Consider the following 60,948-nt stretch of genomic DNA (forward strand, 5'->3'; position numbering starts at 1 on the left):
GGTATCCTGAAGAAGAGGAAGAGCAGGAGTCATTGTGATGGACCACAAAATGGGGGCAGGGAGTGTGGATGGAGTAACTGTATCAGGACAGGAGAGAAAAGGCTCATGTAGGCGCAGAAGTATTTTATATATGTGGCTAATTATAATTCAGAAATAAGATGGGGCTGGAGATTTGTTACTCATGAGCTGTGATAGCTGTTTTTCTGTTCTCCAGATATAAATATAAATCTCTGCTTCCAACTTTTGATATTGAACACTTGAGTGGGAATCTCAGAGACTTGTCCTAAACCCAGGAAGGTGGGCACCGTCTCCAGAAAGGGAGCAAGATTTTCACTTATATCAGAACATCAGCAATGAACCATCGGCCAAGTTATAGATCCTTTTGCCTGAAGACTACCATTTCCTAATGTAAGTTATAAAATCTTCAGTAGGTCATGAATAGGACCATAGACTTAAAGAAAGGGCAGACATCAGTTATGGTGACCAACAGTTCGAACACATTAGTCCCTGGAAAAACTCCACATGAAATGGCTACCTGAGAGGTGAGTTTGAGGAGGCTTGATCCTCTGTCTGGCACACATCAACAGCCTCTCAAAGCTACTGTGAGGAAGAGTTTAAGATGGGACATCCAAACAGCCATAACGATAAACATTCCATTCAGAACTTTGAAGCTACTTAGTTCTGTGAATACTCACATGTGCACTAGGATGTAAAGCTGATGATTTGCCTGAAGTTCTGGGATGGCAGTGGAGGGACAGAGTGGAGTGCCAAGCACTACACACACTTAATTTGAATAACTGACCAAGTTGGGGCCACTTCCTCGTGGGTTTATTGGTAGTTAAAGGCCCTGCAACTCTATGTTGAACAATGATCATAGAATTTAAAAAATTATATTACAGTCCATAAAATGGTTGAAGAGTATTGCATGTAGTCTTCTGTTGCACTGATTTCCCTTTTTTGCATCTGTGCAGGGGGATGTTCTTGAGAAGCCCCTCTTCAAATATATATGAAAGGGAGAAAGACTAAGTGGAATGTGAATTAGGACATCACATTTGGTATCAGGCTTTGGGTAAGGGAAAAGGTAAAGACTTTGGTATCTCAAAACAGGAGTGAAATGTATTCAAAATGGAAGAGAGAGAGAGCAACTTCACTGCATGAGGACCTGAAGCAGAGTGACAGGGATACTATGGTGAGCTTCTCTCGTGCATGAGCCTATTTGCTAACCTTAGCTATGGTCAACACAACACACTCGTAAACCCCCTTGAACCAAGGGATGGGGCTTGTTAAGTGGATGTGAGCATGAACCTTGTCTCCACCCACGATGTCAGTGAAGCACTGGTGGGGGTATTCCCTGAAAATAGGGGCAGAGGTTTAGCAGTTCTCACTCTAGCTATTCAGGAGAGACAGACAAGTGCCCACTGCCCACTACAAGGGGAAAAGACTGTGATAAAGGCTGCCACTCAGTAAAAGATGAAGCTAGTCCAAAAGGAACTATGCTCCTCAGGTGGCTAACTTCTCCTGGAGGAAGATGAGAAAGGCTAATCAGGTACAGACCAAAAGCAACTCATAAGCCCTCAGCCAGATTAAAACATTGAAAACCTTTCCTTTTTCTGGACCCAGAAAGATCAAATGAGCATCCCAGAACTGTACCCTTTTGGCCCCAGTAACCTGCATCACAGGTTTCAGAGAACTGACATGAATAAGTAATTAAAGGAATATAGTATAGAGACACTATGGCTTACTCAAAATCTAGTAAATTTCTACACAAAAATGCATCACAAATAAAGTAAAAGAAAACCCACAATCTGGGAGAAGATATTTGCAATGCATATAACTTATAAAAGATTGGTAACCTAAAAAAGAACTTCTTGAAATCAATAAGAAAAAGATAAGCAAACCAATAGAAAAAAAGATTTAAATATGTAAAATGGTGATTCATATTAGAGGAAATATGGACATCCAACAAACAAATGAAACTACGCTCAACTTCACTAGAAATCTCAGAAATGCAAATTCAAACAACAATGAGATTCCTTATTAAAAATGCCAGTTGACAAAAACTGACAATATCAAGATGTGGTGGGTATGTAAAGCAAGAGCAATGCTGTTAAGACGATAAATTGGGATAACCGGCTTGGAGAGCAATATTACAATATCTCATGATAATGACGATGTTCATACCCTTCAAACCAGCAGCTCCAATGATAGGAATAGCCCCAGAGAACTTCTTCCATATGCATACAGGGAAACATGTACAGAAATACCCACTGCAATATTGATTATAGAGAAAGTTATTGTATTAGGGTTCTCCAGAGAAACAGAATGAGGGAGAGTACAGGGTGAAGGGGAGGGGGAGGGGGAGATTTTAAGGAATTGGCTCACATGATTGTGGAAGCTGGCAAGTCCAAAATCTGCAGGGTAGGCCAACAGACTGGAGATCTGGTGAAGAGTGGATCCTGCAGTCTGAGTCCAAAAGCAGTATGTTGGTCTCTCTTTGAGGAAGATCAGTCATTTTATTGAGGCCTTCAGCTGATGGATGAGGCTCCCCCATATCATGGAGGGTAATCTGCTTTACTCAAAGTCTACTGATTTAAATGTTACTCTCATCTAAAAAATACCTTCAAAGAGTCATGTAGAATAATGTTTGACCAAATATCTGGGTACTTTGGCCTAAAAGTGTTAACACAAAATTAACCATCATAGTTGGCAATCACCAAAATGCTCATCAAACACTGAACAGTTAAATACATTTTGTTACATTCATAAAACAGAGTACTGTCTAACCATAAAGGTATGCAAACCAGAGCTACAAACATCAATGTGGACAAGCTACAAAAATATTAAATGAAAAATTCCAGTTGCAGAAGATGTATATTGTACGATGCCATTTATTTCCTATTAAAACACATAAAAACTAATACTATCTTTCATTTATGGATATATATATCAGAGAGAGAGAGACTGTTTGAAATATTTCATTCATGGGGCTTCTCTGGTGGTGCAGTGGTTAAGAATCCGCCTGCCAATGCAGGGAACATGGGTTCGTGCCCTGGTCTGGGAAGATCCCACATGCCACGGAGCAACTAAGCCCCTGTACCACAACTGCTGAGCCTGCACTCTGGAGCCCGTGGGCCACAACTTCTGAGCCCGTGTGCCACAACTACAGAGGCCTGCGTGCCTACAGCCCATGCTCCAACAAGAGAAGCCACAGCAATGAGAAGCCCACGCGCCGCAGCCCCCGCTCGCTGCAACTAAAGAAAGCCCGCGCAGCAACAAAGACCCAATGCAGCCAAAAAAATAAATAAAACTAAAGTTCCCTTAAAAAAAAAAACCGTTTAAAAAAATATTTCATTCATGAAAGAGCCATGAATAGTATTATTCACTGAATAGAAGAAAGAATTGACAGAAATATCTTGCCAGTTATATTTGTTTTTCTTAAATAGAAGCTTTTGGTTTTATTTACATCCGTATGTATAGTTACTCTGTTTATGGGTGTTTTCAGTTACCTGAATGTCAGGGGTAATGGCATAATCAAAGTGGTTATTTTTCAATTTACGAAAGAACTAATCTCAATACATTTTCAACCTGGCTGAAGAGAACTCAGTTATTTTTGAAAGCATTCCTAGGTGAGTGTGTGATTGAGTTCCTATGAAGAATAATGGCCCTGCAAAGATGTCCACATCCTTAACCCAATGATATGTTACATAGCAAGGGTGAATTTAACTGTGGGTGGAATTAACGTTACTAATCGAGTAAACTTAAAATAGAAACATTATTTCTGATTATCCAGATGGGCTCAAGGTACTCCCCAGGGTCCTTGAAATGTGGGAGAGGGAGACAGAAGAATTGTAGTCAGAGATGGAGATGTTACAAAAAAAAAGGCATTTGCTGGTTTTGAAGATGGAAAGAGGCCATAAATCAAGGGATGTAGGTGACCTTTAAAGATGGAAAAGGCAAGGAAAAGGATTCTATCTTAGTGCCTTCAGAAAGAATGAAAGTCTTCTAATACCTTGATTTTAATCTGGTGTATTCGTCTGTTTGGGATGCCATAACTAAATACCACAGATTGAAAGGCTTAAACACAGAAATATATTTTCTCACAGTTTTTGAGACTGGAAGTCTGAGGTGAAGGTGCCAGCATGGTGGACTTCTGGTGAGGGCTCTCTTCCTGGCTTGTAGAAGGCCACCTTTTCACTATGTCCTCACAAGGCCTTTCCTTAGTGTGTGCGTATGGATTGAGAGAAAGAGAGAGAGAGAGAAATCCTAGTCTCCTTTGAGGACATTAATCCTACAAGATCAGGGCCCCATTCATTTATCCTCATTTAACCCTAATTAGTTCTTTAGAGTCTCATCTCTAAATACTGTACAGTCACTTTGGGGTTAGGGCTTCAACATATGAATTTTGAGGGGGACACAAACATACCATGATACACAGTAACTCATTTCAGACTTCTGACCTCCAGAACTATAAGATAATACATTTGTGTTGTGGTAAAGCCACTAAGTTTGTGGTGGTTTGTTATAGCTGTGATTAAAACTAATATAGATTTTGGTATCTGGAAGTGGGGTGCTACTATAACAAGTACCTAAACATGTAAAACTAGTTTTGGGATTTGGAAATGGTTAGAGGCTGGAAGAATTTTGGGTATGATTGAAAAAGCCAAGATGGTCTTAAATAGACTGTTCATAGACATACAGACATTAATGTCTCTGCTGGTCAGTACTCAGAAGGAAGTGAGGAGCATGGTAGAGAAGATGTGTACAGTCTTAGGGAATGCCTAAATCATCATGAACAGACTGATTGTGGAAATATGTATTTAAAGGTGCTGCAGCTGAGGGCCCAGATGAAAATGAAGAGCAATGGAAACTAGAGGAAAGAGGATCTTTGTTATATAATGTCAGAAAGCTTAGCTAAATTGTGTTCTGTAGTAACTGTATAATAATTAATATATTCTACTCTATTTCTTAATAAGTAGATTTTACGGAGCCATTTTGAGAAAATATAAATATATTGTTTCTTCTCAAACTTTTAGAACTGGTTTTAGCAGCCATTAATGTTTTCCTCCTGGAATCAAAATTATTAGGATGATAATTGTCAAATGGTGATTTATTTTCTAATTCCATAATTTCTTCTACAATTTTTCGTTGGCTTCTACTGCAAAAGAGAACTTTCTCCCCTCCCTCCCTCCCTCCCTCCCTTCCTTCCTTCCTTCCTCCCTTTTCACTTTCCTTTCTTTCTTTTCTTTTTTGGAGCAGGAATGTTCTTAGAGAGCCTTGAAACATATTTAAGAATGTCTCATTATTCTAGCTACTGGATTAATGGTGGCTGTGTTTTCATTGTCATAAAATAATCATCAGAGAAAGTCATGATAATCATGATAAGTGATCTTTACTTACCCGACTCACTGGGTTGACATTCCTTATTCTCTCTGTAAAACCTACCCACAAAGCCCAAATTATGATGAATACATGTGATGAGCACATTAAGAGGATTATTAGTTCTATAGTTTCTTGGGTACATCTGCTCTGACAAGTTGAGTTCTATTAAAAGTGATCTGTGTTTGTTCTTAAACAAATTTATACAAAATATATCTATCATCATAATTACAGAAAGTTAATAAATATTATTTACTACCTTGCTTAAATAGTTATAAAAAGAAATTGTTTCTAAGTTTCTGGAAACTAAGCTGAATTCATGAAAATGCTTATTCATCTGGTGCCTAAAGTTGATTGCCACTGAGTTAGTTACAGTTGAGACAAATATGAATGAAATTGGTAGTAAAAATCTGGTATTCTTCACTAAGATAACTTTTCAAGTATCTTAAAATTTTGACTCTAAACAAAAGTAAAATGCATGTCTTTATGCAAGAAAGATAAGCAGAAGCGCAAGGTCATACTCAGCCTTTATCTCTATCAAAATATTGGCAAAAGAATGGATGATATAATAATAATAATAATATTTACCTTTAATTTACTTTTTTAAAAATGCATGTATCTTTTTTGAAAATCAGTTTCCTCACCTTTCTGTTGACACTGTTGTTTAAACAACTAAATGCTGATCCCACCCAATCTCTTGAGATAAATAGATTTTGGCTATTTTGAGAACTTTCAGGACTTGCAACATGAATCCATTCACCCTATACATTTGAAAGACAGGTAATTCAACAATTTAAGCCATGTACCATGCATCTAGTTTTTGGTGATGAGGGAAACATCAAACCACTATAAGATACTGTTCATTTACACAGAGAACATTTCTTAGAGAATATGTGGTTTAAGTACAGTGCTAGAGAAAATAGTGCAATTTCAGAGCAACCATCATCAGGGTGTCCTGGAGACTGAGAGAAAGTTACATCAAGCAGAGGGGACTTGAACTATGCCTTCAGCTACATGCATCTGGAAGCTCCAGGAAAGGCAGTCCAGTCAAGAGGAACAGCATGGATAAGACAGGAGTAAGAATGAACATGATGCATTTATAAAGAGAGAAAACAAGATTGCTTGAGTATTCATTTTGGAGAGAAATGGGAAATAAAGCTAAATGAGCGATTATAGTACCAGGTTATAGTGAATGCTGCAGTTTACTTAAAGGCCTATGAATTGTGATAAAGGAGGTTTCTGTTGGTTCTTAAACAGGAGTCCTTATGAAAACTCTTCATAAGAGTCATGTTGTGAACTCCCTTATCCTCATAGAGCATGAAAACCTCTATTGTAAATATCACAGCTTCGATCCTAATGCGGGAGACCTTTGGCCTCTCCAGCAGGTGGTATTACATACCCCTCCTTAAAACTCTCCAGTTTTATTCCCCTTCTGAAAACCTTCCATTGTTGCTTTCAGGATACAACCTGCAATTCTTCATGTGGCTAGCAAGGCACTGCATAATCTAGTCCTCCTCTTGATACCAGGACTGGAAAGAGTAGCTGACCAGATGCTAGGAGCCCAGACGTGATTTTCTGGCCATTTTAACTGCCTCTGCCTGGAGCATCCCTTCTCCCCCAGCAGCTACTCTACTTTAGTTCTTCCCTCTTTCCCCCCCACCCTGAAAGGGTCTCTGTCCAGGTACTTGATACTTTAGCCAGACCACTCACCCAAGATTGAAAACACAGCTCCATTCCCCTGCCTCTGCACCTTCTTCCCACACTTACCTCTTAGTCGGGGACAAAAGATGACTCAAGATTCACTGTCAACCCACCCTACGGTGTCCTGGTTCCTAGATCCAAGGCATGACTCCTAAACTTCCCTTCTCCTGGGCCTCAGGCACTTCCAGAGCAGGATGAGAAACTTCTAACCCTTTGTATTCCCTCTCAAGGAATCTTGGGGTGTGGGGCAGGAAGAATAGCAGGATGAAGGGGTAGGAGTGCTGAAGTCACTTCCCTGTCCTAGGATAATAGTAGACTCAATACTCTATGTGGGTTTGCCCCCACCAAGCCACATGGGACATGTGGCCCCAGAAGGAGTGGCCTCACTTTACTTTCCTTAACTTTTCCACTCTGGCCTGTTCCTAACTGGGATCATTACGTTTGTCTACATGTTGAATCTCTTTAGACTGAAAGATGCTGTCAACCCTCCTCCTTCGCACACTGTCACCCATCAGCTCCCCTCATATATACACACTCATCAGCTCCCCTCATAGATACACACTCATCAGCTCCCCTCATAGATACACACTCATCAGCTCCCCTCATAGATACACACTCATCAGCTCCCCTCATATATACACACTCATCAGCTCCCCTCATAGATACACACTCATCAGCTCCCCTCATATATACACACTCATCAGCTCCCCTCATATATACACACTCAGACACAGCACTCAGATTTCTAACTAGTCCTGAGCTCTGTGAACACCTTTTGAATGATGACATGATCAAAGAGATAAATTGGTCAAATCCCCACAGTTTGACTTCAAAACTATCTTGAAATGGGGTGTGGCATCAGGAGCTTTACAGTGCCTGCTTAAGACTGACACATATCAAATATCAGAAAATACTCTGTCTCCCATTCCACAGCCCCAGGCTAACAAGCACTGAGTAAAAGAAAAGTGAATTGCAGGTGGGAAGGTTGCAAGAGAGATTCTCTCTGAGGAGACATTCAGTAAAACTCTCCAGTAAACTGACCCACATCCTGAACACAATTTATCACTAGACTTTGAAGCCTGGAGTGCACCAAGGGTAACTATAACAACCCACTGCACACTAAGCCCAACTCCTCACTAAATAAACACAAGTTACTGGGTGAAGGCAGACCGCAGGGAAGGCAAGCTCATCCAACATTAAAAAAAATTAATTCGAGGATGTCAGGTCCAAGCTGGTGACATGGGAGGCTCCAGAACTCACATCCTCCCAAAGACACACAGATCCTACAGCCATACATGGAATATGTCTCTCTAAAAGAAATCCAGAACCTAGCTGAGCAACTTCTTTGCATAGGGCAAATGAGAAAAAAAACTTACATTGAAAACAGTAGGAATGGCTGTGATAAACAGTCCCTATAAATCCCACCCCTGGCACATTGCCATACAATTGGGAGGGAAATCACAACTCCAAGAATCTCTCTAAGGAGCAAAATATTTGAACCAACATCAGGCATCCCAATTCCTAAGACTTCCACCTGAGCTTTGGGCCCCTAAAATACCGAGTTCTAAAAGTGATCAGACCTTGCTTCCATGAGACCCCCAGGACTACAGAAAATAAGAGCTTCCCAAAGACGTTCTGTGGCTATCCCCACAGAGCTCAGCATAGAGCCAGCAGACAGAAACACCCATCTGTAAGTCATTACCTGAAAGATGCCTATTTGCATAACTGAAAAGCTACAGCCTTCTTCCAATTCAACACAACCTAGGGCCGACTGTATTCCTCTCTAGAAATTGAGAAAGCCAATGGGTGCCATCATCACATTCTCTGTCAGCCCTGCCCCAGGTTGCTGGTGTATTCCTGGAAAGAGCTTATACATATGTTTGGTGCCCCAGCTTTTGTGATTGCCACCCAGGGAATGCTCTCCTTGCTCTTTAAGCTGAAACGAAAGAACACTAATTAATAACAAGAAAACATATGACAGTGGAAATATAACTGGAAAAGGTAAATATATAGTTAAATTCAGAATAATCTAAAGTTGTAATGGTGGTGGATTAGTCACTTATAAATCAAGTATGAAGGGTAAAAGACAAACGTAGTAAAAAGCACAAAGGAAATGACAAGAAGAAGAAAGGAAGAAAGGAGTTACAAAACACCCAAAAAACAATGAACAAAATGGCAATAGTAAGTGCATACCCGTCAATAATTACTTTAAATGTAGAAGGACTAAATTCTCCAAGTAAAAGACAATGGCTGAATGAATAAAACACCAAGACCCAACTATATGCTGCCTATAAGAGACTCACTTCAGCTTAAGGGTACACACTGATGGAAAGTGAAGGGATATAAAAGATATTCCATGAAAATAGATATCAAAAGAAAACAAGGGGTAACTGTACTTATATCAGACAAAATAGACTATAAGACAAAGAGTATAGTAAGAGACAATGTCATTATGTAATGTCAAAGCAGTCAATTCAACAAGAGGATATAACCTTTGTAAATATTTGTGCACCCAACATAGGAACACCTAAATATATAAAGCAAATATTAATACCTAAAGGGAGAAATAGACAGCAATACAATAATAGCATGGGATTACAATACCCCACTTTCATCAATGAATAGATAATCCAGATACAAAATCAATAAGAAAACATTGAATTTAACACATTATACCAGATGGACATAACAGATATTTACAGAATGTTCCATTTAAAAGCAGCAGAATACAAATTCTTTTCAAATGTACATGCAGTATTCTCCAGGATAGATCATATATTATGCCCAAAACAGGTCTTAATGAATTTAAGAAGATTGAAATCATATCAAGCATCTTTTCTGAACACAATGGTATGAAAACAGAAATAAATTACAAGAAGAAAATTGGAAAATTGATAAATATGTGGAAATTAAACATGCCACAAAACAACTAAATGGTCAATAAATAAAGGAGAAATTTAAAAATATCTTGAGGCAAATTAAAATGGAAATATTACAACCAAAACTTATGGGATGCAGCAAAAGCAATTCTATGAGGGAGTTTCATATGGATAAATACCACATAAAAAAATAAGAAAAATCTCTGTTACTGAACCAGTTTCGTTTGCCTAATGCACAGCATACCAAAATGCTGAGATGCTGAGGCTTACAGCAAAGAAAGCGTTTATTCACAAGGCAGCCAAGTGAGGAGATAGGAGAAGAAGTGTCTCCAAAGGAAAGGGGCTCAGGATGTTTACAGAATAAGGAATAAAAAAACAGGGTGGTCTGAGGCATGGAGAGTGTGGGGAAAGATGATTGGAAAAAGGTGCAGTAATCGTTCTGTGCAGGTGTAACTAGGCTACAGGTCTCTGCAAGTTAAAAAAAAAAAAGCACTCAGCATGAGATGAGGGTGGATTTTTTGGCCCTCTGACATCAGAAGGTCACAGAGTGGACAGTCATACATGCCCAGTTGGAGGGTCAGTGGTCCTCTCCAGTCTTAACCAGCTCAGCTCAAATTAGCCACAGCTGACTCTTGGCTCAGCTTGGACTAGACACAGCTGACTCCACATTTCTGGAAAACAAGTTGAACAAACATCTTATTGTTTAGGCTGTGTGCCTCTCAGAGGACATGCAAGACTTTTGCAGCAACAATTAAAATGACTTTGATTAGTGAAGGCAACTATCCAAAAGAGAAATTATGGAAACAATCCCATTTACAATTGCATCAAAGAGAGTAAAATATCTAGGAATAAATTTAACCAAGGATATGAAAACTATGTACACTGGAAAGCTTTAAGACATTGATGAAAGAAATTGAAGAGACAAATCAATGGATAGATAGTCTGTGGATTATCTGTGGATTGGAAGATTTAACATTGTTCAAATAGCCATACTAACAAAAGAAATCTATAAATTCAATTCAATCCCTATCAAAATTCCAATGGTAGTTTTCACTGAAAGAGGAAAAAACCTAAAATGTGCATGGAACCACAAAAACCATAAATAGCCAAAGGAATCATAAGAAAGAAGAACAAAACTGGAGGCATCACTCATTTCAAACTTTATTACTAATCTACAGTTATCAAAACAGTATGGAATTGACATAAAAAAGAATAGATCAGTGGAACAATACAGAGCCCAGAAATAAACCCACGCATACGTTGCCATTTCATTTATGTCAAAGGATCTACAAATATAATGGGAAGAGAATAGTCTTTTTAATAAATGGTGCTAGGAACACTGGATAGCCACATGCAAAATATTGAAACTGGAGCATTATTTTACACCATACACAAAAATCAATTCAAAATGAATAAAGACTTGAACATAAGACCTGAAAACATAAAACTCCTAGAAGAAAAGATAGAGGGTAATATCCTTGACATTGGTCTTGACGTGATATTTTAAATTTGACACCAAAAGCACAAAGGCAACAAAGGCAAAAATCAACAAGTGGGACTACATCAAACTAAAACACTTTTGCACAGCAAAAGAAACTCTCAATAAAATGAAAAAGGAGCCTCCAGAAAGAGAAAATATTTGCTAATCATATATTTTGTAAGGGATTAATATATAAAATATTAAGTAACTCACACAGTTCAAAAGCAAAAAATATATATATCTAATTAAAAACTGGGCAGAGGATCTGAATAAATGTTTTTTCAAAGAAGACATACAAATGGCCAACAGATACACTAAAAGGTGCTCAACATCACTTATCATCAGAGAGATGCAAATCAAAACCACAATGAGGTATTACTTCACACTGATTAGAATGCCTATTTTCAGAAAGACAAGAAATAACAAGTGTTGCCAAGGATGTGGAGAAAAGGGAACCCATGCACTTTTGGTGGAAATGTAAATTGGTGCAGCTACTATGGAAAACAGTATGGAGATTCCTCAAAAAATTAGAAATATCATATGATCCAGCAATTCCACCTCTGGGCGTTTAATCAAAGAAAACGAAATCATCTCAAAAAGATACCTGCACTCATATGTTCATTGTAGCATTATTTACATTAGCCAGGACATGAAAACAATGTAAGTGTTCATCCACAGAAGAATGGATAACAAAACTATGGTATAATATATGTACGCAATGGAATATTATTCAGCCATAAAAAGAAGGAATTCCTGCTATTTGCAACAACCTGGATAGACCTTGAGGGCATTATGCTAAATGATATATAGCAGATAGAGAAAGACAAATACTGTGTGATTTCACCTATATATGGAACATATTAAAAACTGAACTCATAGACACAGAGTAAAGAGGGTGGTTGTCAGTGGTGGGGAGTTAGGGGGTTGGCAAATTGAGTAAAGGTTGTGTAAAGGCACAAACTTTAGGTTATAAGATAAATTAGTCCTGGGGATGTAATGTGCAGCATGGTGATTATAGTTGACAATACTGTGACACATATTTGAAAGTTGCTAAGAGAGAAAATCTTTTTTTTAACCAACAAACAAAAAATATTAATGATTTTATAAGATGTTAACATAGGAAAGAAACAGTATCGTAGAAAACCATTGTTAATGTATTTTTTAAACAATTTTAAAATAATTGTTGTGATTTCACTACACTACTAACAATTATCTATAGTCATTGGGAAATGTGAGTCAAAGCAGAACAAATACTCACATTCATATAGACATTATAACTGAGCTATAAACCTTTGGAGGATAATGACCTTACATTGCTCTGTGTGTGTGTGTGTGTGTGTATGTGTGTATGTGTGTGTGTGTGTGTGTGTGAGACAGGGACTTATGCACTGAAGGCTACAAAGTACCCAAAATATTTGTTCTTTTGTTTTTTATTACAACATGAGTTAGACATGCATGATAAATAAACAACCAGCAAATAATTGCCTTTTGAAATGTGTGAGCAGATGCTCTGCTGTTTGGGAATTATTGTTAAAAGACTATAAAATATTACTTTCAGGAAACTTGTCATCTAGGTAATATCTGCTTTTATGGACAGAGATTCTCTCTCCCTGTGAAGTCATCATTATCAAATTTTGACAATTTTAAAGTGTGTCCATATATGCATTAGGGTATTTCTTATTTCTTTCTGTTTCAGGTACTATGTCTATCTCTTTCTGGAAATAAAGGTTGGCCAGACCATCTGGGGTTAGAAAGAGAGCAAAAAATTCTTTAAGCTGGGGACACTACGGGAAATGCTTCTTTTCCTTTGGGCGTTTTCCTGGTGATTGGTTTATTCCTAAATGCATGCTACTGACCTTGTTTCCATTTTGTGAGTAAACTGGGACTGAAGATAAGATTTGCAATAAATGTGTGCTTACTTGCTTATTATCAAAATGAATAGCTTATATATTATCCCTTGCTAATGAGTAAATATTGTTGGTTAGTTCTTTTTTGGGGGGAGTGGTAGAGTTGTTTTATAATGTCATGTTAGATTCTACTGTACAGTGAAGTGGAGTCCCCTGTGCTATACAGCAGGTTCTCATTAGTTATCTATTTTACACATATTAGTGTATATATGTCAATCCCAACCTTCCAATTCATCCCACTCCCCCCTTTCTCCCTTTGGTGTCCATACGTTGGTTGTCTACATCTATTTCTCTATTTCTGCCTTGCAAACCCCTGGTTCATCTATACCATTCTTCTAGATTCCACATATATGCGTTAATAAACATTTGTTTTTCTCCTTCTGGCTTACTTCACTCTGTATGACAGTCTCTAGTCCACCCAAGTCTCTACAAATGACCCAATTTCATTCCTTTTTATGGCTAAGTAATGTTCCATTGTATATATGTACCACAACTTCTTTATCCATTCGTCTATCGATGGACATTTAGGTTGCTTCCGTGACCAGGCTATTGTAAATAGTGCTGCAGTGAACATTGGGGTACATGTGCCTTTTTGAATTATGGTTTTCTCTGGGTATATGCCCAGTAGTGGGATTGTCGTGTCATATGGTAATTCTATTTTTAGTTTTTTAAGGAACCTCCATACTGTTCTCCATAGTGGCTGTATCAATTTACATTCCCACCAACAGTGCAAGAGGGTTCCCTTTTCTCCACACTCACTCCAGAATTTATTGTAGATTTTTTGATTATGGCCATTCTGACTGGTGTGAGGTGACACCTCCTTGTAGTTTTGATTTGCATTTCTCTGATAATTAGTGATGTTGAGCATCTTTTCATGTGTTCGTTGGCCATCTGTATATCTTCTTTGGAGAAATGTATATTTAGGTCTTCCACCCATTTTTTGATAGGGTTGTTTGTTTGTTTTTTTTTTTGATATTGAGCTGCATGAGCTGCTTGTATATTTTGGAGATTAATCCTTTGTTTATTCATTTGCAAATATTTTCTCCCATTCTGAGGTTTCTCTTTTTCTCTTGTTTATGGTTTCCTTTGCTATGCAAAAGCTTTTAAGTTTCATTAGGTCCCATTTGTTTATTTACGTTTTTATTTCCATTACTCTAGGAGGTGGGTCAAAAAAGATGTTGCTGTGATTTATGTCAAGGAGTGTTCTTCCTATGTTTTCCTCTAAGAGTTTTATATAAGAGTTTTATAGTATCTGGTCTTACATTTAGGTGTTTAACTCATTTTGAGTTTATTTTTCTGTATGGTGTTTGGGAATGTTCTAATTTCATTCTTTTACATGTAGCTGTCCAGTTTTCCAAGCACCACTTATTGAAGAGGCTGTCTTGTCTCCATTGTATATCCTTGCCTCCTTTGTCGTAGATTAGTTGACCATAGGTGCGTGGGTTTATCTCTGGGCTTTCTATCCTTTTCCATTGATCTATATTTCTGTTTTTTGTGCCAGTACCATATTGTCTTGGTTACTGTAGCTTTGTAGTATAGTCTGAAGTCAGGGAGTCTGATTCCTCCAGCTCTGTTATTTTTTTCTCAAGATTGCTTTGGTTATTCGGGGCCTTTTACATCTCCATACAAATTTTAAGATTTTTTGTTCTAGTTCTCTGAAAAATGCCATTGGTAAGTTGATAGGGATTGCATTGAATCTGTAGATTGCTTTGGGTAGTATAGTCATTTCCACAATATTGCTTCTTCCAATCTGAGAACATGGTATTTTCTGCTTGTGTCATCTTTAATTTCTTTCATCAGTGTCTTGTAGTTTTCTGAGTACAAGTCTTTTACCTCCTTATGTAGGTTTATTCCTAGGTATTTTATTCTTTTTGTTGCAATCGTGAATGGGATTGTTTCCTTAATTTCACTTTCTGATCTTTCGTTGTTAGTGTATAGGAATGCAAGAGATTTCTGTGCATTAATTTTGTATCCTGCAACTTTACCAAATTCATTGATTAGCTCTAGTAGTTTTCTGGTGTCATCTTTAGGATTTTCTTTGTATAGTATCATGTCATCTGCAAACAGTGGCAGTTTTACTTCTTCTTTTCCAATTTGTATTCCTTTTATTTCTTTTTCTTCTCTGATTGCTGTGGCTAGGACTTTGAAAACTATGTTGAATAAAAGTGACGAGAGTGGATATCCTTGTCTTGTTCCTGATCTTAGAGGAAATGCTTTCAGTTTTTCACCATTGAGAATGACGTTTGCTGTGGGTTTGTTGTATATGGGTTTTATTATGTTGAGGTAGGTGCCCTCTATACCCACTTTCTGGAGATTTTTTATCATAAATGGGTGTTGAATTTTGTCAAAAGCTTTTTCTGCATCTATTGAGATGATCATATGGTTTTTATTCTTCAGTTTAATATGGTGTATCACATTGATTGATTTGCATATATTGAAGAATACTTGCACCCCTGGGATAAATCCCACTTGATCATGGTGTATGATCCTTTTAGTGTGCTGTTGGATTCTGTTTGCTAGTATTTTGTTGAGGATTTTTGCTTCTATATTCATCAGTGATATTGGTCTGTAATATTCTTTTTTTGTAATATCTTTGTCTGGTTTTGGTATCAGGGTGATGGTGGCCTCTTAGAATGAGTTTAGGGGTGTTATTTCCTCTGCAAATTTTTGGAAGAGTTTGAGAAGGATGGCTGTTAGCTCTTCTCTAAATGTTTGATAGAATTCACCTGTGAAGCTATCTGGTCCTGGACTTTTGTTTGCTGGAAGATTTTTAATCACAGTTTCAATTTCATTACTTGTGATTTGTCTGTTCATATTTTCTACTTCTTCCTGGTTCAGTGTTGGAAGGTTATACCTTTATAAGAATTTGTCCATTTCTTCCAGGTTGTCCATTTTATTGGCATAGAGTTGCTTGTAGTAGTCTCTTAGGATGCTTTGTATTTCTGCGGTGTCTGTTGTAACTTCTTCTTTTTCATTTCTAATTTTATTGATTTGAGTCCTCTCCCTCTTTTTCTTGATGAGTCTAGCTAAAGGTTTATCAATTTTGTTTACCTTCTCAAAAACCAGCTTTAGTTTTATTGATCTTTGCTATTGTTTTCTTTGTTTCTATTTCATTTATTTCTGATCTGATCTTTATGATTTCTTTCCTTCTACTAACTTTGGTTTTTGTTTGTTCTTCTTTCTCTAGTTCATTTAGGTGTAAGGTTAGATTGCTTATTTGATATTTTTCTTGTTTCCTGAGGTAGGATTGTATTGCTATAAACTTCCCTCTTAGAACTGCTTTTGCTGCATCCCTTAGGTTTTGGGTTGTGTTTTCATTGTTATTTGTCTCTAGGTATTTTTTGGTTTCTTCTTTGATTTCTTTGGTGATCTCTTGGTTATTTAGTAGTTATTGTTTAGCCTCCATGTGTTTGTGTTTTTTTCAGTTTTTTCCTGTAATTGATTTCTAATCTCATAGCGTTGTGGTCAGAAAAGATGCTTGATATGATTTCAATTTTCTTAAATTTACTGAGGCTTGATTTGTGACTGAAGATGTGATCTATCCTCAGTATGTTCCATGTGCACTTGAGAAGAAAGTGTAATCTGCTGTTTTTGGAAGAATGTCCTATAAATATCAATTAAATTTATCTGGTCTATTGTGTCATTTAAAGCTTGTGTTTCCTTATTAATTTTCTGTCTGGATGATCTGTCCACTGCTATAAGTGAGGTATTATAGTCCCCCACTATTATTGTGTTCCTGTTGATTCCCCCTTTTATAGCTGTTAGCATTTGCCTTATGTATTGAGGTGCTCCTACATTGGGTGCATATATATTTACAATTGTTATATCTTCTTCTTGGATTGATCCCTTGATCATTATGTAGTGTCCTTCCTTGTCTGTTGTAACATTCTTTATTTTAAATTCTATTTTATCTGTTATGAGTATTGCTACTCCAGCTTTCTTTTGATTTCCATTTGCATGGAATAACTTTTTCCTTCCCTTCACTTTCAGTCTGTATGTGTCCCTAGGTCTGAAGTGGGTCTCTTGTAGACAGTATATATATGGATCTTGTTTTTGTATCCATTCAGCAAGCCTGTGTCTTTTGGTTGGAGCATTTAATCCATTCACATTTAAGTTAATTATCGACATGTATGTTCCTATGACCGTTTTCTTAATTGTTTTGGGTTTGTTTTTGTAGGTCCTTTTTTTCTCTTGTGTTTCCCCCTTAGAGAAGTTCCTTTAGCATTTGTTGTAGAGCTGGTTTTGTGGTGCTGAATTCTCTTAGCTTTTGCTTGTCTGTAAAGCTTTTGATGTCTCCGTTGAATCTGAGTGAGATCCTTGATGGGTAGAGTAATCTTGGTTGTAGGTTTTTCCCTTTCATCACATTAAATATATTCTGCCACTCCCTTCTGGCCTGCAGAGTTTCTGCTGAAAAATCAGCTGATAACCTTATGGGTATTCACTTATGTTATTTGTTGCTCTCCCCTTGCTTCTTTTAATATTTTTTCTTTGAATTTAATTTTTGATTGTTTGATTAATATGTGTCTTGGCATGTTTCTCCCTGGGTTTATCCTGTATGGGACTCTCTGCGCTTCCTGGACTTGATTGAATATTTCCTGTCCCATGTTAGTGAAGTTTTCGTCTATGATCTCTTCAAATATTTTCTCAGACCCCTTCTCTTTCTCTTCTTCTTCTGGGACCCCTATAATTTGAATGTTTGTGTGTTTAATGTTGTCCTAGAGGTCTCTGAGTCTGTCCTCCATTCTTTTCATTCTTTTTTCTTTACTCTGCTCTGTGGCAGTTATTTCCACCATTCTGTCTTCCACCTCACTTATCCATTCTTCTGCCTCAGTTATTCTGCTATCGATTCCTTCAAGTGTATTTTTAATTTCAGTTATTGTGGTGTTCATCACTGTTTGTGTGCTCTTTAGTTCTTCTAGGTCCTTGTTCAATGTTTCTTTTATTTTCTCCATTCTATTTCTGAGATTTTGGATCATCTTTATTCTCATTACTCTGAATTCTTTTTCAGGTAGACTGCCTATTTCCTTTTCATTCGTTTAGTCTTGTGGGTTTTTACCTTGCTCCTTCATCTGCTGCATATTTCTCTGTCTTCTCCTTTTGTTTAACTTACTGTGTTTGGGGTCTCCTTTCTGCAGGCTGCAGGGTCATAGTACCCCTTACTTCTGGTGTCTGTCCCTAGTGGGTGAGATTGGTCCAGAGGCTTGTGTACACTTCCTGGGGCCTGTGTTCTGGTAGGTGGGGCTGGATCTTGCCCCTCTGATGGGCAGGGCCACATCTGGTGGTGTGTTTTGGCTTGTCTGTGAGCTTAGTATGACTTTAGGCAGCCTGTCTGCTAATGGGTGGGGTTGTGTGTCTGTCTTGCTAGTTGTTTGGTATGCCCACGTGAAGTTACAACAGCCTGAGGCACGCCGTGCGTTCTCCCAGGGAAGTTGGCCCAGGAATGTGGGATCCTCAGCAGTGGTGGGCTGCACAGGCTCCCAGGAAGGTGTGGGCAGTAACCTGCATGTGCTCATAGGACCCTTGGTGGCAGCAGCAGCAGCTGTTGCACCCGCCTCTGGGGACTGAGATAACAGTCGTGGCTCGTGCCCACCTCTGGAACTCGAGTAGGCAGTGCCCTGCTGTCTGTGAGCACTCGGAGCAAGAAGCTCCTATGGAGGGCCCGCGCCTCTCCTTGCACACCCACAGTGGTCTCTTGCCTCTACACCAGGTCCAGACTTTTTCCCGGACTCCCTCCCGGCTAGCTGTGGCGCACTAGCCCCTTCAGGCTGTCTTCATGCAGCCAACCCCAGTCCTCTCCCTGGGATCCGAACTCCAAAGCCTGAGCCTCAGCTCCCAGCACCCATCCACCCCAGCAGGTGAGCAGACAAGCGTCTCAGGCTGGTGAGCACTGGTCGGCACCGATCCTCTGTGCAGGATTTTAAGAGAGAAAATCTTAAAGTTCTCATCACAAGAAAAGAAAAATTGTAACTATGTGAGGGGATGGATGTTAACTAAACTTGCTGTGGTAATCATTTTGCAATATAAACATAAATCCTCATGTTGTACATCTAAAACGAATACAATGTTATATGTCAATTATATTTCAATAAAACTTGGAACTATTATTTCACTATGTGCTGTTCTAAACTACATGTCACAACTCCTGAATCCAATTAGGTGATACGCAATTTACTTTGTCCCATTATTGATGATGATAACTTTGATTATGTGATCACAGTGGGGGCTGCTAGGCTCTGCTGGAAAAGTTACTCTTTCCCCCTTAAAAATTAAAAGGGTTTCATGAGAAAGTAATTCAAAACTATATCTGTGTCCTCAGCAAAATTTTAATTTTCTCATTTATTATGTCTGTAAGGACACATGGTGTCCTACTTTACTTAATGGTAATAATCTCATAAAAATATTTTGATGTTCAAATTGTCCTTAATTTTGCTGGTTGGAGCCCTTTCAAATTCATTCTTTGAACACACCACCATCATTCCTTGAGCACCTTCTTGATCTTCCATAAGTTGTTCAAGGCTTATCTTGTACTTTTCCTGGCTTCAACTCTGGGATCACCATTTCTCAAAGAGCCCAGTTCAGGTAGAGAATGGCACTTAGAAGCCAAGAGCTAGGACTTGGGGGGCAGAATAATGACCTGAGATGTGATGATTTTCTTTTGTTCTTTTCAGAGTGAGAAGGACAGGCAAAGGGAACCCCTGTTCTGAATGAGTCCATGACCCCACGTCTCTAAGTCACATCATCCTGAAGGACAGAACCTCTGAAGTGGTAAGGTCTCTACACAAAGGCAGGCATAGTAAATGGGGTGCAAGGACACAATACTTTTATAGGATTTCTTTTTGTTCCTCATACTTTGATCCTTTAAATGTCTGTGATTAAACAGTGCTGAATTGATTGAACCTTATTGATGAGGTAAGTAAAAATGAACTAGACTGTGGGAATATCATGGATTTTAAGGCACAGAAACCATTCTACTAAGGCCTAACAATGTCTCCCCTAGTGCAGATATATAATAATTGTTTTGTGAATAAATAATCATAGATAGGTATTTTCATGAATTTTTCTGATATATGATAAATTCATTCAACCAGAAGAGTACAGTCTGTTCTGACTGGAAATAAGTTTTCTTACTTATAAAAATTATTCTCTTGGTTCCATCTGATTTCTCCTTCTGGAATTCTGGTTGTACATAAATTGAAGTTGATATATCTATTCCACAAAAATCATCTTTTCTCTCTACACTTTGTTAGACTTCCTGGAGAATTTCTAAAATCTGTCTTCTTATTGTGTTATCTTTCTTCCATCATATGGATGATATGATGTGGTCATCATATTTTTCAACCTCACTAACATTTTGCCACATCAAAATGTTCCCATTTCTCTATTGCCTCTTCCAGGAACAAATACATATGCAACATTCCCTGAAATCTCACTGAGATTACAAATTAAGATATTTATTGTAATTCCTGGTATTTTTCTCATTTAAATTTCTAATCTTTCATATTTGATCATTTTTCTCTTTATAAATATTTAATGAGAAGGTATTTGTCTAATATTTGAACTTAAATGGGTCCTGCAGATAGTGTGTGGTTTTCTGCTTAAATTTTCCTTGCACAGTTGAAGATAGAAGGAATTGCTCAGATTATCTGCGGTTTTACTTTGTATAATCAGAGACCCTGTGTCCCATGCAAGGAAAGGGGAGGAGGAAGCTGGGGAGGAAGGGGTGGGGGGAAATGAAAGCAAGATGCAGCTGTCACAGAGATAATGTCAGTATCTCTAACCTCTTTTTGGGTTGGTTGTGGTACCTGACAGCTGGCTTGGAAAGCCCTCCCCTTCTCTAAACTGGTATAACTAATGCCACTAGTATCCAGCTGTGCAGGTACCTCACTTTACCTGGCATGCTGTCTGTACCAACTCTAAACTGAATGTGAATACCTCTGTTACATCTTATCGTTGTACTCTGGCATGTGGTGAATTATTTAGGCTAATGAAAGGTAGTCTGGACATCACTTTTCCCGCAGTTTCCCTGCCATCCCAGTGTTCTCAGCATTAGCAGCTAGTGGTGTTGGAGTTCTGCTGCAGAAGAAAGGCAGTTTCTCCCATAAGCTCTTATTTCTTAAACACATGTCCTTTGCATGAAGTAAATTGTGGGTTGGATATCTCACTCAATTCAATTTTCTCTACAAAACAGAGTTTAAAAATTCCTTTAACTTTCTGACAGATAGAAATGCTAGCTTCCAATACTGGTATTGATTTTACTAATGGTATCATACGCTTTTGCTCCTTTTAAAGAGATTTGAAAGAGAATGAAAGATACAGGCTTCAGAATACCACCTGAATTGCTTGTTCACTGATTGTTTAAAAAAATCAAATATGCAAGGAAATATATCAATAATTTAAAAACCGGTTATTTGATTATTGGTACATTTAACACTAGGCCTATACTGAAGTTTATACCCTGAAAAGGAATATGTATATTCTATTAACACCTAGAGTAATATCGAGGTTACTGTGTTCTATAAACAATAGGATATAGGAACTAACTATTCCATGTGTAAATGGTTACTTCAAAAATTATAACAATACGCCAGTTTTAGAGTGAGTTTTTAAAATGTGTCCTTCTTTGGGACAGAATCAAAATCAAAACCATCAAAAATGGTAATTTACTGTCTTGTCAATATGGAGATTTTACTTACACTAGCAGATTAATTTATCAAAAAGTTAAATATAGTGTGGATTCCTGAATATAAAACAAACACATTTTACTTTTCCTTGATATTCATATTGAGTATTATTTGAACATAATTGTAAAGGATACTGAAATTATGTTAATGTTAACTCTTGAATATACAGTATTTGTAAAATAACATGAGTTGTTACATATGAAATAACTAGATTTAACAAAGTATAATTTTACATTATAATTCCTTTAATAAGTCATTAATTTTTGCTATAAAAATGGAAAATAAATCAGAGTATAATTTAAAATGGCTTTTCATAAGAAGTTTCATGTCTAAAGGTAAAAGTCCTATGCATTTCTCCCAAATACAGAGCAAACATTCAAAGAAAATGTATAAAACATTTGTAGCCAGTGAACAGAAAATGAACCATAGTTTCAAAGTGAAATAACATTCTGGGACTACAGGCATTACAGAGTATTTCACATATGGTACGATGACTTTCAAGAGAAAAAAATGATGAGTTTTTCTTTTATACAGTCCCAATCAGTATAGACATCAAATTTTCTGATACTTTCATTAATCTGCTACCATGTTCCTGCTGTCAAAAGCTGAATGCAGCCATTGTTATCATAAAACATGAAATCCTAGATAAAAGCAAAAATACAGAAATGAATTTTCAACAGCAGAACAGAGATAATTCTGATGCAGAGATGCTGAGGGATCTGGTAAAATACAGTAATATATCTATTAAACAAGAAACAAAAAACTGTAAAAAGTAAACCTGGAGCTAGTCTATAGCTGTGTAAGCTCTACCTGCAGCTTTCAATTTTAATAGCAATTAAATACTACAATTCTATGCATTTGTTGATAACTGCATGAATTTGATTAATCTTCTGGTAATTTCTCCATATTTCACTTTTTAAAAATCCCCCTTGGGATCCTTCTCTTTCAATCTTTCTCCTCTATGTTTTGTAGTCCTTCTCTCTCCTAACTTGTGACTAGAGTTCCATGTGCAATTTTTAGATTTGTTTTCCACAAGAATGACAGCCATCTCAAGAGTCAGAATGCACCTTAGAAATTTTTGCATCGGTTTCATGATTTGTCTTCCGAATTTGCTCACTGTGTTCCCCAGCTTGTTCCATTCCATCATTGTGTATCCAGATGCCCTCCCCTATGACTTTAGCCAAACCCTATAGAATTTTTCTCTCACATCTATTATTTTCCTTTATCCCTTCAACAGAAATAATTTAATCCTAATTGCTAATCACTTGCAGTTGCACTATTGCAATTTTACCTCTCAAATTCATTTCTTTCTAATAGACACCAGAATCTATCTTTCTAAAATTTATATTTATAATTTTTATATACATCTAGTTTGAAACTAACCAATTAACCAAAAAATTTTTAAAGAATTACCAACAAAAAGTTGCCTAATCTTTAAAGGACTTTTAGAAGAAGGCCAAAGTCATTTCTAAATAACCCCACCATCACCCCCAGTCTCATTTCCCATCTATCCAGATACCCCAAATTGCCTCTCTTCCCTAAACACACCATATCTTTCACATTACTCTGCCTTTTGTTGAACCCTTCCCTTAAGGTTAAGGTTAGATTTTGCTTTTTATTTGAAATGAATACTTATTGAAAACACAATTTTTACACAGAACTGTGGTTATATTAAAAGTTATTTAGAAAATATTATGCATATCCCAAATTAGACAGAATTGTATAACATTGTCCCAAAAACCCCTCACCCTGCTTCAATAATTATTAACATGACCAATCTTGGTTCAGCAATTACTATATCCCCTAGATCTCCCAGCCTTCACCTCCATTATTTTAGAGCAAAAACCCTGACAACATACCACATTATACTGAAATACATCAGTGTTTGCAGCTAAAAGATATGGACAGTGTTTTGCTTTTACATAACCCCTATTATCATCATCAGAGCTTTTAAAACCTTAATTAGTCATTATATCATCAAATAGCCAGTCAATGTTCAAATTCCCTGAATGTCTTGTTAATGTGTTTTTACACTGATTTGTTCAATATGCAAACATGGTCCACAAACTGGGTAAATTTGATGTCTCTCTCCTTTTTTCATTTTATTTTTCTTTTTATCTTCCTTGACATTTATTTGTTGAAGGAACTGGGTCCTCTTTGCTGTATATCATCTCACCTTTTAGTTTTTTCTGATTGCATCTTCAAATGAATGTTTAAGGTAGTTATCTAATGATTGCAAATCTTGTTTGCATATTGGAATCACCTGGGAGCCCTAAGTAGCTTAAAGACTTGGTCCCACTTCCAGAGATTTTGGTTTACTAGATCTGGGTGCAGTCTTGACATAGGGAGTGTGAAAAGCTACCCAGGTGTTTCTACCCAGGTGTTTCTACTGTGCAGCTAAGGTTGAAAATCATTGTTCTGTCCCAGATGTCTTTGACTTTAGCTGCATATAGAATCATCTGGGGAGTTACACAAACTTCTGATTCTGAGCTTCCGATTTAATTAAACAGGGGTATGATTTGGTACTTGTAGTTTTTGAAATCTCTCTAGGCAATAATGTGAAGACAAGTTCAGGATCATTGCTCTATTCCATGTATTTCCTCTCAATTAGCAGTTCGATCCAATGGCTTGATTGGGTATATACTCTTATTGCAGATTATACTCTTGTATTAGATGATTTAATTTAATAGTGAATCAAGAGGAAATCTACCTGTTTCACTGAGTTTTATCCTATGTAAGCCCATATTTAAAGTATTCCCCAAAGCACCAATTTTGATTTTTTAATACAAGCCCCAAAGACTAGGGCCCCTCCTTAACACCTAATGTCCTTCTATTGACATGTGAAACTAAGTAGACTTTCCAGAGAGAATTAGTCACCTATGAATCCACAGTATCAGGAGAAACTGGAATTTCAGAGCTAGGATTAAATAAACCCTTTTGAACAAAACCTATACATTTAAGAAGGTCATTCTAAAATATACAATTTACTGAATAATTTAAGCATGATACTAGAGAAACCATCTATACCCAAGATTAGTAAGAATAGACTTACAATGAGGAAACACATGCCAAGTATCACAGCTTTCATTTTCACATCAATGTCTGCAGGGAACTGGATGACAAAGTTACTGTAATGTGTAAATATTTCTCTCATAAGCCTAGTAAACTGCTTGGAAATCTTGCCAACCACATTTTTTCCATCAAGAGATTTAATCTAAATTGAAAAAAAGGAGACAGGCTTAAAGAATTCTAGAAATTTTTAATCTACTTTCAAAGTTGGATTAAAATGAAACAAATATACTCTTAAAATTATGTGCCAGCTGGAACTATGAACGTTATATGATTCAGTAGATGCATACAAATACCTGCATCTATCTATAGATGAAAAAATTATTTCTTTGCCTTATGTAAAAGTTGTTTTGCTGAAATATTTAACATTTTTTATTCTACATTAAGATAGACTTAATAAATGAGTTGAATTCATCCAAAATAAAAGTTAAGTAGAAAAAGATACAAATATGAAATATTTCTTTGATCAAATTTCTAGAAGCCATGGGGGGGGGGTGTAGTAAATGAAACACCCATCTGAATTCTGCTTTAAGACAAGCACAGAGAGTTTATATAGGTCTAGTGTTTAAAGGTGATGGGAAGCCCCATTATCACCCACTGTCAGTAGGAAAATGTGAAATGCCAAGAGCCTGGAGAAGAGGACTGGCAGTTTTGAGTGAAGTAAAGTAACCAATAAGTAACTTGATGGGATGCTCCAGGTCAAGGCTTGGGGTAAGGCTTGACAACAGAATGGGGCTGAACAACAAAGGAGGAAGCATGTATGAAACAAAAGAGCTCCAAAGTAAAATTTTTCTAATTTTACAATTCTGACTAACGAAAGCTCAGGGCCATTATAAAGAGTTGAACAGATTGTGGCTGGATAAATGCACCTCACCAAGTGGACATGTGGGTCTGAATGTAGCCCACACTCACCAAAGTATGTGCAGGCAGGGTGTATGAAGCCAGGAAGAGAAGTGTCCTTTTTGAATGTGTATAAGATACAATACGTGCTGCCAACAACCTTATGTTGACAATAACATAAATGTGGAGAAACTAAAAACAGTTGACCCATTTTGTTTGGATGTGGATGGTTAAATTATTGGGTTGCCAAAAAGTTCGTTTGGGTTTTTCCATAAGATGTTACAGAAAAACCCAAACGAACTCTTTGGCCAACTTTATATTAAAAAACCTGAAATAAACTTTTAATATGAACACTGTAATAGCATAGATTACCGTTCATCAAATAGTCATTTCAATCCCCTCCCTCTGTAAGCCCAGTATACTTCCCCGCACATTGAAATTAGGATTGACCAGTGCCTTGTTTGACCAATGGAGTGTTAGTGGATGTGACAGGAGCGGAGACCTTAAACATGGATGAGCAGTTTGGCCATGGTCTTGCTCTCCTGTGATCAGCCACTAGAAAAGCATGATCCAGGCAGCTGCTGTTGCTACAGCTGTGGAATGAACATACGTGAAGCAGACCTGAGGGCAATTTACAGCCTAAATCAGAGCCATCTGTCTAAGCCTAGGTATATCCCCCAGACACTGTTGACCTACAGACCCATAAGCATGAAAATCAAATGCCTGTTGTTTTAAGCTACGGAGCTTTAGGGGTTGTTATGCATCGTTATTGTGGCAAAAACAGACACAAATCTCTTGTACAGTTTAGTGTTCCATCTTCTAATAGCTGCCATTTAAGCATTTGTACCCAGTAAGGAAATCTTATTTTATTTTTAAAATTTATTTTTAATTTAAAAATATTTTTTAAAATAAAAAATACAGAAGATAATTTACCAACCACCATAATCCTACCACTGGACATAACAGATAGTAACATTTCCCCATTTTGATTCCTATAGCAAGAAATTTTAAACTTCACCAAAAGTCATTCAAAAAGTAAAAATTATAATTCTTTATGGAAAGCTTCAAATATGAACAATGACTTACAACTGAAAAGTTATCAGGACTAGGTAATACTTACCTAAATTTCAGATAGCCTTTTAAGAAGAGAAAATCCCTATAATAAAGTTCTTTCAACTTTGAAAAAATTGGTATTTGTGACTCAGGAAGAAATATGTATTTAGTTTTTCTGTCTGATTCCTGACATAGAGCTCTAAAACTCTTATAACTTTCTTAGTGATAGGAATTGTAGGAGAGTTTTACAATTATAACATGTGATCTTTGTCCCAGGTTCCTGGCACACAGATGCTAAAAGCTTTGGAAACTTCTGAGTGATAAATCTTTTGTGGGCTTATGAGATGACTGGCTGTGGGCCACTGATTGATAGCTTCAGGATTGGGGCCAGTCACCAGAAAGTCCAAGCCAAGGATTAGAGACTTGGCAAGTGGAAGGGGAGTGGGGCTTGTGGGGGAGAAGCTGGGGAGAGGTTAGAGATTGACCTAATAACCAATGGCCAATGATTTAGTCAATCAAACTAAATGATGGGGTTCAGAGATCTTCCAGGGTGGTGAATGCATCCATATTCTTAGAGGCTGGTGCATCCCAGCACCATGAAGACAGATGTTCTTGTGTTCAGTACCATTTCAGACCTCACCCTATATACATGCATGCCTTGGATATATTGCAGGTTTGGTTCCAGACCACTGCAATAAAGTGCATATCACAATAAAGTAAGTCACATGAAATTGTGGCTTTTCAGTACATATAAAAGTTATTTGTAAATTATATTGTAGCCTATTAAGTGTGCAATAGCATTATGTCTTAAAAAACAATGTACTACCTTAATTAAATATACTTTATTGCTAAAAAATGCTAACTACATTCCAGCCATCAGTAAGTCATAATCTTTTTGCTGGTGGAGGGTTTGAAATATTGTAATAATTACCAGTTTGTGACACAGAGACATGAAGTGAGCAAATGCTGTTGGAAAAATGGTGCTGATAGACTTACTTCACTCAAGGTTTCCATGAACCTTCTATTTGTAAAAAGTGCAATATCTGCAAAGTGCAATAAAGTGAAATGCAAATAAAAGAGGTATGCCTGTACTTCATCTTGCTGTTCATCTGTATCCTGATAATATCCTTTATAAAACCCATTATCATGAGTAAAATGTGTTTCTGAGTTCTGTGATCCATTCCAGCAAATTATTGCCTCTGAGAATGGAGTTGTGAGAACCGCTGCTTTATAGAAGGTTGGTCAGAAGTGCAGGAGTTCTGGGACTTGTGATTAGCATCTGAAGTAGGGGCAGTCTAGTGAGACTGAGTCCTTAACCTGTGGGGTATGCATCAACCCCAGTTAGTGTCGGAATTGAATCAAATTGTAGGACAACCAGTTGGTGCCTGGAGAGTTGGAGAATTGTTTGGTGTGAGAAAAAAATTCATACATTTGGTGTCAGAGCTGTGGGTTAAAAATGGCATTACATATATTACATTTGAATTGAATTCACAAATCCATAAGTTTAATACCAATAACTATTAAGATATTCTAAAAAGAAAACTATAGACTCACATAATATACATATAAATGCAAAAATCCCAATAGAAAACTAGTACATAAAGCTAGGTAAGTATCAAAAGAATATACTATCATAAGTGTGAAATGCTAGAAAATTGATACAATTAAAAACAAATGATCATATCAGTGGTTGCTGAAAAGATATTATTTGCTAATTAAGCATTTATATGACATTTAGTATATGGATGGCATACAAAGGCTTTACAATTGTTAGGTAACTTAATGTACATAATAACCTTGCATGTTACATACTATTATTATATACATTTTCCATATATAAAAACTGAAGCAAAGAAAGGTTATTTGTCTAGTGTTACATAGATAAGAAATTGTAGTCATGGGTTTCAAACCAAGGCATTCTGGCTCCAGGGTCTGCACTCTTGATCGTTATAACATTCTTCCTTTTAAAAAGTTGATACTTTTAAAATTCCTAATAAAAATCTTAGTCAGGAGGTAGCAAACAATGGTCAGTGGGCCACATCTGCCTGCCTTCTGTTTTTGTAAATAAAGTTTAATGGTACACAAACATGACCATTCATTTATATATTGCCTATGACTACTTTTATGCTACAACAGTAGAATTGAGTAGTTGTGACAATGAATACATGACCCACATAACCTTAAATATTTTCTATCTGGCCCTCTACAAAAAAATTTTTTTTTCATTCCTGCTTTAGGTAGATAGGAATAGAAAAAATGGTATGAAAACAATAGTAATATCTTTCTAAATTATTAAATATTTGTTACTATTTCAACTGAAATAGTCAAATTGGTAGGTATTCCCACTATTGTCATCATCATTATTATTATTATTGATGTGTAGGTAGGCTGGAAAAAAATGAACAAACTGGTACATAAACATTAGAGGAGCTACCATCTCATTTGTGCTGTGATTTTATACCCAGAAAAACTAAGTAAATAAAGCAAAAACACCTAAATTTAATATTAGAATACAGTCATATGACTGGATGAAGGTAAAGAAAAATATCTTTTCTCATCATTTAAAATGAGCACCTCAAAATGTAAATATTCCTTCTTAATAATGAGAATGGCTATACATTACTTAGGAATAACTTAACAGAAAAGGCAGAGGTTCTGTATGAAGAAAACTATATGGCCTTATGAAGAATATAAAATAAGATATGAATTAAAAGACATAACACTACTGGGATGGGACAGGTTTAGCATCTCATACATGCTAATTTTAAAAAATGATAAACAGATTTTACACAATACTGATTAGATTCTAACCTCTGAAAAATTGAATGAAAAGGTATTACTGTTCATATAAAAGGAAATATCAGATAATTCAAGAAAATATGATAAAGAAGAATAATGAGTGATCATTTTGCTATGACTAGACAAAGGACATATCATTAAGGCATCCTAAGCATATCATAAGGCATTGCTGTGAAAAGAGATAGGTCACTGCAACAGAGCATAGAATCTCTAATAAAATTGCTGGTGAGTTAAAGATTTAAATATAAAATATTAAAAAACATTAGATAAAACATAAGGTTTGAGATGTACCTTTATAATTAAGACAAGAGAACCAGAAGCTATGAAAATAGCCATACTTAACCACATTAAGTAAATTGATACAGCCACTATGGAGAACAGTATGGCGGTTCCTTAAAAAACTAAAAATAGAGCTACCATATGACCCATCAATCCCACTCCTGGGCATATACCCAGAGAAAACCATAATGCAAAAAGATACATGCACCCCAGTGTTCATTGCAGCACTATTTACACTAGGCAGGACATGGAAGCAACCTAAATGTCCATCAACAGAGGAATGGATAAAGGAGAAGTGGTACATATATACAGTGGAATATTACTCAGCCATAAAAAGGAACAAAACTGTGCCACTTGCAAAGGCATGGATGGACCTAGAGACTGTCATACAGAGTGAAGTAAGTCAGAAAGAGAAAAACAAATATCGTATAATATCGCTTGTATATGGAATCTAGAAAAATGATACAGATGAACATATCTGCAAAGCAGACATAGAGACACAGATGTAGAGAACAAATGTATGGACACCAAGGGGGGTAAGGGGGCGTGGGATGATTGGGAGATTGGGATTGACATATACACTACTATGTATAAAATAGGTAACTAATGAGAACCTACTTATAGCACAGGGAACTCTACTCAATGCTCTGTGGTGACCTAAATGGGAAGGAAATCCAAAAGAGAGGGGATATATGTATATGTATAGCTGATTCTCTTTTCTGTACAGCAGAAACTAACACAACATTGTAAAGCAACTATACTCCAATAAAAATTAATTAAAAAATAAAATTTCTGTATGGCAAATATATAAAAATAAAGTATGAAAACAAAGGGTAGATTTGTGGAAAAATTTGCAAATCAGAGAAGAGATGCAGGATCAATGTCTCCAATGCACAAATTATTTTTGTAAATTGACAATAAAATGTAAACAACCCAATAGATAAATGTATATTAATACACAATGCAAAAAGAGCAAATACAAGTAGCTAGTAAAGGTAGAGTAAAATGCTCAAAATCTTAATTGTAGGTATTACATGTTAAAGTAGAGATAACTTTCCCCCTTGTCACTTGCTGATTTTAGATTTCCATTTTTAGTTTGAAGTTTGCTGTTTATTTAAGCTGTACCTGAGTGTCATTTCTTTTTCTTACCCAGAACTTCTGGCAGTCTCTGAATTGGATCATCCATAGTGTAAGGTCTGAAAGAATCTTAGCAATTTATCTCTTTAAATATTATTTAAGCACATTCTCTGTCTTGTCTTTCTTTGTATCTCCTCTTTGGCATATGCACAAGCATTTTTCTAGCTTCTATGTCCCTTCAATTTTATTTTTGTCTCTTCAAATTGATGTCTTTTTCCCACCTCCTCTTTATTTTCTTCATATGGATCATCCAGTTCACTAATTCTCTCTTTACTTGTATCTAATTTTCAGCTCAACCTTTCTAACGCATTGTTGTTTTTTTTTTAAATCAGTGACTGTTCCTTATTTCTGAAGGTTCTTCTGGCTTGTTTTCAAACTCTTTTCATTCTCCTCTTGTGATCTTCCTTGTTTCTTCTTTAGTCTCTTTAATATTTATTTGGGTATTTCTTATATGATTGATTGCTGACTGTTCTATTATATGCAGTTTATTCCTGGTGGATTAGTTCCTAGAGCAGTACGTAATTTTTGAATCTGCTCATGTGAAGATAGGCTTTTTCTGTAGGAATAGAGGTGCTGTTGATGAAAATCTTTTAGTGTGCTTTGCAGCCAATCCTGACATCTGTATCACCACTCCAGGTCAATTTCTATGTTTTGAGATTCCTGAACTAAAATGGAGGTATGTATTCAGACTTCAAAGTCACAGAGGGTGCTGGATTGGTTTCAGTTTCATGTAGGCATATTTTTTCCCCCACCAAGAGTCCTGGAAGAAGACAGATTTGCCTATCATCTCCATGGGACAGAAAGTCTACTTGGCTTTCTTCTACTCATTCTTGGGATAATCTTCTCATGGGTTTAACTACCATATGTGTGCTGAAAACTTCCCAACCTTCTCCTCTACATACCTAAAATCCAACATGACACAAATACAAATCATTAGCTTCCCACAGATCAACTGTTTCTCCTCCAATGTTCTTTTTTTAAAAAAATTTATCTTATTTATTTTTATTTATTTTATTTTTGGCTGCACTGGGTCTTCATTGCTGTGCATGGGCTTTTCTCTGGTTGCAGTGAGCAGGGGCTACTCTTCATTGCAGTGCGCGGGCTTCTCATTGCGGTGGCTTCCCTTGTGGAGCATGGGCTCTAGCCACGTGGGCTTCAGTAGTTGTGGCACACAGGCTCAGTAGTTGTGGCTCGTGGGCTCTAGAGTGCAGGCTCAGTAGTTGTGGCTCATGGGCTTAGTTGCTCTGCGGCATGTGGGATCTTCCTGTACCAGGGCTCGAACCTGTGTCCCCTGCACTGGCAGGCAGATTCTTAAACACTGTGCCACCAGGGAAGCCCTCCTCCAATGTTCTTAGCTTGGCCAATGGTTCATTATTCATTCAGCTTCTCAAACATGAGACATCAGAATCATCTCCAAATTTTTTTCTTCCTCAAATGACATCAAATCTATGAATCAGTTTCACTCAGTTCACTTATGAAATATCTCTGAATTATTTTCTCCTTTCGAATAACACCTGCTCCTTCATGTTCAGGCTCTTATCCCTTTCTACTTCAACTTTCACAGACCATTGATACCATGATGGAGTCTATGTTCCATAGTGGTCCCTCATACTGATAAATCCAGCCTTAAGGTGTCAAACTTTCCATCAGAAATTGATTCAAGTCACTATTTCTGAATTCTCTGAAAGAATACCTAGTTAGCATCATTCTAGAAGTACAGGAGAGAAGTTAATTCATTACATATAATGTATATTTTAAGGCATTCATTGGAAAGGATTGCTGGATGAAATCTAAATTTCTCAGCATTAAATATCAGAGTTTCAAAATGTTTTCTGTGTTTTCACTTATTTCCACCAAATAAACTATCTGCCAGCTAAACTTCTGTTAATACTGTTCCTTGAATGAATAATTATCTTTCCACTGCTCTGAATCTTTGATAGACATACCATCCTCTACATGGAGAACTGATATTATATATACTTCTATAAAGTCCGTTTACATACATATCACACACACATTATATGTATCTCTTTAAAAGAGCCTTTATAAAGTCCCTTTATACAATATTAGTTGTTGTTCTCTTAGGATTGCCCATCTCTGTCATTAGACTAGGAAGTACATGTGAAGTGATTCATCTTTAAATAACCAGAGTCTAACAGGAATTGAAAACTACTAGGGAAGGTAGGCAGATAATGTAAAAGAAAGACGCTGGATAGTGGAAAATCTTAGGCAGTTAGGGGACAGTGGCAGAGTTCCCACATCTTATCATAAGGGGACAGTCCTGCTCAGTGTTAGGAGATTTTTGTCCGTTCTGTGGAAATGTCGATGTAGTTGAACAGATTTTATGATTTTCTAATAGAATCATGATATTAAGATTGAGTTATAAGACACCCAAACTTTATACATTTGCATCTAAATAATATAAAGGCTATAAGGCTAGACCACCTGTTGGAAAACTGCTGTGATGGAATTTCTTCATGTAGTAAATACACAGATATATTGTGATTTACAGTGACTCAATTAATGCAAAGACCAGGGCCATAGGGAAGCATATTTGCACAGTACGTCTTACACCATTTTTCTTAAAATTCTCTTTGTGTAAGTGAGCTTTTCATAGGAACTCAAAGATGTCAGAGCTTCTGAAGAGGGTCTAGAACACTGGCAGTCTGTGTTTCAGACTAAGGAAATACCATGTGCTTTGGCATTCAGATTTAGTGACAAGGTTAATGTTCTTTTTAAAATGATAATATCCAGTGCCTCCATACAAAACCCACAATATTTAAATGTTAGATGCTTTGCTTATGTTTTTTTGACTATAAGGCTCTGCTTCTCTTTTTCCCGTTTAATATAATCAACACTGACATTTAATCAGAGCAATAACTACCTCTGATCAAAGTTAAAAACATGAGCACATTATCTTCCTCTTGAGATATCGGTTTACAAATATTTATTTAATATATTTGTAACATCCTACAAAATTATATTCTCCTTATATTAGGAAAGCAAATCCTATAAATATATCACATCTCTTACCTTAAATTCAACATTTCCACAAGTGTTGCACACAAAATATGGGCCTATAATTCTTAGAACATCCTTTTTATTCTCATTTTGAATTGTAAATTTTGGCAGATATGGGTGCCAGGTCTGAATAACATAACCTATTGGTATACCAGGAGGAGCATAGATTTCTATCTACAAAAACAAAAGAGTATAGGTAATATGTAATCATCATCATCATCATAACAATGTCTGATAATAGCTCTCATTTACTGAATACTTTTTTTTCAATTAGTAATATTCTTTTCTCCCATCTTTACTGAGGTACAGTTCACATACAAAATTGTAGTATGTTTAAAGTGTACAATGTGATGATGTGGTATACATACACATTGTGGAAAGATTACCACATTTAAGTTAAATGAAACAACCATCACGTCATATAGGTAACTTTTTTTTTTGGTACGAACACATGAGATCTGTCTCTTAGCAAATTTCAATTATACAGTATAGTATTATTAACTGTAGTCCCCACGCTGCACATTAGATCCTCAGAACTTATTCATCTTATCACTGAAAGTTTGGAGTGTTTGACTAGCATACCCCAATTCTCCCACCACCCAGCCCCTGGCAATTACCATTATACTCTCTGTATCTATGAGTTAGACATTTTTTTTCAGATTCAACTTATACGTGATACCATACAGTATTTGTCTTTTCTATCTGGCTTATTTCAGTTAGCATAATGCTTTCAGGTGCATGTATATTGTCACAAATGGCAAGATTTTCTTCTGTTTTTTGGCTGAATAATATTTTATGTGTGTATATATATATATACACGCATTTATATATACATACATATATATAAAGTTATTTATATATATCCACGCACACACACATCTCACATTTTCTTTATCCATTCATCAGTCAACAGACACTAAGGATGTTTCCATATTGTGGCTACTAAATACGTTCAATAAACACATGAGTGCAGAAACTTCTATGAAACCTGATTTTATTTCCTTAGGATATATACTGAAAAGTTGGATTGCTGGCTCATATGGTAGTTCTATTGTTAATTATCTGAGGAGACATGATACTTTTTTCCATAATGGCTATACCAATTTACATTCCCACCAAAAGTGTACAGAAGTTCCCTTTTTTCTACATCCTTGCCAACATATGTCTTGTCTTTGTGATAACAGACATTCTAACAGGTGTGATGTGATATGTCATTGTGGTTTTGATTTTCATTTTTCTGATCATTAGTGATTTTGAGCAGCTTTTCATATATATCTTTTGGCCATTTGTATGTTTTCTTTGAAAAAGACATTTCTTTAATGTCTATTTAGATCCTTTGCTCATTTTCTAAGTGCAAAATACTGTTCTATGCACCACTTAATTCATAATACATTCTTAGCAGGTTGGTACTATTATTCCTATTTATAGAGGAACAGAGAGGTAAATTAATTTGTGTTAAGATTCCCCAGCTGCAAAGTGGAAGGGAAGAGACACAAACTGCATACACAGTCTCCACTCTGAAGTACTGCTCTACTGGCCTCCTATATTTTAAAATTTTCTCTTTTATTCATACTTATGAAAAATATCTAAATTATTAAAAACTCTTTTCTTAAACTCCTTTAAAAACAGTGGTTTAGGTGTATGGACAGAGCTCTGATCACTGGGGCAATTTTCAAATATGAATGGTAATTGTGCTAGGATGGAAAGAAAATGGGGCCTGGAATCTTGGCTCTGCACCTTAGCTGGGTGACCTTGAGAGCATCTCAGCATGTTCATCTGTAAATAAGGACTTCTTAGGTCTATTTTTTAAGACCAAAAGTATAATGTATGCTAATGTGCTCTATAAGTTGTAGAGAATATTCCATCCAACTCTCAGTTTTTCCTCACCTATTCTTATGAATATTATTATATCTAAAGCAAGTGACATGGAAAACAAAATTTAGTATGAATAAGGTCAGTTATCCTTTCAAAATAAGTGTAGTATTAGACATCAAATCTCTATGTGCTTGTATCTCTGTGTGCCCTGCTCTCACAGCTACCCATATGGATGACTGAGTGACCTAGGCAGTGCTGGTCTCAGGCCAATGGAGATATAGGCAAAGGCCGACTTCCTATAAACACTCTGTGCCCTGGCGTCTCCCCTGAGATCCATGTTCGCTATCAGAGGGCTGTCAAGTACTATGAAAGAGACACCTGGTCTTCATGGAGCTCAAGGATCTAAGATCTCACCCCCAGGAGGCACACTGCTCAGGGACATGGGGCTAACTCCTCAGTCTTTTCCACCTGCCTTTCTTCCTACAATTTATCCTCAAGCATAAACCAATAGCTGGCGGACCACTTTTCCTTTAAATCTCATTTGATTATATAAATTCAACGATAGGGTAAAAATTCTTACTGAACTACTTTACAAAGTACCCGGGTAATTGCTCACCGACCTCCTGCAGGCAGTAGGGAAAACAACAGCTGGTGCACCTTAGTGGTCTCTTCAGAGTTATGACTTCTTGGCCCTTAAGATCATGAATCCTCATGATAAAAGGCCTATAAGATCCATAGCAAAATCGGGTGCACAAAGCAGTATCCTCTGCTGCATAGTATATCCTCTGTCCAAGGCTGTTCTTAATTTCATATTTGTTATTGGTTTCATAACTTATTATGACTAAAAACATAGAAGAGGAAACCATAATCACCAGTATGTTAAAACTATCTAGAATCTAAATATTTTAGACTTACATATTTTTGGACATTACTTTAGATTATATTTACCAAATAGATAGAAAAGGAAAGGTGTTTAGAGATGATCTTGACAGAGAAAAAAAGGCAAAGAAAAAACGGAGGATATGGTATTAAGGTACTGAGAAATTAAGAGCATCTATGTAAGACTTGGAAGAGAAAACAACTCGTATCTTCCTAATTCCATAGACCCGTATCAGAAAGGGAGACTTTGCTGTGAGGGATGGTGCCGTGCTGTCGATGGTCACAGTCGTGCTAAGTGAATGCAGAAAATGTCTACTTGTCATGTATTCAGCTATGGAGGGGAATATAGGATGATTGCTATGTTTATGCACCATATAGTATTATATTAAGTAAATTTGCTTGAGATTTAGTTTTATAAATCACAGTCATGGCTTCTCTTTCTGCATTGTGTGAGGAAGGTGTGAGAGGGCTTTCTCTCAATGCACACTGGTGAAGAGGGAGAGAGTGAAAATGAAAGGTGAGGTAGAACGTCACCCTGGGCCCAGGGCACCATTGTTTAGCTCAGCAGTGGTTGTTCAGAAGTGGGAAATGGCTATTAGACAAGGGGAAAGATGCTTGGCAACCAAGGCTGCAAGTCGGAGGATATCTAGACCACTGGCATCCTAAGTGAACTCTGTACCTTAGCAGGGGCTAATCTCTTCACGGGGGAATCAGATGTGCTAAATACTGACACCCACGTGGTATCTTACCAAAGGGCTTCCCATATGGAACCACACTTTGGAAACCTCTCCTTGCTTAAAGCCAGGAGGGAGCAATTCATGAGTCCACAGCCCTCATTAACATGGGTCATAGGATGTCAGAAGTCATGAAAATAATGAGCAAAATGAAACATATGGAGACAAAAATCACTCTCAAATATCTGTGTCGATGGATTTAGTCAAATAGAAATATCGTTCACAAGTTCTATCACCATGACCTCCTTTAAATGTCTTTTACTCAGACAGGCCCTGGACTTTGCCTTAAAAGAACCATCCTTGACCTCGCTATCTCCCAGTCAAATGTCTAATGAGAAAAAAATTAAACTGATTCATGAGATAGAGTCTATTATCTAGCTGATTTCATTAAGTACCTTAATCTCAAAAGTCATTAGTTTGTTCATCTCTAAAATGAGATCAATGTTTTTACACAATCTCTAAGTTTCCCTCTAATTACTGAAAAAAATGAAAACAAATATAAGAATTCTATAGTTATATCTTTCTGGTGTATTAAATTTTGAACTGGGGACAGCTATAAATAAGTGCCTGTCATAGTCTCAGATGCTAATAATAAACTGAGTAAACTTTATCACTTTATACTACTCAATGTTAAAATATGATATAGACTTTCTATTTTATACTACTCAATGTTAAAGTATGATATAGACTTTCTATTTGAGAAAAAAAGAAAATTAAAGAGCTATTTTAAAAACTGAAACTTAACAACTAGTAAATTTGTTACTTTATATTTCATGCCAAAGATATGTGTTTTCACACATCAATATAAACTTTTTAATCTAAGAATTCTGTAAAATGTATCATATCTGGTCTTTTGAGTTTTATAATCTCAATGAAATATACCTTAGAATAAAATGTTAAAAAAATTCAGAATACAAATTATTAAACATTAAAGAGCTCCTTTCCAGAGAAAACTTAGTTTCAAAAAACTAAACAAACTCAATAATTTTATAAATATCTAATAATGTATATTATAAGTAATTTTTAAGATGATACTTTAAATTATTTTTTATTGAGATGTAATTGGCATAGACCATTGTATTGATTTTAGGTATACAACATTATAATTTGATATCTGTATATATGTGAAATGAATACCACAAGTTTAGTTAATATCCTTACCACACATACATTCAAAAATTTTTTTCTTGTGTGAGAAACTTTAAGATCTACTCTCAGTACTTTCAAATATACTATATAATACTGTTAATTATGGTCACCATGCTGTACATTATGTCCCTAGGATATTTCTTTATCTTATAACTGAAAGTTTGTAGCTTTTCACCACCTTCACCCATTTCTCCAACCCACTACCCCCATACGTATGGCAACCACCAATCTATTCTCTGAGTTTAGTTTCTTTCAGATTCCACATATAGGTGAGATCATACAGTATTTGCCTTCTCTAACTTATTTCACTTAGCATAATGCCTTCAAGGTCCACCTGTGTTGTTGCAAATCGTAGGATTTCCTTCTTTTTCATGGCTGAATAAAATTCCAATGTATATATACCACGTTTTCTTCATTCATTCATCTGTCAGTGGACACAAGTTGTTTCCAAGTCTTGACTACTGTAAATATGCTGCAATAAACATGGAAGTGCATATACTCTTTTTGAGATAGTGATTTTAGTTTCCTATGGATAAATACCCAGAATTGGAATTGCTGGATCATATAGTAGTTCAGTTTTTTAAACTGAGGTATAATTGACATATCACATTATATTTGTTTCTTTTCTTCTTAATTTTTTTGAGGAATTTCCATACTCTTTTCCATGATGGCCGCACCAGTGTACATTCCCACCAACAGTGCATAAGGATTGTCTTTTCTCCATATCCTACCAACACTTCTTATCTCTTCTCTTTTTTATAATAGCCATTTTAAAGTGTGAGGTGATATCTCATTGTGGTTTTGATTTGTATTTTTCTGATCATTAGTGATGTTGAGCACCTTTTCATGTATGTGTTGGCCATTTGTATGATTTTTTTGGAAAACATCTACTTAAATCCTCTGTCCATTTTTAATCAATTTTTTCTATTGAGTTTTATAAATTATTTGTATATTTTGGATATTAATCCCTTATCAAATTTATGACTGGCAAATATTTTCTCCCATTCATAGGTTGCTCTTTCATTTTGTTGATGGTTTCCTTTGCTGTACAGAAGCTATTTACTTTAATGTAGTCCTACTTGTTTTAGTTTTAGTTGTCTGTGGTTTGTGACTTATACAAAAAATCATTACCTAGAACAATGTCAAGGAACTTACCTCCTCTATTTTCTTCTAGGAGTCCTGTGGTTTCAGGTCTTACATTCAAAATCATTACTCCGTTTTGAGTTCTTTTTTGTTGTGGTGTAAGACTGTGGTCTAGTTTTATTCTTTTGCATATAGAAATCCAATTTTTTCAACACCATTTATTGAAGAGACTGTCTTTTCCCCATTGTGTATTATTGGCTCTTTTGACACAAATTAATTGACTGCATATGTGTGGATTTATTTCTGGGCTTTGTATTCTCTTCCATTGGTCTATGTGTTTGTTTTATGCCAATACGGTACTGTTTTGATTACTATAGCTTTGTAATATAGTTTGAAATCGGGAAGCATGATGAATACAGCTTTGTTCTTTCTCAAGATTGCTTTGGCTATTTGGGGGTTTTGTGGTTCCATGCAAAATTTGGGATTGTTTTTTCTCTTTCAGTGAAAAATGTCATTGAAGTTTTGATAGGGATTGAACTGAATCTATAGATTGCTTTGTGTAGTGTGGACATTTAAGCAATATTTATTATTCCAGTCAATGAGGACAGAATACCTTTCCATTTATTTGTATCTTCTTCAATGTCTTTCATCAATGTCACATAATTTTCAGAGTATATGTTTCTTCCCTTCTTGGTTAAATATATTCCAGATATTTTCTTTTACATATAATTATAAATGGTATTGTTTTGTTAATTTCCCTTTCTGATAGCTCATTGTTAGTGTATAGAAAGGCAACCAATTTTTGTATATCAATTTTGTATGCTGCACCTTTACTGTATTTGTTTATTAGTTATATCAGTTTATTTGTGGAGTCTTTAAGGTTTTCTATATAATATCATGTAATTTAAAAATAGAAACAGCTTACTTCTTCCTTTCTGATTTGGATGCCTTTTATTTCTTTTTCTTTCCTAGTTGCTCTGGTTTGGACTTCAGTTCTATGTTGAATAAAAGTGGCAAGAGTGGGTATCCTTGTCCTGTTCTTTAACTTAGAGGAAAAGCTTTCAGTTTTTCATCATCAAATATGATGTTAGCTATAGGCTTATCACATACGGCCTTTTATGGGTGGGAGACATGTGTACAAGCTCCTTTCTAGACGATATCAGCAAGGTAGGATGGGGGAGAGGGAGAGCATGAAGATGGTACCCACTGGTCTCTGAGGACTCTGGATTGCACTGCAGTTTTCTCTAGATGTGTGTTAAATTGAAACCTTCCCTGAAAATCAAGGCTTTTAAGATAAGCAACTACACTTCTTTCATGGTAATACTGGGTTTCTTTCACAAAAACACTGGGCTTCTTTTAGTCTGCTACATCTGTGCTGGGCCCTGGGGGGTTAGAGGTAGTGAGTCAACATTTAAGAATTATCTCTGAGTTTGTTATAGCCTTGTGGGTCTTATGTGTGTAAACCCCATAACTTTCAAAGCTAGATATTTGAGATGCCCACCACTCTCTGGAAATATTAAGAGTTGAGGTATCAGTTATGGGGTCAAATCCTTCACTCCTCAAGGAGAAGCTGGGCGTTGTGAGTTCCCTCCTGGTTGTGTGTTGTGCTGGGGGTATGGTTTATGGCGAGATTGTGTCTCAGCTTCTATCCATTTCAATGTGCTTTTTTTTTTCTCTCATTTATACAATGTGTAGAGTCACTCAGCTAATTTCTAGATTTCTTTCAGAGGGAATTGTTCTGTAGGTAGCTGTGAATTCATTGTGTCCATGGGAGGAGGTGAGTTCAGGAGCCTGCTCTGATACTACCTTGAACTGGTAGTTAAATTAAATTAAATTATAATTATAATTATAAATTATAAATTTATAATTATAAATTAAATTATAATTTAAATGTAATAGGTGATAATTGCATATACTTTAAATTTATTTTTATTGAAATATAGTTGAATTATAATGTGTTAATTACTGCTGTACAGCAAAGTGACTCAGTTATACATATACATTCATTCTTTTTCATATTCTTTTCCATTATGGTTTATCACAGGATATTGAATATAGTTTCCTGTGCTATAAAGTAGGACCTTGTTTTTTATCTATTCTATATATATATATCAGTTTGCATCTGCTAATCCCAAACTCCCAATCCAACCCTCTCCCACCCCCCTCCCCCTTGGCAACCACCAGTGTATTCTCTATGTCCCTGATTCTGTTTCTGTTTCATAGATAAGTGCAGATAATTGTATATTTCAACCAAATTCATTACTCTGCTAGTACAATTCAGGTTCTAAATCTACTACTGGAAAGGAACTGTCTGGAGATTTAAAGATGGATTTATAGATATATTCTATAACTAGCAGTTTTCACTAAACTCCTTATATCTGGAAGGAAGACACTCTGGTTCATGAATCTACCCAGATTCTCTTTCCCCTGGCAGCAGTCCTGATCTAGTGGCTTCCTAAGTTTATTCTTGCACATGGAGAGCACTGAAAACATCTGGTAGAGTCAAAGGAGTCATTTAGCACAAGCGGAGGTGCTCTTCTAGGAAGCCAGGCTACTGGGACTGCTGGTCAGCACTCTCCAACATTGCAGTGTCCCTTCATCTGAGCTGGTAATTCACAGTCTATGGAACAGAGCCCATGGAACACAGGTTTTATAGGGTTCACCTGAGCTGCCAAGAGAAACTGTAAGCAGGAATATGATTTTCCAAAGTCAAAAAGTTCACTTTCTTTGGAAATGTATTAAGGTAACTGTTAGTACATGGTAATAAGTTAACATGAACCATTGCTGGTGGCTCTGTGCCAATGTCAAGGTTGTCAGAAACTGGGGAGAAAACAGCTGAAGTCATAGAAGTCAGGTAAAGAGACAGATTCCCTGAAGAGATGTCTAGAGAGAAGAGGGAACAAAAGTAAATTTTGATTGTTTTCCTTCTAAGTTAGAGTCCTTATCATGAGGACAGATACCCAGAGAAATAGTATTTTACCACTTGACTCCTAATTTCAAGAAATGAACTGCTCCGTATAAATTAATACAGTATTGTAAAGCAACTGTACTCCAATAAAAATTTTAAAAAAAGAAGAAATGAGCCGCTGATAATCCTTATCAATTCATTATTACAGAGACTATTGTAAATAACCAGGTTTAATGGTCCAACATCACTGAAAGTGTTATATTTGTGGTTGGTGATATGCCTTTATCTGCATATCAACCATCCCCTCTTTCTAGAAATATAATCAATACAATGAATACATACCTTCTGTAAGTTCAATTTGCTGATGAATCTGAATCTGATCTACCTATATAGTAAATAAATTAAGCTGTAAGCATATATGTTTTTATATTTTTAAGAATTCATATAAATAATCAATATATATCAATATTGTCAATATTTAATAATAGTTTATATTACATTTCAGTGTAAAAACAAAGGTAATTTTTTGAAAAATATCTACTGAATGTGTTCACTATTAATGTGGACAAATTCGAGTGAAATAAAAATTGACTTACATTGAAAGCCCTATAAAGATAAGAACACATTGCTCTCTCTAGAAGGCATTTAGGAAATATTAAGACCATTTTATCTATTTAAAGAGATTTTTTACTACAAATCTCAAAATTTTTCTATTTAAGTGGACATGATATCATCATTTCTTGTAGGTGATAACTTCCCCTACATATTTTGTGAGTCCCTGATTTTTAAAAAATCTATTTAGGGTATTTCTAGGAGAATATATGAACTAATAAAGTTCTTATAATATATGATGCCCAAGTGCATTTTGGGATATTAAATTAGTGCAGAGACACAACTCATTTTTTGAAATGTGGTTGGATGTCACAGGAATATTTAGTTTTATATAGTTTGGGCACACAGAATTTCCTATTCTACTTTACCTATGAGATTTCTAACATCAAACAAATGTAAAACCTCACGTTGCTGAGTTAAGCTATCATGTACTACATTAAAATCCAGAACTTTTTCCCTTTATGGTTGCATTTATAAAATTGGGTCTGCATGCTCAACATAACTAATTATTAGAGAAACACAAGTCAAAACTACAATGAGGTACCACCCTCACCAGTCAGAATGGCCATCATCAAAAAATCTATAAATAATAAATTCTGGGGAGGGTGTGTAGAAAAGGGAACCTTCTTGCACTGCTGGTGGGAATGTAAATTGATACAGCCACTATGGAGAACAATATGGATGTTCATTTAAAAACTAAAAATAGAACTACCATATGACCCAGCAATCCCACTACTGGGCATATACCCTAAGAAAACTGTAATTCAAAAAGAAACATGTACCCCAATGTTCACTGCAACACTATTTACAATAATCAGGACATGGAAACAACCTAAATGTCCATTGACAGAGGAATGGATAAAGATGTGGTACATATATACAATGAAATATTACTCAGCCATAAAAAGGAACAAAATTGGGTCATTTGTAGAGATGTGGATGGACCTAGACGCTGTCATACAGAGTGAAATAAGTCAGAAAGATAAAAACAAATATCGTATATTAACGCATATATGTGGAATCTAGAAAAATGGTACAGATGAACCTAGTGCAGGACTAGAGACACAGATGTAGAGAACGGACATGTGGACACGGAGGGAAGGGGAGGGTGGGACAAACTGGGAGATTAGGATTTACATGTATTTACTACCATGTGTAAAATAGATAGCTAGTGTGAACATGCTGTATAGCACAGGGAGCTCAGCTCGGTGCTCTGTGATGACCTAGATGGGTGGGAGGGAGGTCCAAGAGGGAGGGGATATATGTATACATATAGCTGATTCACTTCACTGTATAGGAGAAACTAACACAACATTGTAAAGCAACTATACTCCAATTAAAAAAAATTGGGTCTTCAAAAGAATAAAAGCAACATAAAATGTAATTTTATTAATTATAATAAAAAGTTAAGTCATACACAAATTGTTGAATTGAACACTGTTTTATTTGATGTTTGTTTCTAACTCCTAGGAAATTACTGTGTTGGGATTAAAGGGCACAGTATCCAGAACCAAGGTTCCAGAAGTAAAAAGCCATTCCTACTTCCTGTGCATTTTGATGCTGAGCACATTATGCAACTCCTCTAGGTCTCAGTTTCCCCTTTGGTAAAATGGTGATAATTATAGCACCTGTATATCACAGAGTTTCTAAAGGATTAAATGCGTTAATATATGTATCATACTTAGGAACAAAGCCTGGAGAATACTGCTTAGTAAAGCTTTGCTGTTGGCTATTATTGCAGATTATATTCAAGATCATGGAGCACACAATTTCCTAAGACATTTGTATTTTGCTTTACCAGTAAACGTAGCCTAGAAGAATTAGAGTAATTTGTCAGCAAGAAATGTTGTTTTACCATTTCAGACTTTTGCGAATTAGTCATTTGTTAATGTCATTAAGTAAACTGGAAGCACAGTTTTACTTGTTAAGAGTCTTTTATGTATTTGAAATTACCTGATTTAAATATTCCAACCCTGGTGGACAGTCTGATGAAGGTGGTAGTTTGGGAATCCATAGTAGCCTTGCAGGCACACTTGTCTGAAGAGACACTGGCTGGAATTGGACAGGAATGCCAACTGCTCCAACCACTGAATAGCCAGGTGGTAGGATTAGATATTCAGACTGCATTCCAGAGAAGCCAGGCTGGGAGGCAGAACAGCCAGCCTTGGGGACAGTATTCTCAGCCTGGGTTTCAGAACAGCCTGCCTGGTGGGGAGGATAGTCATCCTTGGGGGCAGGGTAGCCAGTATTTTCTGAAGATGCTGAAAATATGAACAAGTGAAATTATTTGTAACTGAACAGAAAAGTGAAAACTTCAGTTCTTTTAGGATTACCCCAGTTATCTACAAACTACAATTTTCCCTCAGCAATCCTGTTTCTATTAAGCTTAAAGTTTGTGTTTATATTGTTCAGCAATTTTCAATAAAATATCTGGGGTTTCATGTCTACTTTTATTTTGAGGATTTGGGGCTGTGTATAGAGTTGGCCCACAGCCTTATTCTTACTGTTCAAAATTCAGATGAAAATATGCATGAAACCTAAGAAACTGGAAAAAAAATCAACAATGATCTAGAGTCATGTACATAAAGATTCTAGAATGTTTTCATGGAAATAAGAGATAGCATTGGGTAAAAGGCCCAATATAATGGCTTTGAGCCAGCATTTCTAGCACAAAACCACCCTGTAAAAAATGATAATTCTGGAATTCTAACAAATGCCACTTCCTATATGTATAGAATTGGCAGTGGTTTTGCTTCCTCAAGGGATATTTGTCAAGGTCTGGAGATGTTTTTGTTGTCCCAACTGCAGAAGAGAGTGATACTGGCACCTGGTGGATAGAGGCCAGGAATGCTGTTAAATACTGTAAAATGCTCAGAACAGCACCCTGTAGAAACAGAATTATCCATCCCCAAATACTATAGTGCTGCTATTGAGAACCCTGGTATAGAGGTAAAGGCATGTCATTCCATCTAGTATTGTCAGATACTTGTCTGGCTTAACAATTTGCCTGGGGGTTTAATCCATGGTGTATTCTATTCCCAAGACCCTGTACATTAAAAAATTTTAAATTATGATTCTTAAGTTACAAATTTAAACTTCACAATTTTGCACACTCAGCTCTCCAGAAAATAGGATTTGAGAACCAAGGAAGGTAAAAAGCACAACAGGATAAATTGTCTTAAGTATTTAATAAGCACAGTATGGGAAGAAATTTAATAAGTGTATACTCTGTATTCCATGTGAATTTGTGATTACAATAACACTTCTTAAGCTTATATGTACAGTACACAAAATAGCAATTTCATAAGAATGGAATGTAATTTCAAAGGACTGTATTTTAATGTAAAGGCTATGAAAAACTTAATACTTAGAATAGGCAATTTGTAAATATATTAAAGTGGAACACAGATGACAAAATACATATACCATTAAAAAGTAAGACTTAGAAGAGAGACTAAACCTCACACAAATGCCTTTTTAAATATATCTTTATAATTCATTCCTTCTACAATGAATAGATATTTCCAGATGATTTATAATGTGACTCTGTTCTTGAATCTGAGGATACAGCTATCAACAAGGCAACCTGCTCTCAGGGAGCTTACAGATGACTTCTGGGAAACAAAATGTAAATTTTTAAAAAAAGATTTCAGATCGAACTGATGGGCAAAATACATGGAGGAGAGGGAAAGGCATGAATCAGTTTCTTTGGATGGATACAATTTATGTTGAGACCTAATATATAAGAAGGGAAAAACTTTGTGTGAAGATCTGATGAGAAATATTCCAGGAGGAAGGAAAACCAAATGCAAAAGTCTCTGACTTTAGGAATGAATTTGGCATGTTTAAGGACCTTATAAGGAAGAAGAAGAAGAGAAACAACTGTCTGTAAAGACATAAAGACATGGGATCAGTTCATCTTGAGAGCTGCTAAATCAGGAGTCTGTATTTTATTTTAAATGCGATTGACAGGCCTTACATGATTTTAAGCAGAAGAGTGAGTTCCATGGTTTGATTTATATATTACAAAGTTTTTAGGAGTACTGTGCACTGGGATTTAAAAAAAATTATTTTATATTGGAATATGGTTGATTTACAATGTTGTTTTAGTTTCAGGTATACAGCAAAGTGATTCAGTTATACATATACATATATCTATACTTTTTCAGATTCTTTTCTCATATACGTTGTTACAGAGTATTGAGTAGAGTTCCCTGTTCTATACAGTAAATAGGTCCATGTTGATTATCTATTTTATCTATAGAAGTGTATAAATGTTAATCCCAATCTCCTAATTTATCCCCCCCCCCAACCTTTCCTGTTTGGTAACTATAAGTTTGTTTTCTAAGTCTGTGAGTCTGTTTCTGTTTTGTAAATAGGTCCATTTGTACCATTTTTTTGGATTTCACATATAAGTGAAATCATGATATTTGTCCTTCTCTGTCTGACTTACTTCATTTAGTATGATAATCTCTAGGTCCATCCATGTTGCTGCAAATGGCATTACTTCATTCTTTTTTATGGCTGAGCAATATTCCATTGTATATATGTAGCACATCATCTTTATCCATTCCTCTGTCGATGGACATTTAGGTTGCTTCCATGTCTTGGCTATTGTAAATAGTGCTGCAATGAACATTGGGGTGTATGCATCTTTTCAGATTATTGTTCTCTCTGGATATATGCTCAGGAGTGGGATTGCTGGATCATACAGTAGCTCTATTTTTAGTTTTTTAAGGAACCTCCATACTGTTCTCCATAGTGGCTGCACCAATTTACATTCCCACCAACAGTGTTGGAAGGTTCCCTTTTCTGCACACCCTCTTCAGCATTTATTGTTTGAAGACTTTTTGATGATGGCCATTCTGACCGGTGTGAGGTGATAAACACATTGTAGTTTTGATTTGCATTTCTCTAATAATTAGCTATGTTGAGCATCTTTTCATGTGCTTTTTGGCCATCTGTATGTCTTCTTTGGAGTAATGTCTATTTCTATCTTCTGCCATTTTCTGATTTTTTTTTTTTTTTTATATTGAGCTGCATGAGCTGTTTGTATATTTTGGAGATTAATTCCTTGTTGGTCACATCATTTGCAAATATTTTCTCCCATTCTGTGAGTTATCTTTTCATTTTGTTTATGGTTTCCTTGCTGTGCAAAAGCTTTTAAGTTTGATTAGGTCCCATTTATTTGTTTTTGTTTCATTTCCATTACTCTAGGAGGTGGATTCAAAAAGATATTGCTGCGATTCATGTCAAAGAGTGTTCTGCCTATGTTTTCTTCTAAGAGTTTTGTAATATCGGGTCTTACATTTAGGTTTTTAATCCATTTTATTTTCTGTATGGTATTAGAGAATGTTCTAATTTCATTTTTTTACATGTGGCTGTACAGTACCACTTATTGAAGAGACTTTTTCTCTGTTGTGTATTCATTCTTATCTCCTTTGTTGTAGATTAACTGACTGTAGGTGCATGGGTTTTAAGCCTCGGTAAATTTAAGAAAATTGAAATCATATCAAGCATCTCTCTGACCACAACACTATGAAGCTAGAAGTCAAATACAAGAAAAAAACCAGCAAAAACCACAAACATGTGGAGGCTAAACAATATGCTACTAAACAACCAATGGATTACTGATGAAATCAAAGAGGAAATAAAAAAATAACTAGAGACTAGTAGGCATAGAGGGAACTTTCCTCAACATAATAAAGGCCATATATGACAAACCCACAGCCAACATCGTCCTCAGTGGTGAAAAACTGAAATCATTTCCACTAAGATCCGGAACAAGACAAGGTTGCCCACTCTCACCACTGTTATTCAACACAGTTTTGGAAGTTTTAGCCACAGCATTCAGAGGAGAAAATGAAATAAAAGGAATCCAAAGTGTAAAAGAAGAAGTAAAACTGTCACTGTTTGCAGATGACATGATACTATACATAGAGAATCCTGAAAATGCTACCAGAAAACTACTAGAGCTAATCAATGAATTTGGTAAAGTAGCAGGATACAAAATTAATGCACAGAAATCTCTTGCTTTCCTATACAGTAATGATGAAAAACCTGAAAGAGAATTTAAGGAAACACTCCCATTTACCACTGCAACTAAAAGAATAAAATACCTAGGAATAAACCTACCTAAGGAGACAAAAGACCTGTATGCAGATAACTATAAGACACTGATGAAAGAAATTAAAGGTGATAAAAACAGATGGAGAGATACACCATGTTCTTGGATTGGAAGAATCAACATTGTGAAAATGTCTATACTACCCAAAGCCATCTACAGATTCAATGCAATCCCTATCAAATTACCAATGGCATTTTTCACAGAACTAGAACAAAAAATTTCACAGTTTGTATGGAAACACAAAAGACCCCTAATAGCCAAAGCAATCTTGAGAAAGAAAAATGGAGGTGGAGGAATCAGGCTCCCAGACTTCAGACTATACTACAGAGCTACAGTAATCAAGACAGTACAGGCACAAAAACAGAAATACAGATCAATGGAACAGAACAGAAAGCCCAGAGATAAACCCATGCACATATGGTCACCTTATCTTTGATAAAGGAGGCAAGAATATACAATGGAGAAAAGACAGCCTCTTCAATAAGCGGTGCTGGGAAAACTCGAGAGCTACATGTAAAAGAATGAAATTAGAATCCTCCCTAACACCATACATAAAAATAAACTCAAAATGGATTAAAGACCTAAATGTAAGGCCAGACACTATAAAACTCTTAGAGGAAAACATAGGCAGAACACTCTATGACATAAATTACTGCAAGATCCTTTTTGACCCACCTCTTTGAGAAATGGAAATAAAAACAACAATAAACAAATGGGACCTAATGAAACTTAAAAGTTTTTGCAGAGCAAAGGAAACCATAAACAAGATGAAAAGACAACCCTCAGAATGGGAGAAAATATTTGCAAACGAAGCAACTGACGAAGCATTAATCTCCAAAATATACAAGCAGCTCATACAGCTCAATATGAAAAAAAACAAACGACCCAATCCAAAAATGGATAAAAGACCTAAATAGACATTTCTCCAAAGAAGATATACAGATTGCCAACAAACACATGAAAGGATGCTCAACATCACTAATCATCAGAGAAATGCAAATCAAAACTGCAATGAGGTATCACCTCACACTGGTCAGAATGGCCCTCATTAAAAAAATCTATAAACAATAAATGCTGGAGAGGGTGTGGAGAAAAGGGAACCCTCATGCACTGTTGGTGGGAATGTAAATTGATACAGCCACTATGGAGAACAGTATGGAGGTTCTTTAGAAAATGAAAAATAAAACTACTTTATGACCCAGCAATCCACTACTGGGCATATACCCTGAGAAAACCATAATTCAAAAAGAGTCATGTGCCACAATGTTCATTGCAGCACTATTTACAATAGCCAGGACTTCGAAGCAACCTAAGTGTCCATCAATAGATTAATTGATAAAGAAGATGTGGCACATATATACAATGGAATATTACTCAGCCATAAAGCGAAACGAAATTGAGTTATTTGTAGTGAGGTGGATGGACCTTGATTCTGTCATACAGAGTGAAGTAAGTCAGAAAGAGAAAAAAAAATACCATATGCTAACATGTATATATGGAATCTAAAAAAAAAAAAAAGTGTATCTGAAGAACCTAGGGGCAGGACAGGAGTAAAGATGCAGACGTAGAGAATGGATTTGAGGACACGGGGAGGGGGAAGGGTAAGCTGGGATGAAGTGAGAGAGTGGCATTGACATATGTACACTACCATATGTAAAAGAGATAGCTAGTGGGAAGCAGCCACATAGCACAGGGAGATCAGCTCCGTGCTTTGTGACTACCTAGAGGGGTGGGATAGAGAATGTGGGAGGGAGACGCAAGAGGGAGGGGTTATGGGGATATATGTATACCTATAGCTGATTCACTTTGTAATACAGCAGAAACTAACACAATATTGTAAAGCAATTATAATCCAATAAAGACGTTAAGAAAAAACAAAGACTACCACACAACTATTAGGTACAGAAGTCAGAAACTGAAGCATGATCCAATGACTCTATGCCTTTTTTTCTACCTGAATAATGGGGATAGTTAATAATATTTACCCCATAAGATTGTCTGAGAATTGAGTTAATCTAAATTAGGCACTTAGAACAATGCCTCAGACACAGTAAGTTGTCAGTTTTAACCTATAATATTGTTAGCATCACCTTCCCTCTAAGAGATGAGCTATATGTGGCCTTGGACTTAAGAAATATAAAACTGAGCCATTTTTCTCATAAACTTTCAAGTTTGATTATAACCATTTTTAATTATGTATCACCTGCTGTAATTCTACATGGGTAGATTAAATCATTCTCCAAGTGCTTTGGATAGATATTATAGACTTGCTAATCACTCTTCAAACAGCAACTGTGTAAGAATTTAAAGCAACAGTTCTCAGCCCTGGCTGCACATTATAATCACCTGAGGAATTAAAACTTACCAATCCCTGGGTCCCACAACTAGAGTTTCTGATTTAATTTTCCTGGCATAATGCCCTGGTACTGGTGTTTTTAAGAGCTTCTGCTTAATACTTAAGTGAAGGCATGGTTGAGATATACCACCTTAAAGCCTTAAAATTTTTCTACTGCACATTCTTTTAAGTGCAAACATCTGGATGAGGTCCAGGCCCCACTGGGAGTTTTCTGTCTAGACAAACCATTCAGAACCCAAGCAGATTTGTTTGCTCAGAGCAGTATACAAAATGCATATACCCTTTCTGCCAATAAGATTCCTTTTTTTAAATTGAAATATCATTGTTTTACAGTATTATATTTGTTTCAGGTGTCCAGCAGTGATTCAGTATTTTTATAGATAATACCCCATTAAAAGTTATTACAAAATATTGGCTATTGAGATGATCATGTGATTTTTATCCTTCCTTCTGCTAATGTAGTGTATCATACTGATTGACTTGTGAATATTGAACCATCTTGCATCCCTGGAATAAATCTCAATAGACGCTGGAAAAGCATTTGACAAAATTCACCATCCATTTATGATAAAAACTCTCATCAAAGTTGGTATAGAGTGAACATATCTCCACATAATAAAGGCAGTTTATGACACACTCACAGCTAACTTCATACTGAATGGTAAAAAGCTGAAAGTGTTTATCCTAAATTGAGGAATGAGGCAAGCATGCTCACTCTTGATGCCTCTATTTAATATAGTATCAGAAGTCCTAGCCACAATAATCAGACAAGAAAAGAAATAAAAGATATCTAAATTGGGAGGGAGGAAGTAAAACTGTCACTATTTGCAGATGACATGATATATATATACAACCCTTAAGTCTCTACTAAAAAACTACTAGAATAAATGATTCATTAAAGTTGCAGGATACAACAGATTAATGTATAGAAATCTGTTACTTTTTAATACACTAATAATGAACTATCAGAGAGTGAAAGTAAAAAAAAAATCCCATTTAAAAATCACATAAAATAAAATAAAATACCTAGGAACAAACTTAACCAAGGAGGTGAAAGACTTATACTCTGAAAACTAAAAACACTGAAGAAGGAAATTGAAGATGACTCAAAGAAGTGGAAAGATATCCTGTGCTCTTCAATTGGAAGAATTAATATTCTTAAAATGGCCATACTACCCAAAGCAATCTACAGATTTAATGCAATCCCTATCAAAACACCCATGACAGTTTTCTCAGAACTAGAACAAATAATCCTAAAATTTATATGGAATCACAAAAGACCTGAAATTGCCAAAGCGATCTTGAGAAAAGAGTAAATAACTGGAGGTATCAATCTCCCTGACTTCAGACTGTACTACAAAGCTACAGTAATCAAAACAGCGTGGTATTGGCACAAGATTCCTTTTGATTCTAGGTCCCTAGGTCCCTGCCTACTTGAAAATCTGGTACACCATGAACTTTGCCAGTTGGTAAAGTTCTGGTAATTTTGAAAACTGCATTTTTCTAAATGAAGTTTTGTGACATTTTATATGCAGTGGTTCAAAAGAAATAATGTATTCCCTAGTTTGTAGTGATATGACTCAATTACTTTTCTTACAAAGGAAAGGCATGATTCAGCATGCATACAAAAGTAAAGCTTTCACATATGTTACAAAATAAAAATGAAAATTATCCCAGGTAGCTATATTTCTCTTGGTTGCAGCTTCTGGGTTTAAGCAGTCACCTCTTCTGTGGCTCTCAATGAATTCAATTAACCCCAGATAATAAATGAATCAAACACTTCCAGGGATAAATCTCCTAAATATGATTACGTGACCACAATTTTCAGAACAGATGGAGAATCAATAAAATCTTTTATTAAATATGTGTATTTTGGGGTTTAATTTATGTGTAGCTTTATATTTCATTAGCTAAATGTAAACTCACTACTTTTTTTATCACCTCTACATCTTTACTATCCTGTATAAATAAAAATTACTTTTATGATATTTATGATAGTACATCAAACAAAAAAATCAAGAACTAGGCTACCAATTTCATTATTGGGCTTTCAATAAAATGCACTTGTATGATAAATACACATATAGGGACAGAAGACAGACACACATACACCAGGATTTTGTGTGGATTTTTCAACACATTTGGGTAAATACCAAGGAGTGTGATATATGGATTGTATGGTAAGAACATATTTAGTTTTGTAAGAAATTGCCAAACTATCTTCCAAAGTGGCTGCACCATTTTGCATTCCAACCAGAAACGTATGAGACTTCTTATTGCTCCACATCCTCGCCAGCATTTGGTGTTATCAGTGTTCTGGGTTTTGGCCACTAATAAGTGACATACTTATTGTCATCTGTATATTTTCTTTCATGAGGTCAGTCCTTTCAATTCTTTGGCCCATTTTTCATAGGATTTTGTTGTTGTCATTGAGCTTGAATACTTTGTATATTTTGTATATAGTCCTTTATCAGATGTGTCTTTGCAAATATTTTCTCCTAGTATGTGTCCTGTCTTCTAATACTCTTGATATTGTCTTTCGCAGGGCAGAGTTTTTGATTTTAATGAAGTCCAGGTTATCAATTATTTCTTTCATTGGTTGTGATTTTGGTGTTGTAAAAAAAAGGCATCACTATACCCACAATTATCTAGATTTTCTCCTATGTCATCTTCTAGGGATTTTATAGTTTCAGTTTTTACATTTAGGTCTATAATGCATTTTGAGTTAATTTTTGTGAAGGGTGTAAGGTCAGTGTCTCGATTCACTTTTTTTGCACATGGATGTCCAGTTGCTCCAGCACTATTTGTTGAAGAGACTTTGTTCCCTTGTATGCCTTGCTCCTTTGCCAAAGGTCAGTTGACTATATTTATGGGTATCTAACTATGGGCTCTCTATTCTGTTTCAGTGACAAAAATATTTGCCTATTCTTTTGCAGCTACCATACTGTCTTGATACTGTAGCTATAGTAAGTCTTGATTTTGGGCAGCATCAGTCCTCTAACTTTGTTTTTCTCAGGATTTTGTTCCTAACATATTCCCCTAATATATATTGGTTTTCTCTTTAGAACCTTAGAATTTTAAAAAGAGAAGGTCTTATATTACATGCTTGATCAATATCCACCTTAGTTAGAATTTTCCTGAGAGACAAAGGGCCTGAACATAATAATTGTTATTTATTTAAACCTATATATTTGTGTATGTTATGAAATATATATTGGGGATATATCTGAGGATTTTAAACAATGAACTGACATATTAAATTCATTATCTGTTAATTAGTATGATTTGAATAAACTTTATGTATATAAAATATACACGGAATAGGGAAAACTTATCTGGATGGAATATTGATAATTATATAATTTATTTCCCAATAAAATTAGAATTTCTTAGGTTACTCTTAAGATTTTTTTAAAGGGAAAATAAGGGACTTTTGTCTACATCTTCTCTATGGTCCAATTACTGAACTAGCCATTAGATTTTGTAGCATAAACAACACAAAGCAAATTGTGTCCTTTCAGAAGCCGAATAAAACATAATGACAAAAACCTGTTAAGAACAGGATTAACATTATAGGGAGGAAGGTAAACAAAGTACTTACTTTCGTTGTCCATGATTTAAAGAGTTCTGAAAAAGAAGACCTCATATTAATACATTGTCTACAGATTTGTAAGTAAAATATGACGATTGAAACAAGGTGCTCTGAAGCTATACACTCACACACGGCATATTCCTTTATTCATCTAGTCTAGCCATATCTGGCCAGTTAAATATAGTATTACAAATACTCTTGGTGCTATAAATAAAAGTAATGGTTCCATAAAAAGAGTTATGGAGGCACTAATTGAGATAGTGTGGTGGGGTTGTCAGAAAGTCAGATCTGAGAGCCAAAGGCAGTTTAAAATCAACCAGGCTACGAGGTGTGTATTTGGATGGGGTGAGGTATTAGAGGCAGGGGGAATTGTATAGGTAGCAGTTCTGAGGCTGGAGGGAGGGAGCTTGGCTCATTCAAGGGAATAAAGATCTGTGGGTCACAGAGCACAGAAGGAGAGATCATTAGACATGAGGATGAAGAGGCGGACAGGGAACAGTTCTTACAGGTTTCCTGTCTCTCTAAACTTTCAAAGGTCAGAGCATGGCCTGTCTTGTCAGGACAAGACACTTAATCTTGTGTGAGATTAAGTGCTCGTTGATTCAACAATGTGCATAGTATTATTTCACTCCCTTCAGTCAGAAAGAACAGCTCCCTTATGGCTGTGAAGGCTGGCTAATCTGTGACTCAGCCGTTTTTTGTGACACTTCTATCCAATTGCAGAAACCCACTCATTTTCCCATTTCATTTTTTTTTTCATTTCCATGTGTTTGTTCAGTATTCAAAGCCCTACAATTGTCATACTCGCCAGGGCGGTATTAAGAGAAAGTTCTGTTATTAAGAATGTTCCAGGAAGAAAAAGAGAACCCTGAATCACCTGACACTTCACACTAAGCAAGTGACACCTGTACTAAGTATTTCAAATTGCTAAACGAGGAGAATCAGTTATCGCCTTTGGGGAAGTGGCCATGCCAGAATTTCCAGGAATAACTGTCTAAATAAAACCACACGGAACCAGACAGTGAGCTTGGAGGAGCAGGGACTTGCTCAAATATTATAAATAATAAATCTAACATTTACTGAGTACATTCTGCAGTGCCAGATGAAGTTATACTTCATACTCTAACTCTTGTAAAGTTACCCAGTTTCAGAGATGAGCCACGGAAGGAACACGTAGGAAGAAACTGCCTGGGAGTCCACAGATATTAAGTAGTAGAGGCAGGTTCAAGTCAGGCAGGTGGACTCCTGAACTAATGACTTTAGCTTCTATGCCAATAAACCGCCTGTCTTCCCAATTCTTCTGGTGTTCCAGCGTGCCTAGAATAGTTTTGGCTCCAGCCACACTCCTCATTAATACTTACTGTTCAACGACAGCTAGCAGGCTCTATTAATCGTCCCTTCTAAGACCCCCAAATGCTGGCAGATACCCCTGAGCCCAGGTCCTGGCTATGATCCAGCGCGGCTGCGCGCTGGGAAGAGACGGACTAAGCGAAGACCAGCCTACAAGGCTGTTTTAGGCAGGAAAGCCTTGGAAAGTTCTGGGACCGGCCGGGATACTGCTGGGCCAGTTGGGCCCCTCGCTGAGTCCCTGCTCTGCTTCTGAAGTCGCCTCCAGAGGCCCTGGGACCCCAGGCCCCGCCCTGTGAAGCCAACGCTAAGCCCCGCCTCGCACCCCGCCGCCACCGGCCAGCCCTCCAGCTCCTGCGCGTTCGCCCTGCCTCTGCTGCGGTTCCGAGCAGTCGGAACCCAGAGAGCTGAGGTCGGGGGTCCAGTGGTTCTCCTCCCCTGAGGACCAAGTCGCTGCTGGAGGGTCTGAGACCTCGAGGTGAGACTGCCGCCCTGGTGAGGTTAGAGGCCAGAGAGCCTCTCAGCTCCCTTTCTTGATCCCAGAGAGTCTCCAAAAATGTTGGTTCTGAGGTTCAGGGCCTCAAGGAACTGGGACGTGGCCACCAGCTGGAACTTGGGAAGTCATTAACAGGGGAGTGGCCGCCTCCTGGGTGGGCTCTCGGTGCTGGGTCTGGGGAACTTCCTTGATTCTGGCCTTGACCTCCATCACTTAGAATCCTGTTGCTTCAAAATGGGGGAGCAGGGGCTGTTAAGGGTACAAATGAGGACCGATTAAGCTTGTTTTTCTTTGTGGTCCCTTTCTTGCTCATGCTCTCTCCCCCTTTTTTTTTTCTTTTTTCTTTTTTGGTGAGGTGAAACTTTTATTTTTAAATTTATAATTTCTTTTTTTTATTCAAGTATAAATGATTTATAATATTGTGTTAGTTTCAAGTGTACCTCATAATGATTCAGTTATTTTACAGATTATATTCTATTATAGGTTATTACAAGATATTGGGTTAATTTCCTGTGCTATATGGTATATCCTTGTTGCTTATGTATTTATGTATAGTAGTTTGTATCTATTAATCTCATATTCCTAATTTGTCACTCTCCCCCTCCCTCTCCCGTTTGGTTTGGTAACCATAAGTTTGTTTTCTATGTCTGTGAGTCTGTTTCTGTTTTGTGTACATGTTCATTTGTATTGTTTTTTAGATTCCATGTATAAGTGGTATCATATAAGACTTGCTTTTCTCGGTATGACTTATTTCACTAAGCATATTATCTAGGTAAATCCACATTGTTGCAAATGGCAATATTTCATTCTTTTTTTATGGCTGGATAATATTCCATTATATGTATGTACCACATCTTCTTAATCCAGTCATATGTTGATGGGCACTTGTGTTGCTTTCATATCTTGGCTATTGTAAATAGTGCTGTTGTGAACATTGGGTTGCTTGTATCTTTTCAAACTACTGTTTCCTTTCTTGTCCAGATATATACCCAGGAGTGGAATTGCTGGATCATATGGTAGTTTTATTTTTAGTTTTTTAAGGAACCTCCATACTGCTTTTCATAGTGGCTGCACCACTTTACATTCCCATCAACAGTGTAGGAGGGTTCCCTTTTCTCAATGCCCTGTCCAGCATTTGTTATAGCCGTTCTAACAGGTGTGAGGTGAAACCTCTTTGTGGTTTTGATTTGCATTTCTCTAATAATTGGTGATGTTGAGCATCTTATCATGTACCTGTTGGCCATCTGTATGTCTTCTTTGGAAAAATGTCTCTTCAAGTCTTCTGCCCATTTTTTGATTTGTTTGTTTTTTGGATATAGAGTTGTATGAGCTGTTTGTATATTTTAGATATTAACCCCCTTGTCGGTCATATCATTTGCAAATATTTTCTCCCATTCCATAAGTTGTCTTTCTGTGTTGTTGATGGTTTCCTTTTCTGGGCAAAGCTTTTAAGTTTAATTAGGTTCCATTTGTTTGTTTTTGCTTTTTGTTGTTTGCCTTGGGAGACTGATCTAACAAAATATTGCTAGGGTTTTTGTCAAAGAGTGTTTTGCCTATGTTCTCTTTTAGGGATTTTATGGTGTCATGTCTTTTTTTTTTTTCTTTAATTTTCTTTATTTTTTAGTTATCTATTTGGCTGCGCCAGGTCTTAGTTGCAGCATGTGGGATCTTTAGTTGCGGCATGTGAGCTCTTAGTTATGGCATGTGGGATCTAGTTCCTTGACCAGGGGTTGTTCCTGGGCCCCCTGCATTGGGAGCATGGAGCCTTAGCCACTGGATCACCATGGAAGTCCCATATAGTGTCATGTCTTAAATTTAGGTCTTTAAAACAGTTTGAGTTTATTTTTGTATATGGTGTGAGGGACTGTTTGAATTTCATTGTTTTACATGTAGCTGTCATGTTTTCCCAGCACTACTTGTTGAAGAGACTGTCTTTTCTCCACTGTATACTTTTGCCTCCTTTGTCATAGATTAATTGACCGTAGATGTATGGGTTTATTTCTGGGATCTCTCTTCTGTTCCATTGATCTATGGGTCTGTTTTTGTGCCAAAGCCGTGCTGTTTTGATTACTGTAGCTTTTTAGTATAGTCTGAGGTCTGGGAGGGTGGCACCTGCAGCTTTATTCCTTTTTCTAAGGATTGATTTGGCAATTCAGGGTCTTTTGTGGTTCTTACGAATTTTAGGATTATTTGTTCTAGTTTGGTGTCCAGTTCAGTGTCTGGTAGACTAATGATCTCTGTTTATTTTTTTCCGGGTTTTTCTCTTGCCCTTTCAATTGGGAGTAGTTCCTCTTTCTTTTCATTTTAGGGGAAACTTACTGGTTGTTGTCTTGAGGGGGTGTTTTCATGTGGGAGCATCCCTATGTAAACTGCTTGTGTCTGATATCTTTGGTACAAGGGCTGGGTTTGATGTGAACACCAGCCATCTCTTCCCTCAAGGTGTGTTGGCCAGTATCACCTTGCTAGGGGGTATGGTTGATGTTGGAGGGTCTAAAGCCTGTGCAGGTTGTGAGGCAGGACTTCCTGTCTCCTTCATGGCTGTTGCCCAGCAGTCAAGGGTGAGGTCTGCTCCTCAGTTGCTGGAGCAGAAGCCCTGAGGGTTAGGCTCGAGCTGGCTCTGTTCACTTTGAGCAGTGTTTTGACCCAAAGGAGGGGGGTGCTAAAGTAAGTGAGGCTTATGCGCTTACAGAGGTCCAACAGGCTGCCTGCGTAGGTGTCCACAGCTCTGCTCAGACAAAGCCCAGTGTCTCATCCCTTCCCACGTTGTTGCCCTAGATCTAGTGCAAGGCTGGAGTGGGCATGGCTGGAATGTTCTCTGGGCTTGGGCTGAGGGTCAGGGCACTGTAGCTGCAGGAATTGAAGCAGCTGTGTTGGTGTCAGAGATCTGGGCTGCTTCTGGGGCGCTGATTAAGCTAGCGCCAACACTGGTACCACCCACACCCAGAACACACTCCTGTCCCCATGCCATCTCTGTGTCTCTAGATCACGTTTGCTCCCAAGACCTGTCTGTGGACCACCAAGCTGTGGTGTGGGATGAGCAGGACAGGGGTGTTTGCCCCGTTCAGATTGGAAAGTGGGTCAAGGTGGCAGCTGCCAGTGCAGAGCTCTCTCTGTCCTGTTTGTTGGCAAGCCAACACCTACACACTCTTTACGAGTGGAGTCTAGGATTCTCCAGGTCTTCAGTCTGTCCCAGTGGGTTCTCCCATCAGTCAAGGGGGCTGGTCTCCTCTGTGTAAGGCCCCAGGATGGGATGCCCAGTCTGTGGCTCAAGCCACTCACTCCCTTAGGGCAAGGGTCTGCCCATGCAGACCTTCTCTTCCTTTCATACCCTTCCAGGGGCAGAGGTCCTGACCTTATGCCTTTTTTCTGTCCTACCAGGGTACGTGGAAATCTTTCTTTCAGCTTTGATTGTGTAGGAGTTCTTCTTCCAGTCTCCAGTTACTTTTCCATGAGAATTTTGCCACATGTAAATGTATTTTTGATGTGTTTGTGGAGGGGAAGTAAGCTCCATGTCCTTCTACCCTGCCATCTTTATCTGACCCCACTGCCTCTTTCTTTATGTCAAATGATATTTTTAACTAGTTGAAGAGTCAGAGAGACCAGGTGTGTAGAATGTTAAATTTTCTGC

At 36.7% G+C, this 60,948-nt stretch overlaps 1 protein-coding gene across 1 annotated transcript; it reads right to left on the reverse strand.

The window, feature by feature from the left end:
• Positions 1-15,463: 15,463 nt before the first annotated feature.
• LOC137765835 (phospholipid scramblase 2-like) lies at positions 15,464-59,668 on the reverse strand (the record flags this gene model as incomplete). The annotated part of the gene is made up of 9 exons (XM_068545621.1): positions 59,640-59,668; positions 56,982-57,316; positions 45,356-45,663; positions 43,133-43,175; positions 36,658-36,878; positions 34,235-34,396; positions 25,077-25,238; positions 22,650-22,665; positions 15,464-15,474 (listed from the first exon to the last, which is right to left on the reverse strand). Coding segments are annotated over exons 1-9 (1,287 nt in total), but the record flags the coding sequence as incomplete, so codon positions are not given.
• Positions 59,669-60,948: the final 1,280 nt, after the last annotated feature.

The sequence above is a fragment of the Eschrichtius robustus genome, chromosome 6, assembly GCF_028021215.1.
Source record: "Eschrichtius robustus isolate mEscRob2 chromosome 6, mEscRob2.pri, whole genome shotgun sequence".
NCBI classification, from domain to species: domain Eukaryota; kingdom Metazoa; phylum Chordata; class Mammalia; order Artiodactyla; family Eschrichtiidae; genus Eschrichtius; species Eschrichtius robustus.